A 71,764-nucleotide genomic window follows, 5' to 3' on the forward strand; every position below is an offset into this window, starting at 1 on the left:
AAACTAAGATAAGGAGAGGTTTCTACAGTAGTAAAAAACTTCCAAGACACAAATATAAAACAAAGTACTGTAGCAAAATAACACATGGGTTATCTCCCAAGAAGTTCTTTCTTTATAGCTATTAAGATGGGCTCAGCAGTTTTAATGATGCACTCGCAAGAAATAGTATTTGAAGCAAAAAGAGAGCATCAAGACGCAAATTCAAAACACATTTAAGCCTAACATGCTTCCTATGAAAAGGAACCTTGTAAATAAACAAGTTCAAGAAGCATGATGCAACAAGCATAGAAAGATAAAACAAGTGTAGCTTCAAAATTTTCAGCACATAGAGAGGTGTTTTAGTAACATGAAAATTTCTACAACCATATTTTCCTCTCTCATAATAACTTTCAGTAGCAACATGAGCAAACTCAACAATATAACTATCACATAAAGCATTCTTATCATGAGTCTCATGCATAGAATAATTACTACCCACATAAGCATAATCAATTTTATTAGTTGTAGTGGGAGCAAATTCAACAAAGTAGCTATCATCAAATATAGGAGGCATATTATAATCATAATCAAATTTATCCTCCATAACAGGCGGTAACAAAAGACTACTATCATTATAATCATCATAAATAGGAGGCAAAGTATCATCAAAGTAAATTTCCTCCTCATTGCCCGGGGGACTAAAAAGATCATGCTCATCAAAACCAGCTTCCCCAAGCTTAGAATTTTCTATAGCATTAGCAACAATAGTGTTCAAAGCATTCATATTAATAACATTCCCATTAGCATGCATATAAAGTTCCATGGGTTTTTTAATTCTCTCTTCAAACACATCATGTCCTAATTCAAGATAAAGTTCATAAAGATCTCTCATATTTTTGTTGTTTTCCATTATGCCTAACTAGTGTAAACAAGAAACAAAAAGTTGCAATTGCAGGATCTAAAGGAAATAGCTTCGAGCACAAACACAATGGCGCCAGAAAAGTACTGTTACCTGGAACCGGAGTATGAGTGCCTTTTACCTTTCCTCCCCGGCAACGGCGCCAGAAAAGTACTGGCGCGTAGTTGACGAGGGAGGAAATGGTGTAGCTTTTCTTCGTTCCCCGGCAACGGCGCCAGAAAAGTGCTTGATGTCTACGGGAGCTTCTATTCTTGTAGACGGTGTTGGGCCTCCAAGAGCAGAGGTTTGTAGAACAGCAGCAAGTTTCCCTTAAGTGGATCACCCAAGGTTTATCGATCTCAGGGAGGAAGAGGTCAAAGATATCCCTCTCATGCAACCCTGCAACCACAAAGTAAGAAGTCTCTTGTGTCCCCAACACACCTAATAGGTGCACTAGTTCGGCGAAGAGATAGTGAAATACAGGTGGTATAAATAAGTATGAGCAGTAGTAACGGTGCCAGAAAAGTGCTTTGCCCAGGACAGTAAACAAGCAGTAGTAACGCAGCAGTAGTAACGCAAAGAAACAAGAAACAAGCGGCGATAGCGATATTTAGGAACAAGGCCTAGGGATTAGACTTTCACTAGTGGACACTCTCAACTTTGATCACATAACAGAATAGATAAATGCATACTCTACACCCTCTTGTTGGATGATGAACACCACTAACTGTGTAGGATTGCACGAACCATCAATGCCGGAGTTAACAAGCTCCACAATATTCGATGTTCATATTTAAATAACCTTAGAGTGCACGACAGATCAACACAACTAAACCAAGTACTAACGTAGCATGCACACTGTCACCTTCACGCTACGAAAGGAGGCATAGATCACATCAATACCATCATAGCAATAGTTAACTTCATAATCTACAAGAGATCACAATCATAGCCTACGCCAAGTACTAACACGGATGCACACACTGTCACCATTACACCGTGCAGGAGGAATAAACTACTTTAATAACATCACTAGAGTAGCACACAGATAAATTGTGATACAAAACACATTGCAATCATAAAGAGATATAAATAAGCACTTCACTATGCCATTCATAACAGTGAATAAGTATTCTGTGAAATATAGCCTAAGAGACCCACACGGTGCACACACTGTCACCTTTACACACGTGGGACAAGGAGTCTCCGGAGATCACATAAGTAAAATTCACTTGACTAGCATAACGACATCTTGATTACAAGCATCATCATATGAATCTCAATCATGTAAGGCAGCTCATGAGATTATTGTATTGAAGTACATAGGAGAGAGATGAACCACATAGCTACCGGTACAGCCCCGAGCCTCGATGGAGAACTACTCCCTCCTCATGGGAGACAGCAGCGGTGATGGAGATGGCGGTGGTGTCGATGGAGGAGCCTTCCGGGGGCACTTCCCCGTCCCGGTGGCGTGCCGGAACAGAGAGTCCTGTCCCCCAGATCTTGGCTTCGCGATGGCGGCGGCTCTGGAAGGTTTCTCGTACCGTGGCTTTTCGTATCGAAGTTTTAGGTCTGGGACCTTTATATAGGCGAAGAGGCGGAGTCGGAGGGTCGAAGAGGCGGTGAGGGGGTAAGGCGGCGCGGCCAGGGCCTGGGCCGCGCCGGCCACCCTCCTGGGCCCACCATGCCTCCCCTCTGGCGACTCTCGGGTGTTCTGGAATCCTCGTGGAAAAATAGGATGCTGGGCGTTGATTTCGTCCGATTCCGAGAATATTTCCTTACTAGGATTTCTGAAACCAAAAACAGCAGAAAACAGGAACTGGCCCTTCGGCATCTCGTCAATAGGTTAGTTCCGGAAAACGCATAAATATGACATAAACTATGCATAAAACATGTAGATATCATCAATAATGTGGCATGGAACATAAGAAATTATCGATACGTCAGAGACGTATCATGCACTAACCCTCTAATGAGTTGTTTTGAGTTTAGTGTGGAGGAAGTTTTCAAGGATCAAGAGAGGGAGATGATACAACATGATCAAGGAGAGTGAAAGCTCTAAGCTTGAGGATGCCCCGGTGGTTCACCCCTGCATATATCAAGAAGACTCAAGCGTCTAAGCTTGGGGATGCCCAAGGCATCCCCTTCTTCATCAACAACATTATCAGGTTCCTCTAGTGAAACTATATTTTTATTCCATCACATCTTATGCACTTTGCTTGAAGCGTCGGTTTGTTTTTGTTTTTGTTTTGTTTGAATAAAATGGATCCTAGCATTCTTTGTGTGGGAGAGAGACACGCTCCGCTGTTGCATATGGACAAGTATGTCCTTAGGCTTTACTCATAATATTCATGGCGAAGGTTGAATCTTCTTCGTTAAATTGTTATATGGTTGGAATTGGAAAATGATACATGTAGTAATTGCTATAATGTCTTGGATAATGTGATACTTGGCAATTGTTGTGCCCATGTTTAAGCTCTTGCATCATATACTTTGCACCTATTAATGAAGAAATACATAGAGCTTGCTAAAATTTGGTTTGCATAATTGGTCTCTCTAAGGTCTAGATAATTTCTAGTATTGAGTTTGAACAACAAGGAAGACGGTGTAGAGTCTTATAATGTTTACAATATGTATTTTATGTGAGTTTTGCTGCACCGCTTCATCCTTGTGTTTGTTTCAAATAGCCTTGCTAGCCTAAAACCTTGTATCGAGAGGGAATACTTCTCATGCATCCAAAATCCTTGAGCCAACCACTATGCCATTTGTGTCCACCATACCTACCTACTACATGGTATTTCTCCGCCATTCCAAAGTAAATTGCTTGAGTGCTACCTTTAAAATTTCTATCCTTTACCTTTGCAATATATAGCTCATGGGACAAATAGCTTAAAAACTATTGTGGTATTGAATATGTACTTATGCACTTTATCTCTTATTAAGTTGCTTGTTGTGCGATAACCATGTTCCTGGGGACGCCATCAACTACTCTTTGTTGAATATCATGTGAGTTGCTATGCATGTTCGTCTTGTCTGAAGTAAGGGAGATTTACCACTAAAATGGTTAGAGCATGCATAATGTTAGAGAAGAACATTGGGCCGCTAACTAAAGCCATGATCCATGGCGGAAGTTTCAGTTTTGGACAAATATCCTCAATCTCATATGAGAAAATTAACTGTTGTTGAATGCTTATGCATAAAAGAGGAGTCCATTATCTGTTGTCTATGTTGTCCCGGTATGGATGTCTAAGTTGAGAATAATCAATAGCGAGAAATCCGATGCGAGCTTTCTCCTTAGACCTTTGTACAGGCGGCATAGAGGTACCCCTTTGTGACACTTGGTTAAAACATGTGCATTGCAATGATAATCCAGGTAATCCGAGCTAATTAGGACAAGGTGCGGGCACTATTAGTATACTATGCATGAGGCTTGCAACTTGTAGGATATAATTTACATGACACATATGCTTTATTACTACCGTTGACAAAATTGTTTCTTGTTTTCAAAATCAAAGCTCTAGCACAAATATAGTAATCAATGCTTCCCTCTGCGAAGGGCCATTCTTTTACTTTTATTGTTGAGTCAGTTCACATATTTCTCTCCACCTCAAGAAGCAAACACTTGTGTGAACTGTGCATTGATTCCTACATACTTGCATATTGCACTTGTTATATTACTCTATGTTGACAATATCCATGAGATATACATGTTACAAGTTGAAAGCAACCGCTGAAACTTAATCTTCCTTTGTGTTGCTTCAATACCTCTACTATGAATTATTGCTTTATGAGTTAACTCTCATGCAAGACTTATTGATGCTTGTCTTGAAGTACTATTCATAAAATGTCTTTGCTATATGATTCATTTGTTTACTCATGTCATTTACATAGTTTGGATCGCTGCATTCATTACATATGCTTACAATAGTATGATCAAGGTTATGATGGCATGTCACTCCAGAAATTATCTTTGTTATCGTTTACCTGCTCGGGACGAGCAGAAACTAAGCTTGGGGATGCTGATACGTCTCCGACGTATCGATAATTTCTTATGTTCCATGCCACATTATTGATGATATCTACATGTTTTACGCATACTTTATGTCATATTTATGCATTTTCCGGCACTAACCTTTTAACGAGATGCCGAAGAGCCAGTTGCTGTTTTCTGCTGTTTTTGGTTTCAGAAATCCTAGTAAGGAAATATTCTCGGAATTGGACGAAATCAACGCCCAGGGGCCTATTTTGCCACGAAGCTTCCAGAAGACCGAAGAGAAGACGAAGTGGGGCCACGAGGCGGCGCCACACTAGGGCGGCGCGGCCCAGGTGCTGGCCGTGCGGCCCTACCGTGTGGGCCCCTCGTGACTCTCCCAACTCTTCCCTTCCGCCTAGAAATAGTCTTCATCGCGAAACCCCCAGTACCGAGAGCCACGATACGAAAAACCTTCCAGAGACGCCGCCGCCGCCAATCCCATCTCGGGGGATTCAGGAGATCGCCTCCGGCACCCTGCCGGAGAGGGGATTCATCTCCCGGAGGACTCTACACCGCCATGGTCGCCTCCGGAGTGATGAGTGAGTAGTTCATCCCTGGACTATGGGTCCATAGCAGTAGCTAGATGGTTGTCTTCTCCTCATTATGCTTCATTGTCGGATCTTGTGAGCTGCCTAACATGATCAAGATCATCTATCTGTAATGCTATATGTTGTGTTTGTTGGGATCCGATGGATAGAGAATACTATGTTATGTTGATTATCAATCTATGTGTTGTTTATGATCTTGCATGCTCTCCGTTACTAGTAGATGCTTTGGCCAAGTTGATGCTTGTAACTCCAAGAGGGAGTATTTATGCTCGATAGTGGGTTCATGTCTCCGTGAATCTGGGGGAGTGACAAAAACCCCTAAGGTTATGGATGTGCTGTTGCCACTAGGGATAAAATATTGATGCTATGTCCGAGGATGTAGTTATTGATTACATTACGCACCATACTTAATGCTATGGTCTGTTGTTTGCAACTTAATACTGGAAGGGGTTCGGATGATAACCTGAAGGTGGACTTTTTAGGCATAGATGCATGCTGGATAGCGGTCTATGTACTTTGTCGTAATGCCCAATTAAATCTCACAATACTCATCATATCATGTATTTGCATTGTCATGCCCTCTCTATTTGTCAATTGCCCAACTGTAATTTGTTCACCCAACATGCTATTTATCTTATGGGAGAGACACCACTAGTGAACTGTGGACCCCGGTCCATTCTTTTACATCGAATACAATCTACTGCAATACTTGTTCTACTGTTTTCTGCAAACAATCATCATCCACACTATACATCTAATCCTTTGTTACAGCAAGCCGGTGAGATTGACAACCTCATTGTTTCGTTGGGGCAAAGTATTTTGGTTGTGTTGTGCAGGTTCCACGTTGGCGTCGGAATCCCTGGTGTTGCGCCGCGCTACATCTCGCCGCCATCAACCTTCAACGTGCTTCTTGACTCCTACTGGTTCGATAAACCTTGGTTTCTAACTGAGGGAAACTTACTGCTGTACGCATCACACCTTCCACTTGGGGTTCCCAACGGTCGCGTGCTGTACGCGTGTCAGTTAGCGAAAACTGTTAAAGTCGGGGGAAGCCCTCCGTCTCACATGCGCTAAATCTCGCATATTAATACTTGCGATCTCGCATATTAATTTCTTTTGTGGGGTGCAAGGGAAACCAGCTTGTATTAACCTCGTGTGTTACCTCCTCGCGTGCTGAAGCTCACATGTAAAAACTTTCAAGCATTATCCAGGTTCACCTGAAGTGAATTAGTGAAAGCATTGAGTGGGGGACGAGTAGCATGAAATGAGCTAACGAAAACGGCTATGGTCGGTGTAAATCCTCAGTCCCGCATGCACTAAAGCTCTCATGTAAATATTTCCCAAGTCCTAATAATCCAGTTAAGTGGCAATCAACATGAATTCTACATCTTGATTCAGATCTAGATCACAAGTAAGCAGTTATGCGTGAAATGGGTGCAAGCTCGAGGAGGTTAGGAAGGATGGAAGAAAGCATGAACCCCTTTTCACCGAACTACTCCCTTTCACCGTGTGCGTCGTCCAATCCAAACCAGTCCCATGTCCCAACTCGTGTGCTCCCCATTGGCCACAGAAATCGTGTTTTTTCTTAACTAATCAGAATTATGGTAGGATAACCAGACAATCTCGTTGTTGTTGTTGTTGTTAGGGGGGGGGGGGGTAATGTTGAGTTCGTGAGCACATCTCATTTACCTATGGGAGTGGATGTAAAACCCAATCACTGAAGTTCAAATTAAGCCAACTTGGATTTATCTTAGTATTATTTACAAAAACAATATGTCGTGGGTCCTCCACATAAATTTCTGTTCATAAAAATTGCAAAATTTTATTTTGTAACGCAACATGGACGAAATAAAAACTAAGCAAACCAAGAGTTGTCAGCTCGTGCAAACATTTGCTGCTACTCATGTTTCAAATAATAATAACATGTTTAGCAGAAGTATTTTTTATCTTATTATATTTTTTTGTTACACTAGTCATAATGGATATTATTATACAATAGTATCATTAATGCATGATATTATCTCTATAACACATATGATAGTATTGCAGCGTGATATTATCTCTATAAATTATGGTATCATGTATAATATTATGATGGCCTCATTGTATATATTGATTTGTAGAATCTTATGGCAAATTTGCGTACAATATTAATTTGACATTAATTGTTCTTGTTATATATTATATGAATATACGCTGTGATAGGATATCTACCTGTAATACCACCATGACTATCTCACCATTAATAACATTAACACTACTATCTGTAGGCTCGTTACTCTTTTGATTATTTTGTGCTACATATAGTAAGCAAGCAGGCAGGCAATTATATGAGTACCAAATCATATGGTAAGAATAGGAAGGCTGCCAAACTTTATCGAAAAAGAAAGGTTGCCAAATTACTAGAGGCCACCCCAGCGGTAGATCGTCTCTCCACCGGGGCCGGCACACCCGGCCGTCCGCCTTAACGCCGCCGCCGTTGCCCAGCCGCGGCGGTGGAGCGACGCGACGGCGACGCGGTTTCCCCGGAGCGCACGAGGCAAGCGTGGCCGCCGACCAACACGTAAAAGAAAGCGAAGCCACCAGCCCACCATACCACCACCGAAAGTGCAGCTGGGCTAGTCTACTGCGAGGCTGTCACGTCCCGTCTTCCCCAACAAGTCTTGCTCTTCTTCTCCGCCTCGCCCACCACGCCACGCCATTCTTTCCTTTCCAGCGACGACTCCTCTTTCCTCCTTCCCTCCTCCGCACACCAACGCCGGGAGAAAGACGGAGCAAAAGACCACCGCCGAGCGCGCGCGCGGGCGGTCACCGATGCACCCGAAGCTCTCTAGGGTCGCCAACAGGCTCCTCTGCTGCGGCGGGCGCTCCGGGGACGATCTGTAAGTTGCCACCCTCCCTTCACATTTTTTTTTTTTTTTTTTTTTTTTTTTTTTTTTTGCTTCAACTGCGCGAGCTCGCCGGGTGGCGGGGCCGCGCCTAGCCGAGCTCGATCGGCGCGTCAGCCCCCTCGAATTGGCGACCGCGCTTGGGAGTTCGCTCCGGTGAGGATTGGAATTTCGCCGTGCCCGCTGGTCTCGGTCAGATTGTATAGGGCGCGGCCTAGAGCTCCCTCGGACAAGTAGTACCTGGTGGCCAATTTCGTGGGAACAGAGCCGTCTTTGTTCCCTTCGGTTTGTAGGAGCGGCGGCGGCCGGCGAGGCTTGTCGGGGCCGGGGAAGTAGGTGATACACTTCTTGACTGGCCGGGATGCGAATCTCATCTTCGTGGAGGTCTAAACGCGTAGCGCTAGCTTGGAATTGGAGGATGCATCTGTCGTATTAGGCCGTGTTGTCTGTTTGTGGATGCTAATAATCGTTTCACAAGTGCTGTCGTGGACTCAAGGAGAAGTTGTACAGTAGTATTCTGCTAACATATGCTGGGCATAGAACGAAAATCGAGATGATTTCGATGCATCATGCCTGCCTGATTTTCCATTCTCGGATTGTGCAAGATTGGTCTAGGAATCAGGACCAAGTGAATGAATTGTTAACAGTGCAAGTGGAACAAACAAATGAATCAATGTTTCTATACTTGGACCGGAGAGTTCATGCTCACCATGTATTTCATGGCTTTGGTTTTCCAGGAACGACGACCGGAGCGGATCGATCAGGTGGGTGTTCTCGCTGAGGGAGCTCCGGTCCGCAACAAACAGCTTCAATTACGACAACAAGATCGGAGAAGGCTCGCTTGGAAGTGTCTACTGGGGACAAGTTTGGGATGGCTCTCAGGTTCCTGCTCTTTACACGCTATAATCCCTCTTATGCATTTCCCTTGCTGATAACTAAAAATGCAAGCTTTACCACCTATAAGTTGTTTGCGCTCTAGCTGCCCTGGTTGATTGCTTTATTTGCACTGCTGGGCAAATCCTTGTTTGATAGTTGTCTCACTAAACAACAGGCAACCACTATCAGTTATAGTTAGTTTAGTCTGTTCTGGAACATTGATCTTTGATTGCATTAGCATTCGTTAGGTAGGATATCCTACCATAGGCAAGTCAACTTAGACAACTTGCTACAGGTTTACAAGTATACGTCCTGTGAATAGAAAAACCGTTCCCACATATGCCCTGACTTGGCTCCAACTATATGGCACGTCTGCTCTTTATTAAAAAAATGGCTCACAGTCACAGACCTTCCTAATAGTCTATTTTCAGTGTTACATTAGTTCTGCCCTTGCCAAGTTACTTTTGCTTACAACATAAATTATTAGTCAAGTGAAATTTGATAAATCTTTTTGGATATAGATTGCTGTTAAGAAGTTAAAGAATGCGAGAAATGGGACAGAAACGGAATTTGCTTCGGAAGTCGAGACTTTGGGAAGAGTAAGACACAAAAACCTACTCAGTATACGTGGATACTGTGCTGATGGGCCTGAACGCATTCTGGTGTATGACTATATGACGAACGCAAGTCTTCATGCACATCTCCATGGAACCCATTCTTCGGAGTGCCTTCTTGACTGGCGGCGAAGAACATTTATTGCCATCGGTGCTGCCCGGGCTATCTCGTTAGTGAACATCCTCTTCATCTTTTTCCATAGTAGCATAGCATAGACAATTCAATTGCTTTTACTTTCGATAATCAGTTTGACAACTCCTGGGTGCTTCCTCGTAGGTATCTTCACCACCACGAGACACTTGCGATAATCCATGGAAGCATCAAGTCGACCAATGTGCTACTAGATTCAGATTTCCAGGCACACGTTGGTGACTTTGGTCTTACGAGGCTCATTTCGGATGAGATGGATCATGACAAGATAACCAGTGAAAACCAACGAGGCTATCATGCTCCTGAGTTCGTAATGTTTGGCAAACCTACAACAGGTTGTGATGTCTACAGCTTTGGCATAATACTTTTGGAGCTGGCTAGTGGGAGAAAGCCAGTCTCTCAAAAAATGTATGGGATCCGAAACTGGATACTCCCGTTGGCGAAAGAGGGTAGATACGATGAAATTGCGGACTCAAAACTCAACGACAAGTACTCTGAATCTGAATTAAAAAGAGCAGTGCTGATTGGACTAGCGTGCACGCATAGAGAACCCGAGAAGAGACCGACGATGCTTCAAGTCGTGTCCTTGCTGAAAGGTGAATCAAAAGAGATGCTTTCAAGGCTTGAGAACGAAGACTTGTTTAGGCCAGACTCGACGGCTAGTTCTGTTGGAATGTCGACTCCAGAAGGGAGCACAGACCGTATTCTGAAGAGTGATCAAGGGCTGGCTGAGGCATGATGAATTCTTGCCCTAGCCCCTAGGTATTGGTAGAGTGCATATTCTGATGGAATTGGAGCTTGGTCTGCGTGGTTTGGCTTGAATGAAGTGTACATGATTTGTTTGTTACTTATAATGTTCTCCCCCCTTTTTTTGAGAGAGGTGGAGATGTAGAGAAGTGAGATGGCTTTATAGAAAATGGTTTTTGTGTGCACTGGATAGAGGGCCCAAATACTCCCAGATGTTTGGGCATGTTTGACCCTGTAGTCAACTTCATTGATTTCTCTAAACATTTTTTTTTCCTTCTTCCGCATTGATCTGTATGGAGATGTCTAGAACTCTATGACCATATTTTCTCCCCATGTAAGGTAGTTTTACTTTTTCTGAACAATGTAGAGTCAGTCTTGCGACAGTAGACCATCCATGCCTTCTCGAGTATGCTTCTCTGATCACCGTATTGATCTTCCTGGCACCTCCTTCAAGTCTTTCACTATCTTCTTTTCTGCAATAGATTACACAATCCCTAAATGACTGCTGCTGGATGATCAGGGAAACATCTTTTGAAGCAAGCATCATTTCTGATTTTCCAGATCGTCCAGCAGATCGACTGCCACTCCACCACAAAGCACCAAACCTCCGCTGAGCAATAGGAAAGGAATTTATCCAATTCCCAACCAGGTCGTCTGCACTCTCAGGTGGTCTATTCAGACCAAAATCACATTAGACGACCTGCCTGACAAATTTTGCCGAGGTACATACGAACATGAGATGATCCACAATTTCATTGTGCCACAGTTCATCTCTATCCAACCTCTTTTTTTCGAAATGAAGGTTCTACCCCTAGCCATTACATCAAAATAATGCACACATCTTTCTTTTAATCCAATCTCTTTTTTATGAGATTATTTTTTTGTGAGGATGCTATTTCTCAGCATCAACCACTGAAAGATCTTGATCTGGGTATCTTCATTTTCAACATCAATTTTGGACAAACATTCCATTGGATCCGAGTTGCAAGCACATGGTTCTGACTTTGAATTTTCTGGAACTTCAAATGTTTCAACATACTCTGTCAGTCAGGATCAGTAGACAACTTCACAACATCTACCATTTGCTTCACATCATTCCACTAGGTTAAAGTTTCAGCCCACAGAGTCCTAAATCTGATGACACCACATCCTTCATCTTTCACTTTCTTCACAGTAAAGCCTGGGAAACTGAGAGGCCAGATGAGAGTCATTAACCCAATTATTTTCCCAAAGCAGTGGTTCCCGACCATTATGCATAACTCTCTTGGCATACTGCTGGAAGATATGGTTAATCCCAATCAAGCTTTGCTAGAAATGAGAGCACGCAGATGCTGCAACCTTCAGTATTCTCCAACTTCCAAAGCCATTCGCAAAGCAAACTTCTATTCATAGTTGTCAAATACAGCACATCTTTTTTTGTGTGAAATGAAACTTGGTGTCGCAGGGGGTGGTTGTAATTGATATCAACTTGATAATAATCTATTGTCTTTTATAAAAATCCAGCACCGCTAAACATTTAGTCTATAGGCAAGCAAACATTGACCAAATAATCAGATGATACCTTTTCGAATAATCAAGCTCGTGCCAGCCCATTTGTTCCTAGGCATATCCAAAATATGTGGCCTGTACTGTCAAGTACTACCTCAATTCTCCGCTCTAAAATAATAAGTGTCACAATTTTATCTAGATACGGACGTACCTAAATATATTTTACTTCCAGATACATCTAAATTTAGATAAAGTCACGACACATATTTTAAAACGGAGGGAGTACTGTAGTTGTAATCGCCTTCTCCCTTCAGACAACTAATTTTCCGGAGGGCGTTAGTCTTGTTAGAGCTTCTCCAACAGGCGCTAAAAACAACTGCCGCGTGTGGCGATGGAAATCAGCGCTTCAGCAGGCGCGGTATACTTTTTTTTGGGCGCAGCGCTCCAGCAGGCGCGGTATACTTTTTTCAGCACGCGCGATATTGCGGCAAAGCACGCACGGTTGTGTTTCGTGCACGTCTCTGCGTATTACAACTCGCAAGAGTATGTGTCTCAAGAATTTGCAACGCATGAAGTTGATGCTGAATTTGAAGTGGATGAAGAGGGTGAGGGTTTGGTCGATGCACCAAAAGGAAGGTCGGCCAACTACACCATGGAGGAAGATGTTTTACTTTGTAGATCATGGTGAAGGTGGGCATGGACCCAGCCACCAGCATGAACCAAACAAGAGATACATATTAGGTTAGAACTAAGGAGATGTGTGACAAAAATTGCAAGAGGGGATGTGAGCGCAACAATAGATCTCTCCGCTCTCGTTGGTCTACCATAAACACCGATTGTTTAAGGTGGTCGGGGGTGTTGACGGCGGTTGACAAGATGAACCAAACACTGGTAGAAAAAGGGGCTTTAGTCCCGGTTCGCAACTGTCATTAGTCTCGGTTGCGCAACCGAGACTAATTAAGCGCGACTAAAGCCCCCCCTCCCCCAGTCGCGGTTGCTTACGAACCGCGACTAAAGGGCCGTCCACGTGGGCGCCAGACGTCCGTCGGGGCGGAGGACCTTTAGTCGCGGTTCGCTTTGCCAACCGCGACTAAAGGCCTCCGCAGGTTTAGGGTTTTACCCCCCTCCCCATTAAATCTGCTTTCTTTTTAATTTGTATTGTTTTATTTCTTTTATATTTTATTTTGTGTTTTATTTTAATTTTGAAGAAGTTTCAGTACACATATTCTACGCTACTATATTACATGCATATGAATGTACAATTTGAATCAAGTTTGAAATTAGAAACAAGAAGAATTCAGGAGAAATATACAATATATATATTCAATCTTGGATGACCATATACAATTTCGAACAAGTTTCCATACACAAGTTACGGGATCAGAAGTTCTTCGTCCTCGTAATAGTGTTCTCCTTTATGATGGAGGACTTCCCTCACCAAAAATCCTGCTAGTTCCTCTTGAATTGGTCGGAAGCGAGCTTCTGGACTAAGCGTCTTCCGCAAGTTATTCCTCCGCACATTGTCGACGGCTTCCGCAAGTTTCATGCTCTCGGGCATTTCATCAAACACCTTGTGTGCATAAGAGGAACCAAAAGCAAACCTAACACCCCCTTGTGAAGATTGTGAAGAGAAGTGGCACCAAATGGCTAAGTGAAGTAGCTGCCTTTTATAGGGACGGGTCTTTATTCCCGGTTCGCCTGGCCAACCGCGACTAAAGGCCTTCGGGTCAGGCCTGGCCAACCGCAACTAAAGCTCCTCCCGTCCACCAGCTGGCCGCCGAGCGCGCTGGGCCCAGGTTTTTAGTCGCGGATCGCCTTCCGAACCGCGACTAAAGACCCCTTTAGTCGCGGTTCCTATATTTTGGGGACTAATGGGGGCGGATGGAAGCCTCTTTTTCTACTAGTGACAGTGGCACAAATGATAAAGGCAGGGTAGGTTCTGTCGGTATTTGTTTTGTTTCACGTGCATACATAATTATTTTACATGCCTTTTGCTCTCTCATTTTGTTAGTGTAGATGGTTGAAGAGTAGAAGAGCAACGGTAGAAGAGCAAGGAGGGTAAGATGGTTGAAGAGAAGTCACTGTGTTACACGATTGTTGGTCCGAGCTAAAAAAAAATGAAGAGAAGTGGAAGAATCGTAATGGATTGGATGTGACAAAGAAAGCAATAAAGGAACCAATTGTTGAATGTTCATCTTTTGAGGTATTGTTCTATGTTGAAGCGCTCCTATTCACGCGCCAAAATATGTAGCGCATGATAAAGCTGCCACCGGCCGGTCTGTGAGATATATATGTACATGTTTCATGCTATGAGAGCACTCGTGACTCTCATATGGCGTTCGGCGCCTTACCGTATGGGGTGCCGGCAGGTAACCCTTAAATAGGGACATCGGCGCCCAGCCGCATCCCCAAATACCTACCTCCAAATTTCAAACTTAAAAACATATGAATAAATCGCCCATCAGATAGATTTCGCGTCCACAAAAGGATCAATATCTTGACGGACACATTGTCGCAAATGGCAAGTCTCGACGAACAACATCATCGCAGCACAGCAATCTCTAGCGAACCAAAAAAAAAAAAAAAAAAAAAAAAAAAAAAGAGGCACGCAGGCCGGCCGACATTACATAGCCGCTGGAATCAGACAATTTCCTGCACCGGAAAATCAGGAACGATGGTCGGCATCGTCGACGTAGCGGTCGGCGATGGCGATGTGGCAGTCGACATGCAAGCGTCTGTGGCCGGTGGAGTAGTAGCCGTTGCAGGAGTCATGGTGTTGGGCTAGGGCGCGAGTGGAGCTCGACTCTCGGCTAGGATCGTGGCGCACTGCGCGGCGCACCATGCCTTGACGTCATTGTTCATGCCGCTGGTGTCGACGAGCAGGATTACCAGGTCCTCCTTGATGTCCTACCTCTCCATGAACGACGCCCATCTTGCCGATGTCACCTCCTCCATCTTTGCGGCTTGCTCCGCTCGCGTGGCGGCGTCAGCGATGCACGCCAGAATGGAGGAGTGTAGCTTCTCGATGGTCGGCGCGACATCCCTCATCGCCTTGGCTTTCTTGTTCCCGACGGGCCGGCCAACAGAAGTAGGTGTAGCCGTGGCGTTTCTATCGAACGGCGCGTTGGCTTTGGCAAGGGCAGTCCGGACCTCCATCCACTTTTCGCACGTCTCAATCCAGGCGAAGACATGCACGGACTTGATCTCCACGTCGTCGTTGTCCTCGCGGTAGGTGGTGATCATGGCGCGCATCTACAAAACACCCGACAAATCAAACGCTGGTGATCAAGAACAATGCACTGTGGGAGCGGCGATAGAACCTAATCGTCGAAGTTGGTGCTGCTAACATGGACGCGGTGAACCTCCTCCACAACGCCTTGCCACTTGTTGCAGGCGTGCTGGATCATGTGCCAACGGTTAGACATGGCGGAGACGTTGCGATCGGTGGTCAGCGCCTTGAAGTAGGGATCTAAGAGCTGACGCTCATTGAACGCCGCCTTCACCCTTTTCCAATATGACTCTACATTCTGATTGGCGCCGGTGAAGGGGTAGATGCTCACCGTCTTCCATGCCTAGGTGAGGCATTCGTCCTCGCTCAAGCTCCATTGTAGAGGGTGTGCCGGAGCTCAGGCGATTCGGCCAGCATGTGCAGGTCACCAGAGGTGAAACTGTTTGGGGCGGCGGAGGTGTTTGGGGCGGCGAAGGTGTTGGGGTTGAACCCACCGAGCGGGTCAAAATCGTGGCAGCTCGCCGAGAAGCGGGATAGGTGGGGTGGGTTACCTTGGGCATCATGGAACAGTTGCGACGGCGACACGGTGGACGGTGATGGCGAGGAGACGCTGCCCTAGCTGCCGCCCCACGCGGCAGGGACGAACAGATGTGCAGGTGTATGGGGCGCCACCATGACAGCGGCCCGCTCCATCAATGCCGCTTGCTTCGCCGTCGCTGCCGCAACCCTCTTCGCCTTCAGCTTCGCCTCCCTCGTGTGGCAGCTAGCGTTCTCCACCAAGCGCCGCTGGATGTCGAACGCCCACTCGGCATTGGTCATTCCCTCCGTCTGCTCCTTGGCTTTGGATGTCTGCGCCACCCTCTTCTTCGCGGGAGCAGGTTTGGCAGCGAGGGTGTCTGGCGCCGACGTGCGTGGAGAGACGTACTGCCTCGTCTTCATTGTTGGCCGGTGGAGCAAGGCGAAGGCTTGTGTGGGAGAAATAGCGGGAATTGGAGCCCATGGAGAAGGGAAACGAGGTGATATGACGCCTATAATGGCGGGAAAGATAATATTTTCGGGGAAAACTAGTCCCGTCTCGCCGACAGAGCTGGCCGTGCTTGCTTTTAGCGCCATCCGGCGCCCCCGACAGCCTTCCGCCGAATTGGGTTCGGCCTGAGGACGCCGGATGAAATTACGCACCGTATCGGCCCGAAAATAAATTTGGGGCGCGAGGCTGGGGAAGTATTTTGGCACTGACACTCATATTTTCGTTTTGGGGCTACAGGAAAGGCGAGTGGAGATGCTCTGAGTATTACATGGCGCGGCTAAAACACAGATACTACTTGCTCATTGACTGACTCATATGCATTGTGAATGCGTGCGATTGTTCCTTCAGGACCTTGACTGCTAGTTCAATTTCCTAATGTACGTTAATTGAAGACTCAGTACAAGTCAAGTAATAAATTACATCGATAAATACTTGATGTACTAGTATAAGTACAGGATTATATATCATTGCAAGCCACCTATATCGATTTGCATTCCAACAGGCCACCTAATTCTAAGTTTTGATCAGCTCATTCATGGCGATTCCGTTGCTCCTTCTTCTTGTACTAGTAGCAGCGCCACGGTCAGTGCAAGCATCGCGGCAGTTGCATTTGCATTTGCATCCCATCGTCCTCGTGCCGGGCTACGCCAGCAACGAGCTCGACGCGCGGCTCACCCAGCTCTACCGGCCTTCGTCCCTGCGCTGTGGCGAGCGCAAGGGGCAGGGCTGGTTTCGCCTCTTCCTCAACCAGTCGGCCCTCCGTGACCCCGCCGGAGTGCGCTGCTTCGGCGAGCAGATGAGCACCGTGTACGACGCCGCCTCCGACGACTACTACAACGTCCCCGGCGTCGAGACGCGCGTCCCGTTCTTCGGCTCCACCAAAGCTTTCCGCTATCCCGATCCAGACGACAAGTAAGTACTAAGTAGTAATGTATACTGATACAGGATTGAATTCCTCTAGTTTTAGTGAAATCTCATGAGCGTTGTCGTTGTGACATCAATCAAATGATTAGGAATTTCTCCTACATGGAGAAGTTGGTGGAGCGGCTGGAGAAGATGGGCTACCGAGACGGCGAGACCATGTTCGGCGCGCCATACGACTTCCGCTACGCCGTCGCGCCGGTGGGGCGCCCGTCCAGGGTCGGCTCCGCGTTCTTCAGAGCGCTCAAGAGCCTTGTCGAGAGGGCGAGCCAGCTCAACGGCGGCAGGCCGGTGATAATCTTCACGCACAGCTACGGCGGCACGCTGGCGCAGCAGTTCCTCGTCCGGCGGCCACTGCCCTGGCGCAGAAGGTTCGTGAGGCGCTTCGTGCCCGTCGCCGCTCCGTGGGGAGGGCTCGTCCTGGGGATGCAGGTGCTCCTCTCCGGGAACAACCTGGCCCTGCCGTTCGTCGACCCCCTGGCGCTGCGTCAGGAGTACAGGAGCCTTCAGAGCAGCCTCTGGCCGCTGCCCAGCCCGGCGGTCTTCGGCACCGCGCAGCCATTGGTGACAACCAAGAGCAGGAACTACTCGGCCGGCGACGTGGCGGACTTCCTTGGCGCCATAGGGCTCGGCGAGGCCGTCGAGCCTTACGAGTCCCGCGTGCTACCTCTGTTCGGAGAGTTGCCGGCTCCTTTGAGGGTGCCAGTGAGCTGCGTGGTCGGAGTCGGGGTGGGGACGCCGGAGAGGATGGTGTATCCGGGGGATGACTTCGATGTGACGCCCGGAGTGGTCGTCGGGGACGGAGACGGGCTGGTGAACCTGGCGAGCCTCGTGGCGGTGGAGACGGCATGGCGTCGTGCTGGCCATTTTAGGATGGTGAAGGTTCCGAACGTGTCCCATACCGGCATTCTTCTGGAGGATCGTGCGCTGGACATTGTCATCCTGGAGATTAAACTGGCTAATTTAATTAGTCCCAAAATTTAAGCATCTTGCTATACTCCCGTGTTTCCGTCGTTGTCCCTACGTCTGAACTGAATGAAAGGATTATCTAACTGTAGCGTGTTTTAATTCATAGTTTTGTCTTGGGAGAGATTGTAGTAATTAAAGTCAATGATAATATTATCAAATACTTTTACACTAGAAAAGGGCTGAGACAGAGTGACCTATTATCGTAAATGCTATTTAATATCGTGATTGATATGTTCGCTCTCATGATTGAATATGTAAAGTCTGAGGGCCAAACAAAAGGTGTGATTTCTCATATAATTGATGGTGGTTTATCCATTCTTTAATAGGCCGACGATAGAATCCGTCCTCGTCCTACGTCTGAATCAAAGGAGTTTTCGAAGATAAACTTTAATGAGAGTGGGTTGTTTTGTTTTGGTGAGGCCAAGATGATGCCAATCTCTATGTTGGATTATTTGGCTGCGGGTTATTCTGATTTATTACCAGAGACTCACTACCGCTGAATGGAAACAGGTCAAGGAGAGACTAAAAATTAGATTATGTTTTGGCAAGTTGATAGCAAAAAAAAGAAAAATATCGATTGGCTACGGGAGTATGGTTTGCTGACCTAAAGATCAAGTAGGACCTGAAATTCATGATCTTGATATCAAGAAGAGGGCTTTTCTTGGCAAATGGCTTTTCAAGCTTCTTTCTGGTCAGGATGGGAATGGGCCGACCCGGACCTGGCCATGGCCCTGGCCTCGTTGGCCTCAGGGCCAATTTACGAGGCCATGGGTTGACCCATTTTAAAAAAGTTAGCGGCCTTGTTGGCCCAATGGGTATCTCGGGTCGACCCTAATTCTAGATTATATATACTCCTTTTGCTGTGGTTAAACTGAAAACATTCAGTAAAATATACTTCAATTGTACAATAAAATTAGGACTAAGCAATCATGATAATATGAAATAGATAGAGTTCTTAAAGGTACGGCAGATGTAGTTTCAGCACTTTCCTCGCTTGATTTAGATAGACAGACGTATCTAATTGGTTCCAGTACATGTGTGTGACGTACTTAGCTAGTTAGCTTTTCTGGTTTTTTCTTTCAGAATTCGCTAAATGATATTCTAAGCTATCTCACGATGGCTGATTGGTATACTACGCCTGGGTAGATTGACATAATCGATGCAACTCGCCGATGCTAATTGCCCCAAGCTAATTGTACAATAGAAACTCATCTGTTAGAGGTAGCGATAATAATTAGAGCTAGTGCAGCTGTAGGCCTGGGTCGACCCTGCTGGCCCGACGGGTCGATCGGTGCCGGCTCCACTGACCCAATTTCCACATGAGGCCGACCCAACTGGCCCAATGGCCTTGTTTTTTTGGGTCGGGCCAGCGACCCACTGGGTCGACCTGGCCCATTCCCATCCTGACTTTCTGGAGAGGCAAATCAAGTTTAGTTGCAAGTTTGGTCATGAAGAAATGTTTCTCCGGGCTCAGTTGCTTGGAGAGATTGATGGTATTTCACCCACCAATGCCATTGACAATGTTTATTTGTCCTTGGAACTCTCAAGCATGTTTTCTACCAACTCCATGTATCGCAAGCTCAACCAAAGGACGACGGTGGCCCCAGCAGATGATAGTTGGAGCTTGCCCATTTCTATTAAAGTGAGGATCTTTCTCTAGCGGCTTGCTAAGGATCGCTTGTTGGCCAATGACCAAATCAGGAAATACCATGGCCAATCTGATGGGGTTCGTGTGTTGTGTGCCCAACCTGAAGTTGTGGCCCATATTTTTTTTCCAACTACCCTTTAGCCCTATTTACGTGCGGCGGGTTGAGATCTAGGGTTAACGTTTAACGATTTAAGGGCATCTGGGGATGTTTCCTTTGGATTTTATTTGCGGCCCAAAGCTGAGGGGATTTGGACTACTCGTAACAAATTCACACTAGAGGCAAAGTTTTCTAGACAACCTGCTAACTATACCTTTAAAAATATGCTTATCTTGCAACAATGGAGGTCTCTTCTAAAACTCAATTAGGTGTTGCCGTTGTTGGATGAGGCCATCGTTCTCCTTAAAGAACTATTCTCCAAGAAAGCTTATAGGCATGTGTCAGTGCGAAGCATAGATCAGTTTGTGTTCGTCTCATTAGTTCTTCACTAGTTTGTTTAAACTTTGTGTCTACAAGTTGGTCTGTAAAACTTATGCGTGTTGGTTCCTCAGCGTTCGTTGCTACCGCTAGTTGTGAGGCTTTATTAATTTAAAACCGAACACGTCGTTCCTTCTTTAAAAAAAATAGTTGTGGTGCATGTACCAAAGCATCTTATACGTTTCTCATCCATGTGAATGAGAAATTCCTAGTAGGCAAGGTACGGTCTCCACTTCGTGGCAGCCACCAGCACAGCTAAATATTTTTTACCATATTTTTAATATGAATATTGCATGGGCGTGAGTTGATGGAGAGGCCGGCATTTTGTTAAACAAGCTAGCTAGGTACTATACTCCGTGATCTATAATTGTACTGATGAATACTAGTGCAAAAATACCGTTCCACAACAAGTTGGACGTGTTCAACTATCTGAGCTACACAACTGCTTTTGTGCAAACATTTTGCAACTTACGCTCTCACCTTTTTATATTTCTCATATACTATGTCATCTTCCATTTTAGCTAAACCACGTCATGGAGTCATGACCTTTTGATGCTTTTCTCTCGCCTACTCCCCCAATTCGATCGTGCTTTATCCATGTTTACTTACAAAACAATCATAACTATATTATTCGCAAACAATATCATGCAATGAAGCGAAGCAATTGTGGTACGACCAAGAAAATAGAACAATATATTATTCATACGAAAAATAGATCATGGCTCATTGTTCACCAACAGCAAAGTATTAACATATTTTTATAGTGCAAGTGTAAAATGTTTCTGTGATTTTATTAATTAGCAGAATATAAAATGTTTCTGCGATGAGAATATGAGAATTGCAGGCTGTATCATTGTCGGAGCCAGCAGTAACATTTCATCCTATCACATATTTTAGTGGGAGAAAAAAAAATCTAGATCCAGCACTAGGTTGTATCTGCATTTGGCTGGTCTATGCTTGCTTTTTTTTTTATAATGAACGCTTTATTACTTGATCAAGCAATTACACTCAGCCTTGCATAATCAGAATACACGCAACCATTCTAGAGTCTCAAAAGTCTCAAAGTAAAAAACAACAAAGGCTAATACATATCAATCATGAGCAAATGTAGAACACCTAAGATGATATTGGTGGCTCAATTCGTAGATTATGCTACCACGCATGTAGGGAAAAGGTATCCCTCACCATATCTTCCAACCGTGTACATACCTTCGTAAAGAGATCGCGGTTCTCCACTCTCTACAGCGCACTTTTATACACAAGTATTACACGTATTATGAGTTAAAATTAGAACAACTAAAAGGATTACTCCCTCTGACTCCACTTGTGTAGATTTAGGCAAAATCTAGACTCTAAATTCATTAGACATACAAGACCGGAGTGAGTAGGTCGTATGACATATACCCATTTGGAGGGAGTGCATACTATATTAGAGCATCTCCAGTCGCATCCTCCAAAGCGTCCCCCAAAACGCGCCGGATTGAGCGTTTGGGGGACGTGTTTCGTTCGTGTTGCGTTTGGGGGACGTCGCTCCCCAGTCGCGTCCCCCAAACAAAATTTCGGAAATTTTAAACTTAACGAGATTCGATTAAGATTCGTCCAAACTTACATAAATTCGAATGAAATTTGACTAAATTTAAACTAAACCTAATCTAGAACCACTTGCGGCGGCCGGAGGCGTCGTAGTACTGCTAGAAGTTGTACATGTCGTCAGTGACGACCTCCTGCTTGACGCGCTCATCGACGGGCTCGTCCTTCACCAAGCCGCTTGGTCCTGCCTCGCCGTCGTCGGAGAGGTCCACCAGCGGCGAGGAGAAGATCTGGGAGGGGGGAGGCGGCGGCGACGAGATGGTTTGTGAGCGGTGAGAACTGCAGGGCGTCTTTAAACAGCGGCGGCAGCGGGTGGTTGCACGCAATAACGCCGGCGCGGACGGCCATGCAGCCATGCACGACGAGACGCGTCCCTGCGTCGCCTGGGAAAACAGGGACGCCATTAACGTCGCTTGACCAAAGGTAGGCGGCGGGGTTTTAGGCTTCCGAGCCGCTGACGCGTCGGGCCCGCATCGGTTCGCCTCGCTTTTCATTGTGTCCGGCGTGCCCGGAGCGTCCCCTGTGGGATGGGGACGGACTCGAGACGCCGGACACCGTATCGAGGCGCGCCGAATAAAAATGGGCTTTGGGGGACGCGGCTGGAACGGTTTTTGGTCCGGCGCACCCCAAATCCTTTTGGGGGGCGCTTTGGAGGACGCGGCTGGACTATCCACATACGAGAGTCGTTGGGTCCATACACCCGATCCATTCAAATACACACCAGGTTCATACACCATCAGTCCATCACAAAAGAGAAACACCCGGTCCATACCGATCGCTCCATAGTCTATACCCGCACGCACGGCCTTCGATTTGTTTCCTGACCATTCTTCGCGCGCCACCTACCAGGCTACTACGCGGTCCACGCGCTTCTCCTCCGACCCTGCCATCCCCTCTCTTCTCGTCGGCGGCTTCCCTGGCTCCGGCGACCGGCCGGCGCCTGGCAGGTGAAAACCCCGCGCTCTCGTTGGCGATGCGGAGTACCATAGCACAGCAAACCTAGCAGTAATTGATAGTCTACAAGAATTTCTGATATCTCAGGCATGCTTTTCTGTTTCTGCTCGTAGGTGTACACATCAGTAATTGGAATGGCTTCTTCAAAGCTTCAAGCCCTTTGGAACCATCCTGCTGGCCCCAAAACCAGTTAGTGCCATTCAGACCACCATGAACTTTGCAGTTATTTGATCATCTGGTTCCAGCATACTTGCAGTTATCCTGCTGGCTCCAAAACCATCCTGATCGGTTTTGATCATCTATTATTGTGTACAACTAGAAACCTCGATAATGACCCCCTGTTTTCCCTTGCCGACCACAAAATCCTCTTGGTAGAATCTTCCGGTTCTGAAGTGGTTGCTGTCAGAATCTCAATGTTGCCTTTGTTCTCTTGTCTCTGGATTTTATGTATTTTCCTCCTGTGCCCTTTCAGTTTCATATTGTGTTGCTGCGTTGGGATTTCCAGGTTGTTGGCATCTTTTAAATGTGAAAATAATATTTGTTAGTGTGTGTGTTTACTCTGTTTTCTCGTTTCGGTACATCAGTTCAGGAGGTTGTTAAATTTTTGTCAACGAAATAACACGGAGATAAACAATACTACCACCGCCAAGAAACGAAATAACACGGAGATAAATAATACTACCACCGCTAAGAAACGAAATAACAGTCAAGCTAAGGACATCACACAATTGAGCATGAAACCAACAAATCCTAGAGCCAACAACTATTCAGAATCCTTCTACAAACCGCTGTTGTCCTTAACTTTTAAATTGCCCTATGATCCATTAGATTCTGGTAGTTGCGAGTTCCACTTCCTCCTCACTTTCAAGGAGTAAGCACCTTCGCATTGCCATTCATGCAGCCACTCTAAAACTCCGCAATGTGGTATGTGGAGCCAAGAACCTGTTATGCCCCTGATTCTTCTGGCCAGGTTATCTTTAGCAAGTTTGACAGTCGGGGTTACAAAACCCCTCGTATAATTTTACCCCTCAACCAAGGCATCTCTCATATTGGTCCAGAAAAACCTAGTTGCAGGACTCTAAGGAGCATATCAGCGATCTATAATTCACCGTACAACTGATATATCCATACCCTTTGCTCTCATGTCTCAAAATTTTCATGGTAAGCTTGGCGTACGAAAATATTTACTGATATTGCATTGCTAGTTCATATTAGTGAAGATGTTTTCTTTTTTAGTATTGTGAATTATTGCCAATTATGATGCCAATACTTGGCATTTCTTTTGCACTAAACTGTGATGCATATCTAAGTATCACTTGAGAGTTCGATATGATCTGGCCTTCATTGCAGTTCATTTTTGGGCTCCAACATTTAAATGGGGGATCAGCATTGCGAACGTTGCCGACTTTGCCAAGCCTACTGAAAAGATATCCTATCCCCAGCAAGTCGGTATGTTTAAGTTATCTAGTCAAATCCTGCACCATAATATCAGACGGGCATGCTGTTGGTTTGCCGTCTATTATTCTTGTGTGCTGCTCACATGCTTTGTTCTGTTACATGGTGTGCAGTTATTACTTGCACCGGAATCATCTGGTCACGCTACAGCACGGTTATCACACCGGTAAGCCATAGATACTTGTTACATATACTGTATTAGGCTGTGTTTGGTAGCAAAGTATTTTTGAAGTTTTTGGGAAATACCGCAGTTTTCTAAATTGCTGCAGTTTAGAATACTTTGATGTGTTTGGGAGTGATGAAAAACTGTTGTATTAATACTGAAGTATCCTAGAAACCGTGGTTTTTTGAAGTATTAAAAATCAACTTTGGACCTCTTTTTCCTGAAACGGAGAAAGGTAGAAAATTCAACTTTGCCGAAAGTGAGAAATACTTAGGCTGTGTTTGGTAGCGAAGTTTTTTTAAAGTATTTGAGCAATACCACAGTTTTTAAAAATACCGCAGTTTCAAATACTTTGATGTGTTTGGCTATGACTACAAACTGGAGTATTAATACTTTAGTATCTCTCAAACTGTAGTATTTTTGAAGTATTGAAAAAACAAGCCCAGACCTCTTTTTTCTGAAACTGAGAAACCTATAAAAATGTTCCCGCCTCGTTCGTTACTAGCCATAAAGGAGAGATACCTTTATCTTTCGCCCGTTTGTTTGATCCGGCCCCAGCCGGCTGGCGAGGGAGTCGGTGAGGACGAGCTTAATCTCCTCACGCGACTCTGATCTGCCCATGGATAGGAACGCGGCGACCACCCGAGCAGACTTCTGAAATCAGCGATATCTCGACGAGGCAGGGGCGGCCGCGTCCCCGAGCTGCCCAACGTGGCCCCGTGGGACTTTGGTGGTGGCGGTCTGCGTTCATTGTCTCGGACAGGGAGCAGCTCAACAGCCTGACTCTAGCGCCATGCAACAACCATGCATAGGGCGTAACACTATGTCAGTACAGGTCAAAGTCATCATCCATGCAATAGAAATGCACGCATCTATCAGGAAAGAGATCATACATAACAATCGGTCAAACCCTGAGAGGGACTGTAAAAACAGCACTTTCCAAACGGTCTGCAGTTTTGGCCAAAACTGAGAAATACTATGGTATCAAGAAACTGCAGTATTTCTTCTCCATTTAAAAAATACTTTAGTTTTGCAATACTTCAGTTTTGGAAAAACTTTGTTGCCAAACTAAGCCTTAGTGTCACAAAACTGCAGTATTCCTCCCCTGTGCACTGAAATACTTCAGTTTTGCAATACTTCAGTTTTGAGAAAACTTCATTGCCAAACTAGGCCTTACTGTCTATTTTCATTACGATGTGCACTGAAACGTATAAAGTGATGTGGACTAGATATATCTTAACTGAAATATATTCGTTTTAAGACTCAACATTTCTTGCTACTAAGATATATTTTTTGCATCAATCTTCCCGGTTGTACTGCATTTACTTGATGGCTCCCAGGACTGGGCTATGGGTATTCAGTTGCTTGTCGAATATGTGGTTCATTTTTTTCGAAACGGGGGAAACTCCCCAGCCTCTGGATCAATAGATGCATATGGCCTATATTAATTTAATATACCTGAGCGGCTGAGCCACCTTGTTCCGGAAATGTTCGTGAATTGCCCATAGCTGATACATCTTTTTTTGAGGTAGCCCAAAGCTGATACATCTTGATTCTGCATGTTATTTTTATTTCTTGCCCAATGAGGGCTTTTCTTTGTTAGAGCCCCCACTGTTCCTGCGCTGTTTCCTGTTTCAATCTTGTCATCTCACGCTACTCACTTTTCTCAGAAAAACTGGAACCTTTTCAGCGTTAGCCTTGCGATGGCCGGTACAGGATTGTATCAACTCTCCCGTAAAATAAGGTTTGTTAGGGCTAGCTAATCCGTGCCATCCAATTTGTTGCAGAATATTAAGATGACGCTGTTTGTGTTGGTTGATCTCCTCCGCATTGCAGGGAAGACTGCTTTTCAGATGAGAAGGAGGTAGCTGCTGCGTCAGTGGAAGGATAACGACGACCGACCGGTTTGATCAATTTCAATATCCTGCTTGCTACCTTTGAGTCGGTTTGAGCTGCACTGCGGAGAATGTTGAGACATGAACCCGTAATCAAATAATCAATGTTAATGCATTGTGCCGCAAAAAGACATGAAAATGTCAACTGCCCCATTGTATTACTGTTTGAGCAAAATTAAAGCGTTGCATATGCAAGCAACTCGTGGTGAGTCAGCCATTTCCCAGATTATGTCACGAATCAGTGGCGGAATACAAGTTCAGATGCACGAATTTGAAGTTCTTTTTTTTGAAAAAATAAATAAATAACGAATTTGAAGTTCTAAAAGCATATCCAGTAGGTGATGTAAATACGGCATAATAACCGTTCGAAAAACCTTGAAATCAGGCAACCGATCAAGCCGAAGCGCTAGCGATCTGTCGCCTGCCTCACGCGCTACTTTCTTCTCTGGTCCCGTCCAAGCCCACGGCACAGCTGGCTAGCATTTTCCCGCGCACTGCTATCCGCTATCGAAGAGATGCGTGAGAGGCTGCTAGGAAACATATAGCTAAAATAACATGCTAGCTACTCTTCGTATTATTTTTTATTTGTGGTGCTATAAGAAATGCCATTGATTTAGAGTTTTTTATGTTATATATATAACTTTTTTGACACACCATTGTCTCGTTTGTCTTTAGCTGCAAACATACAAGCAAGATGCTTGGATGACTCTTGGTGTATGCTAAAAAAAATATTGTGAATCTGACTTGTTGGAGTTGCCAGCTTGCTCCGTGCTGATACAATTCAGCTTCCCCAACGGCCTTCCTCTCTTGTTATTGATATTGGTGTAGTTCAGTGAAGATGTGTGTGGAACTCAAGTTTGTCATGCTTTGACTTATGTGTTAATACATGGAGGATTACTTATCTCAAGAGTATGAAGTAAAGAGGAGAATTCATTATGTATCTCGAGAGATTGTGATAGAGCCTGAAGAAGATAAAGTGCAAGACAGGGTTTTGTATTCTCAAAGACCTAATCTCAAGCGCATAGTCAAGTAACCTCGTGGTATAGTGAGAATTTATCAGTTGCGGTTGATGAACTAACGCATAAACTATGTGTAGTGTATGTCCATGTGGGTTAGGTGTTTTTATATGGGCTTGCACCAGAAGGAAGATTTGATATATCCCATGAGAGAATGATATCAAGTGGTGATCGTCATCAAGATTAACAAGCGCAAGTACAAGATGAGCATCTAGAAGATATCACATGACTAAAAGCTCGATGGCCATTTGGTATTGATGTACATGTGAAGATATACCTAAGTGAGGCTTTCCTGTAGTGGAGTATGGGGAGAAATTTGCGGGATTGCACAAAGCATATGTATCCATGAAAGGTGTTTCACCTTGACACGACCATGACCTTCATCATCTAGCGCAAGTGAAACACGCAAGGCAACTTGATAGATTTTCCATTTGACTGGTCTTGAGGTGGTTGTAAGAAGACCGGGTTAAAGATTATAGCCATATTATCAAGAGGGATCTCGGTTAAGTAGCGTGTATCATATCATTCTTAGAGATCTCAAACCTTTACATCATTGGTATCATCTTTCTTGATTGCTATTTGCTTTTTTTCTACTTGGGGTTTTAGAGATTATGCTTTTGTACGAGCCCAAGTTCATCAAAAATAGATTTTGTATGAAAAATTGTAGTGTTTTTATCTTTGGAGGTTTTACATGTTATTATTTAATTAATATAGAGTGGAAGGATCATATGAGAACCTAGAGGGGGGTGAATAGGTGCTAATCAAAATTTAATTACTTTTTAATTTAAGCTTCAATTTAAGCTTGACACAGAAGATAAATTTTTTAGATATGCAACTATGTGAACTTACCAATATGAAAAGGTGCAAGCAAGTAAACAACATACAAGTAGTGTAGTGTGGTAGAGGATTGAGGTAACCAAGTGAAGCACGCGGAGACACAGGAATGATTACCGCAGTTCCTTCTTTTTTAGGATTTATATGTACGTTGGAGGAATGTGGCGCCACGAAGGCACCAACGCCAACAAGGCATCACCTTATTTTCCGGTGAGAAAACCTAGCTCACGCTCCACTAAGCAGTAGTCTTTAAGGTAGCAACCGAAACATTTACACAAAGCTGGGGACGTGTCCACAATCAAATTGAAGGCTCCCAAGGTTCGTCCATGGAGCTCTTACAACGAGCAAGCTCCGTTGGCAACTTTTGACAAATCTAGGGTTTCACAAAAAGAGGTTCTTCTCAGCCGTGTTCCTTAAACAGCGTCTAGATGCATTTTAATAGAGAGGACCATCACATGTGCGAAAAGTAGATGAGAAAACGTATGGGAAAAATGTCATGTAGAGACTAGGGGTTGCATGCATGCATCCGGACGTTGTTTTTGTGTCAAGCGTCTGGTAGACTCTATACACAGAATCTCTACCGAGAACGCCGGACACAAAATGTAACGCTGCTTAGATTTAAAGGACGCGACTGAAAAGCATTTTTCTCCATTTCTTATCGGTGGTCCCTTTCTCCATTTTTTTATCAGCGGTCCCCCAAACGTCGACTGAAGATGCTCTAATGGCGCATATGTGAGATGTACATAGAATTGTGGTGGCGTTTTTCGAAAGTTTAAAATAGCTAAGAATTGGAGTGTTGTCTATCTAATTAACTCTTAGAAGTCGTTTGGAAGCCAGGCTTTGCTTTCATTTGTAGTACTTTGAAATAAATACATATATTCATTTTATTTATATTGTAATTCCATAAATGGACATTTGTTTGGTTGCTACAGGAATTGCAAATGATAGTAGAATTCAATATTGAATTTGTAAATGGTTTCCATAGATAAACACGTGAATGACAGATCTGAGCTCGGAATCGTGTTTACCCGTACCGTTATTTTGCTAGATTTTCTAAATAAAATAACGTCCAATTATATGGCAACCAAACAGCCCACCTATGAAATTTTAAAATGAATTCCAGGATTCAAAGTCCAAAATGATGGATACCAAACGACTTCTTACTGAAAAGGGCAGTTCTGATCTACCACGAGGGGGACAACCGTACAAAGCCAACATTTTCCTGTGGCCAAAAGCATAGAGCTGGCAGGTTTTAATGATCGATCATTCCAACGCACAACTCCACGAACAAGAGAGTGGGGATTCCAATCCACAAAGTAAAGAACATGATGATTGATGAGATCTACAAACAACAGTAGAACAGTCGCTAGGCAAAATATCCACCATTGTCATGCGTGCATTTGTACAGCACCCCGCTCGAAGGGCTGGCTTACAACAGAAGATATACAATCTTGTGGCAGAAAACAGCATACCACATTCTCGTTACAGATTACGGATAATTCTATTCAAAACTGCACGGAGTTCATTGCAGGTTTCGTTGTGCTAATGACATAGGGCAGAGAGCGTGCTACGGTATGGGATCTACGAGAAGGTGTCCTCCCTGTCCCCCTCAGCGACATCACCTTCATCGATGTTGCTGAACTCCAGGAAGTGTGTCGGCCTGTGATCCTCGTGGTAGAAGTCTCTTGGCGTCCCCAGCTTCATGTTGTACTTCATCTGCGGGTCATGCTTGACTCCCATGAAGTTGTAGTTCCAGGGAGCATTGTCCGGAACCTGGTGGAAACACAAGTTTAGTGAATATAATATGTCAAAGGTAAGTAAGTGGTTCTGAACAACAACTGCAACTAAGATGAGTCATTACCATGTAGAATCCAAGGAAGCGGTCACTGAGAAGCATCTGGACCTTCTCGTAGTGAGTTGGGAGATAACCATGTGGGTTGCTCCCATTGTCCTTGTTGCTACGGCCCCATTCATAACCACTTGGTGTCAATTTGTATGCAGTCAACGAGCACGACCCTGGGGTGAAGCTGCATGTCAAAATGATGCACTTCTCACCATCCCACTGCTTGTTGTTCTCCAAAATCTTCGCATGTGATGTCAAATCCTGCAAGACAACACAGAAAAAACACTTCAGTATTTAAGACTGGATCAGGCCTAAAAGAGGTACTAAATTTTATATGTGCAAGAAACAGCAGACATAGTTCAGCAGAGTCTGGGTGACAAGCAAAAAATAAATACCCTGCAACAGAATCTAATACTGAAAGCACGAGTTTGACAGATCCGAGCAATCTCCCACTGTCAAACTGATAGATCTAACATCACACGTCCCTCCAATGATGTACAATGTGACCATAACATGGATGATTGCTAGCAATACTATTCAAAATAAAAGTTTCTTCTTATTGTCACTGTAATGCTAGGGATTTAGCTTATTTTGTCCTTTAATTCGTTGATGCTATAGATGTTCAATTATATGGAGCGATTGCTATTTTATACACTCCTGGCAGTGTGATGCATGAGTATTGGTAACTACTATTCTGCCAGCATTTACTATCAAAGAATGAGCTGCAATAATGTTTCGTAGTCACAGAACTTCCTGTGCTATGAGAGTGTCAAGTGAGAGTTTTACTTTTAAATTCTGACATCAACTAGGAACCGCATGGAGGGGTTTTAGGGCTTTTAAAACTGCTATGATCTTTTCAGGTTGTAGTCAAATACTACTTCCATATTAAACAAAACAGTAGTCCATCTTAACTGAAATGGTGCCATGTAAGCATAATAGATCAATTGTTGGAATTGAAAACCATAGTTGCAGCATGTATGCACTTAACAGCAATATGTTTATATGTACTTCACAGTGCGAGTTGGAAAGATAAAATCATGTTTTCTATTCCGTATAACAAGGCATCTAATGTCTAAATGTTATACACACGAGTCTAGGAATATATAATTAGCTGATGGAAGTATGTCATTAGTGCTTGATTAGACATTATAGATTTGCTGATATTTAGCTACTACTTATTTTGGATAAGGATTACATGGTTGGATTTGAAGGTAGAAATGATAGGGGACAAACCTGAGGTGATAGCTGAGGAGCTTCATTCGGCTGGGTATGCATCCATCCTAACGGTTCCAAGTCAGCAAGGAACTCATGCTCCGGAAGGTTCGTTGGCAGAGTCACCATCTGGTGAGTACCATGCTGCGGGGGAATGGATATGCATCTGATCTCCTTAACTTGAGGATTATCCTGTGGGCTCAGCCCATACAGGAAACCCGCAACCTGTGTCCGTAAATCTGCTATGCATATGAACTTCTTCAATATATTCTTCGGCATGATGTAAGTATAGCCAGTCTCCTGTAAGACAGAATAAACGCAGTCAGTAAACATTCAGATTTATTTGGTGATTGGAAAATCTAGTAGAAGGAATTGTGGTGATGACCTTAATATCATCTGAGTTGACATAAATGTGGTTGACACGGAGATATAAGTTTGTAGCAGAGATGGCCCTGACACGCCAATCTGTCTTTGACGCAAATGCTGCTTGCTCATACGGACTGGTCGTCGTGATGATGAGCTCATCTCCATGCACATTAGTTGTCCTTGTTGTAACTGCAGTTAATTGAGTTGTCTCCCGGGACTGCAAATTGAAGTAAATGCACGTGAGAAAAATAGACACGATTAGCCATGCATAGAAACTAGGCAGATGCTATTATTTGTGCCATACCTGTTTTTCAATCTCAGCTATCTGCTGCCTCTGCTGTGACGGTGGAGCTATTTCAGCACCAAGTATTATATCACGAATCTCAGATTGTGTAAGTGCTGAAGTATTAACATTGTTTTTCTTTGCATAATCAGAAAGGATGAGATCCCTGAGCGCACATTCGACCTTCAGCCACTGCTCATCAGTTAAAGTTGGCCAGATATGATGTGGTTCCGTGACAATTGTCTTGTCAGGCTTCAGCAACATCTTAGCCTTCTCATTATTGACATGTAGTGCTCGCAGTATAAGCACAAGCCGAGAGAATGCGGTGTAGGATGAGATACTTTTCAACCAATCATCATATATGTTGTAAAGAACCATCTGCGGTTCTGTAGCCTTGAGAATAAGATCACCGAACTTCTCAATCTTCAAGCAAGCTTGGAATGGCAGCTGCAACTCACTACCCTTTATAACAATGTTTGGGAAGTCAAGAAGATGGACCTCCAACGGATCCAACATACCCTTCCTTGTCACGATAATTTGCTTTGGCTGCTCTTCTACAGGAAGAGATCGAACTAATGCAGCAACCTCCTCAGCTGTTTTCCATTTAGCCAGCTGCCCAAGACGCTTTTGTCCCGCCCATACACTTGTGTGGATGACCTGCAGATTAAGATGCATTTTTGTTTTAGTTTCCGAGTTGTGATGCTACACAGTTGTGCTATAATTACAAGAAAACTAGAGATAAATGCGGAGAAAAAAGTAACAGACCTTCAGAAATAGTTGGCCAGTTCTTGGATTGAAAATGAAGATAGCACCATTGATTGGTTTGGTGGTCAAATTACCCTCAAAGGTTTTGTGAATGGTAACTCGATAGACATTTGTGTCATCCACAAACCATATGATTTGATTGCTGAAAATCTCTCCATAGTTCTGTGAAGACAGATATGGCTCAGTGGGTTCAGATGAATACAACTGGAGACCCTTCCGTATTCTCTCCCTCAGCACATACAAGGCAGGATTTGACTGTCAAAAAAATCAAGCTCATTAATTGTATTGGACATCTAGTACAATGTAGAAATATAACAAGTAAAGCTAGATTGGTTACAATTAACATGATCATTACCTTCATAATCTTGTTCATTGCTTGCTGGAGGAGGGGCTTCGACCCAGGGAACCAGTTACCGAAAGCAGAGTGCAAATTATATGCTAGATCAAGTCCAATCATCACCCCTGCAAGAAATATTAATAATTAATAAATATAAAATATAGAGATTCAGACAGGGTAAGAATTTGGAAGTATCATGGATAATCAAATTCATACCAGTTGGAGAAGGGTAGATGGACATATTGTCCGTTGTGTAGTCCATAAATTTGGCCCTTGTGTAACGTTCTATGTCATGAGAATCATAGTCTCCCCATCGAAGTTGCACATCAATCCAATACTTGTTACTTGCTTTCTGATCGAACACATCCTTTGACTCAGAAACTAAACTTGGTTTGGACATCTGCCACCTATGTGCAGCAAAAAGGAGGACGTCTGCACAGGAACTGTTCATTTTGTAACTCTTCCTGGGATGTATTGTCTCTTTCTGCACCGTCTCAATCTCCAAAGCATCCAACTCCTGATCCAGAACTTGGCAAAGATCCATAACAACACTTTCATGGATCTTCTGCCAAAGATGTGCACGGAAAATCTGGATCAAAGAGATCTTCAGGGTCGGAATTTTACCATGCATGAATATACCTGTCAAATCTAGCTGAACCTGGAAACCAACATATACATTTGCACGATTAATGGTTGGCGACCACCAAAGGGTAAATCTTCTATTGGGGATCTGATTAAGCCCAGAACGCTGTGCATTTGTCAGCTTTTTGTACTTCATTGATTCCTCAAAACCTGATGCCTTTTCCCAAAAGAGACCCTCCCATGTAGGGAAATATGTTCCTTTAAATAAGGTATGTTCCAGGATACCTTCAACACCACCTAGTGCTTGGATCACATCAGTTCTGTAGTTGTTTAGATTCCATAGCTTTCCATCATGTCGCTGATGTGTCCACCAGAATGGGTTCTGTTTGAGCACTTGATACTGCTTGAAGTCTGTTCTCACCCTCCATCCTTTGTCGTACGCCAAAGTGTGGCGGTCTTTTTGGAACAGAGTATTGATACGAGGTATACCTCTATCCCAAGAATCTTCCAGATCCTCAAGTGTTAAACGCCTGTTCTGCGATTGTGCTTCCTGCCTCTTCAAAGCATACTCTGCCCAAACACGCTGTGAATCAATGAACTCGCTCTCCCATGGTTGGATGTAGCGATACAAGTTAGGGATAAGCTGGTCCTCTTCATGGCTCATACCACTTCGAAAATGTGTAACCCCGACATCTGTCTGTTTGCTATATCTGAGATCACTCTGTGGTATCAAAATGTGACCCATCGACAGCATACCCAGACCTCCAATTTCCTTGGGTGTATAGAAGATAACTGGTGGAAACCTGCTAGGCATCTTTGAGTTCAGGCCAATCTTTATGCGAGTCTGGATCTTGTTTTCACATTTTACAAGCAGATCCAATAGTTCCTGTGTATGAACAGTTGCTTCACGGAAATACGTCATGAGGCCAATGAGAGCAGTGTTCCACTTGTTGACTATCTTGGTAAATGTTGTTGACCCTGATGACATAAGAATTTGCCTGACACGGTTCTCGAAAACTTTCATGTGTTCATCGTCCACCCTCAAAAATGCAATAGCTGTCCTTTCTTTTGTCTGCTCATTCTGCAGATTCCATACTCCATCTTTTGTGTTGCTGAATGCCTCCTGAGTCATCCGTATCTTTGGCAATATACGGACCTCAAACCCGGACATGCTAAAGAGCAGGTTTGGGTTATCCTTGCTGTATGCAGAGACAAAGCTGTTCTCCCATTCTAGCGTCGTGATGCTCCTAGGGAGACGGTTCTTCATATCCCAAAATACACTTCTTCCAAGATTTACATCATGCTTCATGAGCCTCATTCTTGCATCTCTAGGCCAGCATTTCTTGTTATTGTAACCGACCATGTTCTCATTATTCGGATCAGGATGCTCTGTCAAGTAACGCTGAATTAAATCCCTTGCTTCTTCATGAGTGAACCTGAACATTATATGCACCTTATCAATATATCGAGAATACAGTCTGATGGGATGTCTTGTCTCAACTTTAGTGTCAGTATACGTAAGGAACTCATTTGGCATCTGAGGCGGCCCTGCAATCTCACTTGCTCGTGTTAAACCAAGAAGCAGGAGATCCAGAACAAGCCCATAGTACTGCACAACAAAAGACGCAAACTGGAGACCTCGAATAAGACCATAAGAGTTTGTGTGACTCATATCCTTGTAAGACAACACAACATTATTCTTTGCAGTGACATAATCAGCGATGTTATGGTCCAAGACCAACCGCAGAAGCCTATTCAACAGAGTCAGATCAATTTTTTCGAAGAACTTCTCAAACTTTGTCTGCATCATCACAACACACTGCCCATCGCTTGTGTCCCATATATCCAGCAAATTGTTTATACCTTGGCACCATTTGTAAACAAGTAGAGGAGGTGGTTCTGAATCAGCAGGCTTTACCCAATTTGGGAAGAGGTGACGCTTGTCCCCCTCATACCACAAGTACTGGTCCAGGTATGCGTCAGTAATTTTCTCAAGAGGCTCAATTTCATATACAGGAATCAAGTAGCTATACAGATCCATAAATTCAATGCCTACTTCTTTAAAAGCACGCTGAGTAAGAAGATGCCGTTTTATCCTTGACAAAGCTTCATGTGGATTATCATATGCTTGTTCTATTAAACCCAGTTCCTCTCGCTGGAGCTGATTTAACCTTACTGCCACACTATAAGACTCCTTTAGCCTTTCGAGTGCCAGTATAAGAAGTTTGGTATCATGCTTGTATGATAGCGGAGGAAAAGGAATTGGTGAGAACTTCCTTGATTCCAACCAATGAACTGTGGTTGTATAAATAGCAACTGCTTCTTCAGGTGTCACATATGGCCCGTCTTTCAAGTAGTTGTGTTGCCTCTCTTGTTCTGCTTTAAGCCACAAACGAGTTAACCTTCCAAGATTCTTGCGGCAGACAGTCTTGTCAACTGTAGCACCACGCCTGATACGCTCACGATTGTAGTGAGCAACATTTGTCCACCAATCAGCCTTGGATTTAACATAGCGGAGTATCATGTTCTCAATAGGGACTGGCAGACCAGGGACCTTCCAGGGAATATTTGCCTTCCAGCAGCGCCATGCCTCACTAAGATGCTGTAGTATAGTCCGGGCCTTGTTTTGCTTGATGCCCTCTGGCATGGCATCAAGGACATCATGCATAACTGCTGCTCGAAGTTCTAGATCAAAGTGTGACTCAACACGTTGCTTGGTTACTGTTTTAGCAACTCCTTTTGAATGGCGACCTTCAAACTGCCTGGCCAGCAAATTACCTAACCACCTTTCAAGTAAGGGCACAATACCTCGAAGGAAGAACAGCCACACTCTCCACATTGGAGCCCAAAATCCACAGCCAGGTCCTTTGCCAACGGGACCAGTGTTGAACCGATAATATATCAAGTGCTTCAGATCTTTGCACATCCTAATTTGCCGCATCAGACGATACTTGTATCTGTACATACCAGTCAACTGACCAACATGAGAGAATATGTATTGCAAACCATCAGCCAACTGAAAGGCATCAACATTGCCCAAGCGAAATTGGATGTTTGCGTCAACAACCAGCTTAGTAAGTCGCAAAATTTCACGGCACAAGTGGAATGCATTTCCAAAACGAGACTTCTTTCTCTCCTTTGTTGTGAGAGTCTTCACAGGCTTCAAATTGAAATTGTAGTCCAAATGAAGATAGTTTAAGTTCTTCCTGTGAATCAACAAGTTCAGCATGTTGTAGCCCTGCTTGCAAACTTGCAACCCAGCTTCTGCCCAGTCAAGCTCTGTAGTTTGAAAGAACTTTGTTGATTGCAGTGAACGGAACAGATGCTTCTTCTTTTGTGCTTTAGGAGGCCTATGATGTAGCTCATTAAGCACATAACACTTCAACAGCTTCTGGTAGCTCACCCTGACTTTAACTGGATAGGCTGGTGGGCTGCAAAACAGATATGAATGCAAACATGAGAAAAAACGTAAAACATAGAGGGAACCGAGGAAATGCATTGTTAACTCGTTGCAGTACTTACCAGTGCTCTTTGAACCACTCAGATACAAGAGGAATATCCTCAGCACGGCGTGTTCTACCAGATCTCATGTTAAAAGGCTTTGGAGCAAAAAGTAATGAAATGCCGGCAGCTGTTGTATCAGTGTAGAGTGGAGTTCTTTTCAAAAGAGGCTCCACGTGCTCAGGGAGACAAAAGTCGTCTTCATCTTCCTCTTCACTTGCTTTCTTCTCCCGCCGATCAACCTTGCTGGTTGAAGTGATCGGGTTTATCAGAGGATCATAGTAAAATGCAGGTAAATCTGGATCCTCTGTCTTGATATACATTATCATAGGAGTATGATATATGCAAAGCTTCACTTTCCTTGGCCTGTTATTGTACAAGTGTGGGAACGCAATCCTGTATTCAGTCCGGAGTGGTTGACGGATGATGAGTTTATTGATGTCATTAAATTCATTCCAGTCCTCATCCCCCTTCTCCATATCACGGTACAATGGCTCAAACTTTGGACCTCCTGCAATTGAATATTTTAACATCAGGGCATGATAAAATCTATGATGGGTGGTTGCTTATGTTCTCATAAAACCTAGATAATAGTCAAATAACCAGATGGGAGTAACTTTGATTCAACCATCAAATGAGAAGCTACATCTATTATGCTATGATTAACTTGTTGTGGTACTATTTTAGAACATGCAACATAAACATGGCTTATGGCTTACAAAAGAAAAGGCAAAACATGGTTACCTGGGATACACATATTAAGAGCCTTCGCAGTGAAGAAAGACTCCATGTCAAACAGATAGAAATAATTCCTATCAATCAAGTCTGACAGAAGTTGACCAGCAAGGCGATAGAGTGTTGCCATGATGGGAAGAGATAGATGCCACTTCCTGTAGCTGGGACCATTTATAAACAATGTCTTCACGAGAGGCTTGTGATCATAAAACCATTGATAGACAGCTCCATCTTCCTCTGGGTCCAACTCCAACTGTATAGCCTCCAGCGGTTCAACATCCAACAAATTATCAGCATAATCCAGTGGAGGCTCCTCATCATCAAATGGAGGAAAGCGCATTCTTTTGAAATGCCGCCTATCTCTCTTCTCCCTTCGCATCATGATCCACATTGAGCCCCACTGTGGAAAGTGCACGATAAGATACGCATTTTAAGCAAAAACAAACCGGGAGCACCAGGATGGATGATAAAAAGAAGAAAGAAAAAGAATAAAGTGATGATCACGAAAGAAGAATGAAGTCTAGATGATTACCTGTGCCAAGTAAATGGGCTCAACTACCCACGGAATCTCATTTACGAAGGTTATTGCGCCAGTGATATGGTACAAGATCTTAACATGGCGAACCTGATAACAATAGTATATATTAGTCTATGTTCATGGAACAGGTGATCTTGGCAAAAGTAAGATCATCACTGTTCATATCTAATACAGTGGCAAGTAAAAGGATGTACCTGTTCCCAGGGCATCGGCATATTCTCCAGTAGTTTGTAGACCGCATGAGGCACAAACTTGAGAGCACCAAGATATACACGCTTGTCATGCCTGTATTTCTTTGAAGACATGTCCCCATGGTCCCTGCTCAACAGAAAAAAAATATGCATAAGCCTACTGAAATGTACAAAGATTTCCAATCCATAACAAGGCAAGGAACATTTAATTCATTCTTCAAGTCATTATAAACTCATTCTTAGTCATGACTTGCATATCTGGCCACGCATGTGTTTAGAACACAATGAAAGACCTAGTGGGTGGCCTTTAACCAGTATAACTTACTGATGGCCATGAAGCCATATGTATGATGAGAAAGAATGGCCATGTGAAAAAATGACCAGGGAGGGTGTTAACTACATGACAGTACCGGAAGCAACCAGAGGCATCTAGTTAATATACCCGAAAAGTGTGCTCACATAAAAGCCCAGCCAGACCCAACTACATAGCTTCACAAGGAAGGCTCTATAGCAACTAGCAGACAGGAAAATAAGCAAAACTAGCGCATCAACAACATCTAGAATGATGAATCCTGTGTCCTGCACAATTTACAGTTGAAGCAACAAAGTAATTGACATGTTCAGCACACCTAGAGGGTGAAAATATATAGAGAGAGTATATCATGAATCCTAATTTAATATCTAGAGTCAGAGACCGCAAATTTATGCCTATTTCCAGTGAGCACATATCGTGAAGCAGAGAATAGCACCAAAAACATGATTATGAGCAGAGCATAACACATGCAAATCTAAACCTAAGCACTACTGAATCACAAGCACAACCACAAATCCCATAAGTGATACCAAACTCTATGCTCGCGTACCCACTAACTTCAGTCGAGACGCCCATGTGGCTAGTTCGAAGCTACACAGAGCTACGGGACGACCTAAAACCATAGGCAGGCCGACATGAGCACCAAAGGGCGAAAACCTAGCCACGGGAACAACAAGAGGAGGCGCGAAACATCCGCGAGGCGGGGCGGATCTGAAGGTTTTCTACCTGATGATTTTGCGGACGTGCTCGGGGGGCATGTCCTCCTTCTGCGCCTCGACGAAGCCGAACTTGCGCTTGTCGCCGTAGCGCTTGGAGTTGAGCTGGTGCCACTTGCGGGCCTTCTCGACGAGCTGCGCCTCGAGCTCCTCGGGCGTGAGCGGCTGGCCGGCCTGCGGCGGCGCGGCGGCCGGGGGAGGCGGGGGCGGGGGGAGGGCCGTGCCCGGGGGCGGCGGCGCGGCCGCCATAGGCGGCATCGGCGGCGGCGCGCCGTTCCACATCGGCGGCGATGGCAGCCTCCGCCGCGGCTGCTGCTGCTAGGGTTTAAGTCTGGAGTGAATCGGGTGGGGTTCGACTTCCAGAGGGGTCGGGATTAAAATGGAGGGGGAAAAAGAAGAGGAAACCGACGGAGCCGCGATGCCTCGGAGATTTCTTTATACGTGGGGCCATGGCGGTGTGGCGGGGAGATTCCAGCCGACTTTGGTGAATTGGGCCGGGCTTTCGTTCTCAAGTCGGCTGTGTACAGGGGCCGACCTTTTTTTGCTACTCCCTCCGATTCAAAATAATAGCCCAAAAGTTGATGTATCTAGACATGTTTTAGTGTGTAGATACATCCATTTTAAGACAATTAATTTGAACCAGAGGGAGTAGTTTTATTGATTTGCAAACATGGCTAGAGCATCAAAATGAAACTAGAGGTTCATCGACCCAAATAGGTACATGAGAAACTTGAAATATAAGCGTTCGTAGCTAGCTCATGTGCTGCCTCATTGGCCTCTCTATGATAGTCTTCAGCCGAAAGCACTCCATAAGATAGAACACTCATCATAAATTGTTGTCATCGATGTCGATGAAAAACCACATTGTTTCATCGTATCCACCACCTGGATACAATCAGTTTGGACTACGAAATTGGTAAGCTCAATCTGTTGTGCCAACATATGAGACCTTCACTAAAAGCATAAGCCTCCGTCAATCGCATAGTTCAAGACTTTGTTTGCCTCTGCTAAACAAGTTCCATGGTCATTTCGGATTACCGCTCATGTGGCATCCGATCCTAGATTTATATCCAACGCGGCATCTATATTGATTATAATCATCCCCTCTAGAGGTTTCTTCCATCCCATTCTCATCGGTACATTAATCATCTTCCTTGCCATTTTATAATTTTGGGTAAAGGAAGATATTGACATTGCTGACCCAAAAGTTGGGTGTACTCTTTCGCCATGCACTATCTCACCACAGGTACCACCCAGCTGTGTTGACAAGCTCCTTAAAACCAATGTTATCAAAATTTGGGACATCACCTCCCCTCGTAATAATATTCTCGAACACCATTGAGTCTGATCAGCTAGTACATATTACATCGTCTATCATGTTTCTCATTCCCAAACATCGCCATACCTCTCGCCCGAGGGGCAGATTGGACAACCCCCTTGTGTGTCAACGTGTCTGTTTGCCAATATACTTTTTGCTCGAATCATGCCATGTAAAGCCCTCCACCCAAATATCTTGATTTTACTTGGCACATCTAGCTCCCAAAGCTTCTTCTAAACTAGACTATCTAAAGCTCCTGGACCTAAGTTCATGTGTATTTCTTTCGTTCCAAACCTATGTTCACATTGAGCGTGGTAAGCTAACCCAGTCCGTGTGTACAACCCTCGGTTTTCCTTTTTTCCTTTTTTTTCCTTTTTTGTTGCTCCTATTCTAATTTTCTTTGTTTTTATAGTTAAATGTTCATGCCTTGCTGAAAGAATGGAGGGGTAACCTAGAGGGGTTAATAGGTTCTACAAATTTTCTTCGATTTCTTTTGCAAGTTTAGACTTTGCGGAATATAGAGTGAGCATAATGCAAACTAGGTTAGGCAACCTATATGATGAAACAAGGTACTCAAGCACGAAGGCTATTACGCAAGTAAATGACACAAGTAAACAGATCGGTTTGAAATAACTGAGGCACGCGGAGATGAAGATGTATTCCCGTGTTCCCCTCCTTGAGAGGAAGGACGTCACGTTTGGAGAGGTGTGGCTCCCACGAAGGACTTCCGCCACGAAGGCTCACTTTCTTCTCCAGAGCCTATCCCACGAAGGAATAGCTCGCTCACTCGTGGTAGACTTTAGAGGTAGTCTTCATACCCTCACAAACTTCTTCTTGGAGCAAATTCACAACCCTGATGCTTCCGAGCAACTCTAGCCGCCTAGGGTTTCCACAAACACAAGAGTAACAAGCTAGCTGGATGAACTCAAGAGGGAATGAGATTTGGCTTGGTGGAATCGTAGATCTAGGCCTCCTCAAGATTTTCCCCAAAGGGATTTGAGTTTGGTTGGAGGAGGAGGAGGAGGGAGATCTCAAGCTTTTGGAGCTCAACAATGGAGTATGTGTGTGTGAGAGAGAGAAATGTCTTGAGATTTTTGACTGGTCAACCTACCTCTTCAAGGAAGAAGAAGTGGCTTATATAGTCCTCTTGAGAAAAAGAGTCGTTTGGTGCCGGAGTCGCGATACCCGACGTAGGGTCCGGCAGGTACCGAAATTTTTGGTATCCACCTGGCATGCCGGTCCAGGTACCGTACTGCCCGGCAGCAGCACCCGGTATGCTGAGTTGTGTGTCGGGTTAACCAGCAGCACTCGGCATGCCGGGCTCTGTGCCGACCTGCCTGGAACTTCGGTTCCTCCTCCCGAGTTGTATGCCATGGTTCATAACTTTGCTCAAACAGAAAGTTTCTCGGAACAACTATACCTCTCAGCATTTTTGGTGTGAAGAATATGTGTTAGTGATAACTGATACGTCCAAAACGTATCTACTTTCCCGAACACTTTTGCTATTATTTTACCTCTAATTTGTGTGTTTTGGATACAACTAACACGGACTAACGCTGTTTTCAGCAGAACTGTTCTGGTGTCTCGTTTTTGTGCAGAAATCCAACTTTCGGGAAAATCCTCGGAATTTATGCAGAAGGCCCTATTTTCCCAGAAGACTGACGGAGCCAGAAGGACAAGTCAGGTGGAGGCCCGAGGGCCCCACACCATAGGGCGGCGCGGCCCAGGGGGGGCCGCGCGGCCATGTGGTGTGGCCCCCTCGGCTGGCCTCCGACGCCCTCCTTCGGACTACTTATCGCCCTCGACCTAAAAACGCACGAGAAGAAGTCGAAGTCGCCAGAAACCCTCCAGAACGCCGCCACATCGCGAAACTCCGTCTCAGGAGCCAGAAGTCTCCGTTCTGGCACTCCGCCGGGACGGGGAATTGGAGGAGATCATCGCCGCCATCACCACCGACGCCTCTCCATCAACCAGCAATGTTTCCCCCATCCATGTGTGAGTAATTCCCCCGCTGTAGGCTGAAGGGGATGGTAGGGATTGGATGAGATTGGTCATGTAATAGCATAAGATTGTTAGGGCATAGTGCCTAGTGTCCGTAATTGGTACTTTGATGATATTGTTGCAACTTGTTATGCTTAATGCTTGTCACTAGGGCCCGAGTGCCATGATCTCAGATCTGAACATGTTATTGTTTCATCATGATATTCATTGTTTATGATCTTACCTGCAAGTTGTATACACATGTCGCTGTCCGGAACCAATGGCCCCGAAGTGACAGAAATCGGGACAACCGGAGGGGATGGTAGTGATGTGAGGATCACATGTGTTCACGGAGTGTTAATGCTTTGCTCCGGTACTCTATTAAAAGGAGTACCTTAATATCCAGTAGATTCCCTTGAGGCCCGGCTGCCGCCGGCTGGTAGGACAAAAGATGTTGTGCAAGTTTCTCATTGCGAGCACGTACGACTATAATTGGAACACATGCCTATTGATTGCTTTGTACTTCGACACCGTTTTATTATTATCTGCAAATGCCCTGCTATGATTGTTACATGAGTTTCTCTCATCCATGCAACGCCCGTTATCCGTCCCCGTGCCTACAGTATTTTAATCCTGTTGTTTACTATAATTACTACTGTTGTCTTTGTTACTCTGCTGTTGTTATTCTACTACTGCTATCGTTATAAAACTGTTACTATCGATAAACTCTTGCGAGCAAGTCTGTTTCAGTGCAGCTGAATTGACAACTCCGCTGTTAAGGCTTCCAAGTATTCTTTGTCTCCCCTTGTGTCGAATCAATAAATTGGGTTTTACTACCCGCGAAGACTGCTGCGATCCCCTATACTTGTGGGTTATCAAGACTGTTTTTTAAGCGCCGTTCTTGCGGGGAGCATAGCTTTATTTGGAAGTTCACTTGGATTGATATTGTTCACTGCAAATTCTCCATCATGGGTAAAACTCGCGATCCTAAAGTCGCCATATTACCATCCACTACAAGAAAAGGTACAACTCTGAGTACCTCTGCTACACTTGATTCACCATCTGTGATAAGTCAACTTGTTTCACCGCCGCAAGCTTCACTTGTTGGTACTTCTGCTGAATCTAAAAACTCTCATAATATTGATAATATTTCTGCTGTGCTTGATGATAGTGGTTCATTGGGATCCTTTCTAGATGCTACAATTGTTAGGTCTAGCCAAATTGAAAATGCTGAAACTCCTAATGCTGCTACACCTGTTAATTCACCTGAACTTGATTATTCTAGTGATGATCCTGATGAGGATTATGTGGAGCTTAATGATGATTTTATTAATAGATGCAATGCTACTACTGATGCAAGAAAAATTAAAAAGTTTCTCGCACAATATACTGTTAGACATAAGTTATCTCCTGATCCTAAATTTGCCACATCTCCTATATGCATTAAGGATAAAGATTATGATTTTTCTCTTGATCTATCTCATATAGCTATTGTAGAGAAAGCACCCTTTTGTGGTACTGAAAAAGAAAGTGCTGTAGAACACATGATTGAACTTTCTTCTATGAGTAGCTTGTTTTCTGATGATGTCAAGATGCGTACTTACTTTGTCGCTAAATTTTTTCCTTTCTCATTAAAGGATGATGCTAAAACTTGGTATAATAATTTGCCTCCTGGTTCTATTAAAAATCCAACTGAGCTGCGTGATGTTTTCTTTCGAAAATACTTTCCTGCTAGTGCTCAACATATTGCTTTACAGAAAATTTATAGGTTTGACCAGGGAGATGAAGAGAAATTGCCTGAGGCTTGGACAAGATTTTGTTCTCTTATCAGAGCTCGACCTGGACATGATTTAGAAAAGAATGATCTACTTGATATATTTTACAGTGGACTAACCATTGAATCTAGAACATATTTGGATAGTTGTGTTGGTTGTGTTTTCAGGAAAAGAACTCCAGACGAAGCTGAAGAATTATTGGCTAGAATAAGCCGGAATCATGATGATTGGAATATACCTGAACCAACTCCAACGCCAATATTGAAGAAGATGGGTTTAATTGAATTGAATGATGAAGATATGAGGGAAGCTAAGAAGTCTCTCAAGGAAAAAGGTATTAAATCCGAAGATGTGAAGAATCTACCTCCAATAGAAGATATATGTGAGATAATTCCCCCTTCATCCATGATCGAGGTAAACTCCCTTCAACGCTTTACTAGGGAAGATATTCCGTATTCAAAACCTCCTGCTCAATGCTTAGATGAGTTTGATAATTATATTGTTAAGCAAGAAAATTTTAATATGAGAGTAGAGAATCATCTAATGGAAAATTCTCAAGCTATTAGTGAATTGCATGATATTGTGGAGAGAACCTCCAATGATGTTAAGATGCTTGTTAAACATTTTCAAATGGTTCAAACTCAAATTGATCAACTCACTAAAGTGCAAAATGACTTGTTAAAAAATAATTCTAAAGAGAAACATGCTTATGAAGTAACAACTAGAGGCGGTGTCTCTACCCAGGATCCTCTATATCCTGAAGGGCATCCCAAAAGAATTGAACAAGATTCTCAACAAATTGAACCTAGTGCTCCTTCTAAGAAAAAGAAGAAGAAACATAAAAATGTTGTAGAATCCTCTGAACCTGTTAATGATCCTAATAGTATTTCTATTTCCGATGCTGAAACTGAAAGTGGTAATGAACATGACAATAATAATGGTAATAATAAGAATGATGTTTCTGATAAAGAAGAAGTTGAAGATGAACCTGAAAAGCATGCTAAAAATAAAAAGTATACTAAAGAAGATTTTATTGCTAAGACACATGGTAATGAAAGAGAACCTTGGGTGCAAAAGCAAATGCCTTTTCCTGCTAAGAAACTAAAATCAAAGGAAGAAGAACACTATAATAAATTCTGTGATTGGATGAAACCTTTATTCTTGCAAATCCCTTTGACTGATGCTATTAAATTGCCTCCTTATTCAAAGTATATGAAAGATATTGTTACTAACAAAAGGAAAATCCCCAATGAGGAAATTTCCACCATGCTTGCTAATTACTCTTTCAATGGCAAAGTTCCAAAGAAGTTGGCGACCCAGGTATACCTACTATTCCTTGTTCTATTAAGAATAATTACGTTAAAACTGCTCTATGTGACTTGGGAGCCGGTGTTAGTGTTATGCTTTTTTCGCTTTACAAGAGACTTTATTTAGATAAGTTGATACCTACTGATATATCTTTGCAAATGGCTGATAAATCTACTGCTATTCCTGTTGGTATATGTGAGGATGTTCCTGTTCAAGTTACTACTAACTGCTTGATATTAACTGATTTTGTTGTGTTGGAAATGCCTGAAGATGATAATATGTCTATTATTCTTGGGAGACCTTTTCTTAACACCGCAGGGGCTGTTATTGATTGCAACAAAGGGAAGGTTACTTTCAATGTTGATGATAAGGAGCATACCGTTTATTTCCCCAAGAGGATTGATAAAGTATGTGGAGTCAATACTATTTCTAATATGAGAACTATCAAAATTGGAATAATTGATTGTCCTATATATGAGCCTAAAGAAGAATATCAAACTCTTATGATTGGATCGATATCAATACAATTCAAGGTAACATGATTGATTTGAGGTTTATTTCTTCTTATGCTATGTAAAATTTATTTGGTGGTAAGACTTGATCAACCTTGTTAACAAATGCTTTTTATATGCATAGACGGGGTAAACAACATCTCTTTCTTCCTCCACTTGTTTTATTTGCTGTAGCACTTTTGATTTGCAAAGCTCCTTAGTTAATTAGAGATTTCAAAAAAATTCCTGGCCAGTAATAATAAACTTAATACCCAGAAATGTGCATTTTTCAAAGTTTTCAAAAATTCACAAAAATTATACCGTTGGTCCTATTTTTCAAAGAGGCACCTGGAAGCACCTGGGGATGACCAGTGGGGCACCCCAGGGGGCCACCCCACCTGCCGGCGCGGCCAAGGAGGGGGGCGCGCCACCCTGTGGTGTGGGCCCCTCCTTGCCCCACTACTTCATCTCTTTCTCCCAGAATCTTCTCTCTCCCGAAAAAACTCGAACCAGCTTTCTCTCACTCGCGTTTTTGCTCAAGAGCTCAGGATTTTTCGATCTCTTTGCTCAGCCCAGATTTCTTGCTGAAATTTGGCACATTTGCTCTCCGGTATGTGACTCCTCCAATGATCCAAGTAGAATTTTGTTTGGTTGAGTATATCTTGAATATTTTGCTGTTGTAGGTAACATGTTTAGTAAGCTTGCATGCTTGTTCTATGATGTAAAAACTAATTTTGATGCATGATTAGTACTCTAGCAAGTTCCTATAGTAGTTCCCCTTGATTATATGTCACCAAATCAAGTTTTATATCACTTGTTGAAAAATTTCAGAAAAGGAAGATGAAGAAGTTCAACTTTGGAGAATTGTTTTAGAGGGGAACAACCAGCACCGGGAGGCCTTCTAGGACCGCCACCCGACTTAGGCGATCGTACAATGAGGATATTATCGCGCCTAGCTTCGCGTCCGAAGAGGACAATGGGGCTCCTAATGCTTCGTCTTTTCCATGCTATGATTTTCTGAGAAATGCAGGGATATTGGATGATTTCTTCACCCTCATCAACAGGGCGGGCTTAGCCGCCTACGTGGGAGATGAAAGGGAGCAATACTACATGCTCACCAAAATCTTCATCGAGAGCTTCAAGTTCCACAACAAGCAATATGGGCCGATAGTTGCATTCAAGATTTATGGTAATCCTATTACTATGGATTTGGAAGCATTTTGTGTTCCATTGGATATTGCCCCTGTAGGTACAGCAAGGAGGATTGATGACAACCCCCGGGATCTGTTGGAGCTCTATCGAGGGATCACCGATGATGATTGTCGCACCATTCAGCGTGGCAAGATAAGAAACATCCAACTCCCCGCCATTAAGTACTTTGCCTATTACATTGCTACTAGCATTCTTGGTAGGGAGAACACTAGCAATATTTCTAGTTACCATCTTGCTTTCTTGAACTCTGCACTTACTGGACAGACATCATATCATCTTGGTTCTCTTATTGCTCGCCGCCTGTCTAACAGGGGGCCTATTTTTGAAGGAACTATTGCATTGCGCATTTTAACACATTTAAGACTTCCTCTTGATTCTAATGATGTGCCATTAACCCCTAGGAGACTTGATATTGCTGCTATGAAAAGCCATCATTTTGTTACCGCTGATTCCACTTTAGATAATATGGTCTATAGAATGTTGTTTGCTGACGGGGATGAGAAGGAAATTCCTCTTCCCCAGCCAGGTTTGTTCAGTATTGACAGGCAGCCATGGTCGCGCACTAAGGAGGAGGTGGAGGAAAAGATGAAGATACAAGACTTCCACCAGCAGCATGACTCCGAGGACGCCGAGCCCTCCTACGATTACACCGTCACGTATCCGGGTGCTTCCTCTAGCACATACCCGGAATATGATCCATCTTCGTCGTACTACGGAGATGCTACCTCATGGCCTCGCTGGGGTTGAACTCCACTTAGGCCAAAAGCCTAAGCTTGGGGGGAGGTATACCGGCATCACTCATTCTTTGCATATTATGATTGTTGGATACTTGTACATACTTGTTTAGTTTGTTTGAGTGGTTTTCTAATGAGAGGGAGATGATATTTGGGAAGTGCTGATTGAAAACAGATTCTGGGTTGTCACCATAAAAATTCTCAAAAACAGCCAGAACGTTATTTTGCGAAGCCAATTATTGAGCATGTTCCCCAGGTTGTTATATAACTTTCATTAGTTGAACACTTTTCGATTTGAGCAGTGGAAGAATTTCTTAAAAATCGAGTACTGTACTGCTGTCAAGTTTGACGAATTTCTGCTGATTTGTGTTTATGTGAGTCTTCTAGTTTGCTATTTCTTGTTTTTGTTTTGTTTCTTTCCTAAAACACAAAAAGACCAAAAATATTTCTGTTGTTTCTCTTCACCATTTGTTTGTTTTGGTTTCTTGCTTTTACTTTGCTTTATTTGCTATCGTTGGTTTGCTATAAGAAAATCCAAAAAGATTTTGCTTTGTTCGTTGTTTCCTCTTGTTCTTGTTTCCAATTCGAAAACACAAAAAATATTTGCTGTTCTTCTTTGGTTTGTAAAGTTCATTTTGAGTTCAATGGTCTTCGGTGGCTGGAGCGTGGTTTTCATTTCATATTATCCAAGCTACACAAGTGAAAGGCAATAATGACGATCTACGACAATTGGATTGTGGTGAGAGGCTGGTATGAACTCTATTTGTTTTCATTTTTGTACATATACTCATCCATGTGAGCATGCTTAATTGGTTCATGTGAGGTATATGTCATTTGAGAAAGTCTAGTAGTTCATGATCTCTCATGTTTAGCTCCAATTTATTAATATGAGTAGCATGTCATGGATGTTTGCTTGCATTGTTTTATTCATAAGTAGGTATGGCATTGTGGTATCCTCCTCTGAATAATTCATTTATATCGACTTGGCACATGCTCACGCATGCATATGACTGAACAAAAGTCAATTAAGCCTCGATGATTTACATTGCTTCAGAGTTCTTGTATCAATTTTATGCCTCCGTTAATTTATTTTGCCGCAAGCATGATTATGACAGTTACTGCTCTCTTGATTTGTCGCTAAACACCTGAAAACCAAGTTGTTCCAAAGTGTCCACCATAAATACCTATGCATGGCATTTCAAACCATTCCAAGTAAATTCTCATGCGCTACCTTTAAAACTTTCAAAATGCTTCTCAATTTGTGTTAATGTTTCATAGCTCATGAGGAAGTATGTGGTGTTTAACTTTCAACCTTGTCATTTACTCTTGACGGACTTTCATTGTGGACTAGTGGCACATCCGCTTATCCAATAATTTTGCAAAAAGAGCTGGCAATGGGGTTCCCAGCCCCGATTAATCAAACTTCATTAATAATTCTCTTCACATGTTTTGCTCTGATTCATCAGTAAGCAACTTAATTTTGCAAATAGACACTCCTCCATGGTATGTGATTGATGGAAGGCACCCGAGGATTCGGTTAGCCATGGCTTGTGTAAGCAAAGGTTGGGGGGAGTGTCACCCATAATAAAACTAAAATACGTGTGTAAACAAAAGAGAAGAGGGATGATCTACCTTGCTGGTAGAGATAACATCCTTCATGGGAGCCGCTCTTGAAAGTATGGTTGGCGAGGTAGTTGGTGTACCCATTACCATTCGTTGACAGCAACAAACACCTCTCAAAATAATTTTACTCCTGCTTTAAAAATAAAAAGCTCTAGCGCATGTTAATCCCTGCTTCCCTCTGCGAAGGGTCAATCTTTTACTTTTATGTTGTGTCTCCATCCTTTCTTTGAGCACTTTCTTGAGAGCACAGCTGTCATTCTTAGTACAATATGCTTGTCTCAAAATATTATTGATTGTGGTATAACTTTGATGCTTTTATCTTTGACAATCTCTATTTCTAGTCTTTCTATGAACTTCAGAGGTGCCTAAGCATTTATGTTTTGCTGTTCAAATACAGGCAAGCGAGATACCACTTTATTATACCCTTTTATGAACATTGCAATCCTGCTTACAGACATGATTCATGATGCTTATTATTAATTGTTGGTACCTCTCCATGATTGACATAGCTGTTAGATGATCTTATTTGCATGTATCTTATTATGAACTATCTAAGTGTTAGCCATAGCATGAGAATATTTACATCATATGAACAAATGTGTTCCTGAAAGTTCTTTTATCGCTCAGTTGTTAACTGAATTGCTTGAGGACAAGCAATAAGCTAAGCTTGGGGGGAGTTGATACGTCCAAAACGTATCTACTTTCCCGAACACTTTTGCTATTGTTTTGCCTCTAATTTGTGTGTTTTGGATACAACTAACACGGACTAACGCTATTTTCAAAGAATCGTTTCCGGTGTCTCGTTTTTGTGCAGAAATCCAACTTTCGGGAAAATCCTCGGAATTTATGCAGAAGGCCCTATTTTCCCAGAATACTGACGGAGCTAGAAGGACAAGTCAGGTGGAGGCCCGAGGGCCCCACACCATAGGGCTGCGCGGCCCAGGGGGGCCCGCGCAGCCATGTGGTGTGGCCCCCTCGGCTGGCCTCCGACGCCCTCCTTCGGACTACTTATCGCCCTCGACCTAAAAACGCACGGGAAGAAGTCGAAGTCGCCAGAAACCCTCCAGAACGCCGCCACCCTCGACCTAAAAACGCACGGGAAGAAGTCGAAGTCGCCAGAAACCCTCCAGAACGCCGCCACATCGCGAAACTCCGTCTCAGGAGCCAGAAGTCTCCGTTCTGGCACTCCGCCGGGACGGGGAATTGGAGGAGATCATTGCCGCCATCACCACCGACGCCTCTCCATCAACCAACAATGTTTCCCCCATCCATGTGTGAGTAATTCCCCCGCTGTAGGCTAAAGGGGATGGTAGGGATTGGATGAGATTGGTCATGTAATAGCATAAGATTGTTAGGGCATAGTGCCTAGTGTCCGTAATTGGTACTTTGATGATATTGTTGCAACTTGTTATGCTTAATGCTTGTCACTAGGGCCCGAGTGCCATGATCTCAGATCTGAACATGTTATTGTTTCATCATGATATTCATTGTTTATGATCTTACCTGCAAGTTGTATACACATGTCGCTGTCCGGAACCAATGGCCCCGAAGTGACAGAAATCGGGACAACCGGAGGGGATGGTAGTGATGTGAGGATCACAAGTGTTCACGGAGTGTTAATGCTTTGCTCCGGTACTCTATTAAAAGGAGTACCTTAATATCCAGTAGATTCCCTTGAGGCCCGGCTGCCACCGGCTGGTAGGACAAAAGATGTTGTGCAAGTTTCTCATTGCGAGCACGTACGACTATAATTGGAACACATGCCTATTGATTGCTTTGTACTTCGACACCGTTTTATTATTATCTGCAAATGCCCTGCTATGATTGTTACATGAGTTTCTCTCATCCATGCAACGCCCGTTATCCGTCCCCGTGCCTACAGTATTTTAATCCTGTTGTTTACTATAATTACTACTGCTGTCTTTATTACTAAATTTCTTTGTTATTCTACTATCGCCATCGTTATAAAACTGTTACTATCGATAAACTCTTGCGAGCAAGTCTGTTTCAGTGCGGTGAATTGACAACTCCGCTGTTAAGGCTTCCAAGTATTCTTTGTCTCCCCTTGTGTCGAATCAATAAATTGGGTTTTACTACCCGCGAAGACTGTTGCGATCCCCTATACTTGTGGGTTATCAATAACCCACAAGTATAGAGGATCGCAACAGTATTCAAGGAAAGTAAAACCCAAATTTATTGATTCGACCCAAGAGGAGACAAAGAATACTTATAAGCCTTAACATCGAAGTTCTCAATTCAGCTGCACCTAGAAAAGCACTAGTAACACGGGTGATGTGAAAGCAGTAGTAGTATGAGAGCAATAGTAATAGTGACACAACAACAGCAGTAGCAGTAGCTGTAACACAGGCAATGGCACCAGAAAGTATTCCAATGCGTAGTTGACTGTAGAGCAATGATGATGGCAGAAGGACCAGGGTTCCCAGCTATCTACACTAGTGGTAACTCTCCAAACAAATAACATGTGTTGGGTGAACAAATTACAGTTGGCAATTGATAGTTGTAAGGGCATGACAATGCATGCTATGATAAGATAAATTTTATTGTAATATTTAATTGGTCATTACAACATGATACATAGACCGTAATCCAACTGCATCGATGACTAATAATCCACCTTCAGGTTATCATCCGAACCCCTTCCAGTATTAAGTTGCAAGCAACAAATTAATAAGCAATGTGTGTAAAGTAAACAATAGAATTATCCTAGGTCGTTTGGTATCCAGAAATTCGTCCCGGAATTGTGGAATTCATTTGGCAATTCCACACATATGTTGTTTGGTTGTCATGGAATTGTAGCCTCATTTCATTCGCGGATTCCACCAAAATGACGTCGTGCCTAAAGTCAATTCCCGTCCTCCACCCGTCATTTGGAAATCTACCTGCCAACAGGCTCGTCACTCTCCTCAAACTTCATCCTCGCCGCCATGAATCTCGTGTGTCGTCCCACCGGTGACGCTGCCTGATACGTCTCCGACGTATCGATAATTTCTTATGTTCCATGCCACATTATTGATGATATCTACATGTTTTATGCATACTTTATGTCATATTTATGCGTTTTCCGGAACTAACCTATTGACGAGATGCCGAAGGGCCAGTTCCTATTTTCTGCTGTTTTTGGTTTCAGAAATCCTAGGAAGGAAATATTATCGGAATCGAACGAAATCAACGCCCAGCATCTTAGGATCACGCGAAGCTTCCAGAACACCCGAGAGAGGCCAGAGGGGGGCCACTGGGCCACCAGACGCCAGGGTGGCGCGGCCCAGGCCTTGGCCGCGCCCCCCTAGTGTGTCACCGCCTCGTCGACCTTCCGACTCCGCCTCTTCGCCTATATAAAGGTCCCTGACCTAAAACATCGATACGAAAAAGCCACGATACGAGAAACCATCCAGAGCCGCCGCCATCGCGAAGCCAAGATCTGGGGGACAGGAGTCTCTGTTCCGGCACGCCGCCGGGACGGGGAAGTGCCCCCGGAAGGCTTCTCCATCGACACCACCGCCATCTTCATCAACGCTGCTGTCTCCCATGAGGAGGGAGTAGTTCTCCATCGAGGCTAAGGGCTGTACCGGTAGCTATGTGGTTCATCTCTCTCCTATGTACTTCAATACAATGATCTCATGAGCTGCCTTACATGATTGAGATTCATATGAGTTTTGTATCACTATTTATCTATGTGCTACTCTAGTGATGTTATTAAAGTAGTTTATTCCTCCTGCACGGTGTAATGGTGACAGTGTGTGCATCGTGTAGTACTTGGCGTAGGCTATGATTGTGATCTCTTGTAGATTATGAAGTTAACTATTGCTATGATGGTATTGATGTGATCTATGCCTCCTTTCGTAGCGTGAAAGTGACAGTGTGCATGCTATGTTAGTACTTGGTTTGGTTATGTTGATCTGTCATGCACTCTAAGGTTATTTAAATATGAACATCGAATATTGTGGAGCTTGTTAACTCCGGCATTGAGGGTTCGTGTAATCCTACACAGTTAGTGGTGTTCATCATCCAACAAGAGAGTGTAGAGTCTAGCATCTATCTATTTATTCTGTTATGTGATCAATGTTGAGAGTGTCCACTAGTGAAAGTATGATCCCTAGGCCTTGTTTCCTAAATACTGCTATCGCTACTTGTTTATTGTTCTACTGCATCTGTATTGTCTGCAATATTATCACCATCAACCACACGCCAGTCCTGGATAGCAAAGCATTTTTCTGGTGCCATTGCTACTACTCATATTTATTCATACCACCTGTATTTCACTATCTCTTCGCCGAACTAGTGCACCTATTAGGTGTGTTGGGGACACAAGAGACTTCTTGCTTTGTGGTTGCAGGGTTGCATGAGAGGGATATCTTTGACCTCTTCCTCCCTGAGTTCGATAAACCTTGGGTGATCCACTTAAGGGAAACTTGTTGCTGTTCTACAAACCTCTGCTCTTGGAGGCCCAACACTGTCTACAAGAATAGAAGCACCCGTAGACATCAAGCACTTTTCTGGCGCCGTTGCCGGGGAGGAAAGGTAAAAAGCACTCATACTCCGGTTCCAGGTAACAGTACTTTTCTGGCGCCATTGTGTTTGTGCTCGAAGCTATTTCCTTTAGATCCTGCAATTGCATCTTTTTGTTTCTTGTTTACACTAGTAAGGCATAATGGACAATGAGCTTCTTATTCTATTTCCAGATTTAAGACATGGATGGTTTAATCCGAAAATTAAAAAACCCATGGAACATATTAGTATGAACACTTTGAACACTATTGTTGCTAATGCTATGGAAAATTCTAAGCTTGGGGAAGCTGGTTTTGATGAGCATGACCTTTTTAGTCCCCCAAGCATTGAGGAGAAAATTTACTTTGATGATACTTTGCCTCCTATTTATGATGATTATAATGATAGTAGCCTTTTGGTGCCACCTGTTATGGAGGATAAATTTGATTATGATTACAATATGCCTCCTATATTTAATGATGAGAATAATAATGATAGCTACTTTGTTGAATTTGCTCCCGCTATTACTAATAAAATTGATTATGCTTATGTGGAGAGTAATAATTTTATGCATGAGACTCATGATAAGAATGCTTTATGTGATAGTTATATTGTTGAGTTTGCTCATGATGCTACTGAAAGTTATTATGAGAGAGGAAAATATGGTTGTAGAAATTTTCATGTTACTAAAATGCCTCTCTATATGCTGAAATTTTTGAAGCTACACTTGTTTTATCTTCTTATGCTTGTCACTTTGCTCTTCATGAACTTGTTTATTTACAAGATTCCTTTTCATAGGAAGCATGTTAGGCTTAAATTTGTTTTGAATTTGCCTCTTGATGCTCTCTTTTGCTTCAAAAATTATTTCTTGCGAGTGCATCATTAAAACTGCTGAGCCCATCTTAATGGCTATAAAGAAAGAACTTCTTGGGAGATAACCCATGTGTTTATTTTGCTACAGTAACTTTGTTTTATATTTGTGTCTTGGAAGTTGTTACTACTGTAGCAACCTCTCCTTATCTTATTTTATTGCATTGTTGTGCCAAGTAAAGTCTTTGATAGTAAGGTTCATACTAGATTTGGATTACTGCGCAGAAACAGATTTCTTGCTGTCACGAATCTGGGCATAATTCTCTGTAGGTAACTCAGAAAATTATGCGAATTTACGTGAGTGATCCTAAGATATGTATGCAACTTTCATTAAGTTTTAGCATTTTCATTTGAGCAAGTCTGGTACCTCTTTAAAATTCGTCTTCACGGACTGTTCTGTTTTGACAGATTCTGCCTTTTATTTCGCATTGCCTCTTTTGCTATGTGGGATGGATTTCTTTGTTCCATTGACTTCCAGTAGCTTTGAGCAATGTCCAGAAGTGTTAAGAATGATTGTGTCACCTCTGAAAATTTGAGTTTTTGATTATGCACTAACCCTCTAATGAGTTTGTTTCGAGTTTGGTGTGGAGGAAGTTTTCAAGGGTCAAGAGAGGAGGATGATACACTATGATCAAGAAGAGTGAAAAGTCTAAGCTTAGGGATGCCCCGGTGGTTCACCCCTGCATATATCAAGAAGACTCAAGCATCTAAGCTTGGGGATGCCCAAGGCATCCCCTTCTTCATCGACAACATTACCAGGTTCCTCTAGTGAAACTATATTTTTATTCCATCACATCTTATGTACTTTGCTTGGAGCGTCTGTTTGTTTTTGTTTTTGTTTTGTTTGAATAAAATGGATCCTAGCATTCATTGTGTGGGAGAGAGACACGCTCCGCTGTTGCATATGGACAAGTATGTCCTTAGGCTTTACTCATAATATTCATGGCGAAAGTTTCTTCTTCGTTAAATTGTTATATGGTTGGAATTGGAAAATGATACATGTAGTAATTGCTAAAATGTCTTGGATAATGTGATACTTGGCAATTGTTGTGCTCATAGATAAGCTCTTGCATCATATACTTTGCACCTATTAATGAAGAAATACATAGAGCATGCTAAAATTTGGTTTGCATAATTGGTCTCTCTAAGGTCTAGATAATTTCTAGTATTGAGTTTGAACAACAAGTAAGACGGTGTAGAGTCTTATAATGTTTACAATATGTATTTTATGTGAGTTTTGCTGCACCGCTTCATCCTTGTGTTTGTTTCAAATAACCTTGCTAGCCTAAACCTTGTATCGAGAGGGAATACTTCTCATGCATCCAAAATCCTTGAGCCAACCACTATGCCATTTGTGTCCACCATACCTACCTACTACATGGTATTTCTCCGCCATTCCAAAGTAAATTGCTTGAGTGCTACCTTTAAAATTTCCATTCTTCACCTTTACAATATATAACTCATGGGACAAATAGCTTAAAAACTATTGTGGTATTGAATATGTACTTATGCACTTTATCTCTTACTAGCACAAATGCCTGTGCGTTGCAACAGGGAAAAATATGTGAGAAGATGCTCATACAAGCAATTAGTTAAACTAAATTGTTGATCAGAATTATGTCAGAGTAACCTATCACACATGTAGACTTTGAATAAACGCCCACTCACCAGAAAAAACCCATCGACCCACCCTCCTTGAGCTCCTTATAGCATGGTCTAACCTCTTTCGAGTACTACCTGCATCTCTACCTACCACAGGTGGTTGGTCGTGCCGCTCTCCCATGGTTGATGCGTGACATCGTTTGCCACGTGTATCCTCTATCGCGCGCCTATCCACCCTGTTCCGTGAAATTAAATAAAATTTACATTTTTATGCCTTTCTTAATTCTTGGAAATAGTTTTCAAAGTAACATTGCAATACCGTTTGCCAAATAATTATATTATAAAATGGAGGGAGTATAAAATAAGTTTTCATTGGCATGCCGGTAGCGCCACATTAGATGATGTTGGGTGCAATGATGAATTGTGAGGGTAGTATATAACTATATCATTTCAGGATAATATATACCCTAATTATATTTACTTGTTATTTTATTTTTGCATCACCATTTCACCATAGCAGTATCACGTCGATATTGCTAGACCCTAAAAATATATTTGCAAACCATACAAAGGCCTTTTTCATTTTCTTTGGATATGTCGTATTTATAGAAAAATCACAACAGTTTTTTTTTGCCTGCAAAAAAAGGTAAGGAAAAAAAGTAACAGCCCACACGCAGCCGGACCGGCCCAAAGTCAACCTCTGTGCCCCCACTCCTCTCGGTACTCCATCTCCTCGCCCACCGAAGAGTTCGCCTCCGTCCATGGCCGCTGGAAGATGAGGCTGCTCGCCGTTGAGGTGGGGTCGGGCCTCCCGTCGCGGCCTGGCGGCGCTCCTTCGGCCGAGCACGGGGGCTCGCTTGATGACGGCCGGTCAAGCCTTGTCGGTACTCAATTACCCTCGCCCGCTGAAGATTTTGCCGCCGTCCACGGCTGCCACGCCAGATAGGGGTCCTTCGCTGGAAGATGTGGCTCGCTCGAACCTGCTCGCCCCCTCCTCGTCTCAAGTTTGACTCTTTTCCTCAACCCACATCTGATCCTCTTTCATCTTTCATCCAGACTCGTCTCCTTTTAATTCATCAAGGATAGGCAGAGCACCATCCGCTAATCCATGTAGGCATCAATCTTCTTGTTGATTCACCTTGCTCGGGTTCCAGGCAAATTCGAAGTATATAAACCGATGACATTCATTGTAAAAGAGCGATGTGGGACTATTCCATCCAATTCCATCGGCTGCATGCAAGTGCTTTTGTGCAATCTTCCTGTATGTGTAGATGAGAAACAATAGAAAGACGACCCAGCCCAAGATTTGTGTATGCCCGCTTCGGTCCTTAACGTGTGCATGAGAAAATAGTAGGAAGGAGGCCCATTTCAGAAAAGGAATTTCTTATTGGCCCTCTTCGGCACACACGGTAAGGGTATCTCGATCGAGTACAGGCAGGCAACACGACGGCCCAGAACAAAACAGAACGAAACGTTTTCTTCACTAACCGGTGGCACTACCTGTAATATCCATTGAAAACTAAGGGTATATTCAAAACGGACGAAAAAAGAGGGGAGAAACCTTACTTCTTTTATTAGTAGGTATAGATTAAGTTGCTTGTTGTGCGATAACCATGTTCCTGGGGACGCCATCAACTACTCTTTGTTGAATATCATGTGAGTTGCTATGCATGTCCGTCTTGTCTGAAGTAAGGGAGATTTACCGCTAGAATGGTTAGAGCATGCATAATGTTAGAGAAGAACATTGGGCCACTAACTAAAGCCATGATCCATGGTGGAAGTTTCAGTTTTGGACAAATATCCTCAATCTCATATGAGAAAATTAATTGTTGCTACATGCTTATGCATTAAAGAGGAGTCCATTATCTGTTGTCTATGTTGTCCCGGTATGGATGTCTAAGTTGAGAATAATCAATAGCGAGAAATCCGATGCGAGCTTTCTCCTTAGACCTTTGTACAGGCGGCATAGAGGTACCCCTTTGTGACACTTGGTTAAAACATGTGTATTGCGATGATAATCCAGGTAATCCAAGCTAATTAGGACAAGGTGCGGGCACTATTAGTATACTATGCATGAGGCTTGCAACATGTAAGATATAATTTACATAACACATATGCTTTATTACTACCGTTGACAAAATTGTTTCTTGTTTTCAAAATCAAAGCTCTAGCACAAATATAGCAATCGATGCTTTCCTCTGCGAAGGGCCATTCTTTTACTTTTATGTTGAGTCAGTTCACCTATCTCTCTCCACCTCAAGAAGCAAACACTTGGGTGAACTGTGCATTGATTCCTACATACTTGCATATTGCACTTATTATATTACTTTACATTGACAATATCTATGAGATATACATGTTACAAGTTGAAAGCAACCGCTGAAACTTAATCTTCCTTTGTGTTGTTTCAATTCCTCTACTATGAATTATTGCTTTATGAGTTAACTCTTATGCAAGACTTATTGATGCTTGTCTTGAAGTACTATTCATGAAAAGTCTTTGTTTTATGATTCAATTGTTTACTCATGTCATTTACCATTGTTTGGATCGCTGCATTCATTACATGTGCTTACAATAGTATGATCAAGGTTATGATGGCATGTCACTCCAGAAATTATCTTTGTTATCGTTTACCTGCTCGGGACGAGCAGAAACTAAGCTTGGGGATGTGATACGTCTCCGACGTATCGATAATTTCTTATGTTCCATGCCACATTATTGATGTTATCTACATGTTTTATGCACACTTTATGTCATATTCGTGCATTTTCTGGAACTAACCTATTAACAAGATGCCGAAGTGCCGATTCTTTGTTTTCTGCTTTTGGTTTCTAAATCCTAGTAAGGAAATATTCTCGGAATTGACGAAATCAAAGCCCGGGGGCCTATTTTCTCACGAAGCTTCCGTAAGTCCGAAGGAGAGACGAAGAGGGGCCACGGAGGGGCCACACCCTAGGGCGGCGCGGCCCCCCCCTTGGCCGCGCGGCCCTGTGGTGTGGGGCCCCCGTGCCGCCTCTTGACCTGCCCTTTCGCCTATAAAAAGTCTCCGTGACGAAAACCCAGTACCGAGAACCACGATACGGAAAACCTTCCAGAGACGCCGCCGCCGCCGATCCCATCTCGGGGGATCCAGGAGATCGCCTCCGGCACCCTGCCGGAGAGGGGAATCATCTCCCGGAGGACTCTACGCCGCCATGGTCGCCTCCGGTGTGATGTGTGAGTAGTCTACCCCTGGACTATGGGTCCATAGCAGTAGCTAGATGGTTGTCTTCTCCCCATTGTGCTATCATTGTCGGATCTTGTGAGCTGCCTAACATGATCAAGATCATCTATCTGTAATTCTATATGTTGCGTTTGTTGGGATCCGATGAATAGAGAATACTTGTTATGATGATTATCAAAGCTATGCTTATGTGTTGTTTATGATCTTGCATGCTCTCCGTTATTAGTAGATGCTCTGGCCAAGTTGATGCTAGTAACTCCAAGAGGGAGTATTTATGCTCGATAGTGGGTTCATGCCTCTGTGAATCTGGAGGAGTGACAAGAACCACTAAGGTTATGGATGTGCTGTTGCCACTAGGGATAAAACATTAGTGCTATGTTCAAGGATGTAGTCACTAGTTACATTACGCGCAATACTTAATGCAATTGTCTGTTGTTAGCAACTTAATATCGGAGGGGTTCGGATGATAACCTCGAAGGTGGACTTTTTAGGCATAGATGCGGTTGGATGACGGTCTATGTACTTTGTCGTAATGCCCAATTAAATCTCACTATACTCATCATGATATGTATGTGCATGGTCATGCTCTCTTTATTTGTCAATTGCCCAATCAGTAATTTGTTCACCCAACATGCTGTTCGTCTTATGGGAGAGACACCTCTAGTGAACTGTGGACCCCGGTCCAATTCTCTTTCTTGAAATACAATCTCTTGCACATCTTTGTTCTCAAGTTTTTACGCAAACAATCATCTTCCACACAATACGGTTAATCCTTTGTTACAGCAAGCCGGTGAGATTGACAACCTCCTTTGTTTCGTTGGGGCAAAGTACTTTGGTTGTGTTGTGCGGGTTCCACGTTGGCGCCGGAATCTCTGGTGTTGCGCCGCACTACATCCCGCCGCCATCAACCTTCAACGTGCTTCTTGGCTCCTCCTGGTTCGATAAACCTTGGTTTCTTTCTCGAGGAAAACTTGTCGCTGTGCGCATCATACCTTCCTCTTGGGGTTGCCCAACGAACGTGTGAAATACACGCCATCAAGCATATTTTCCGGCGCCGTTGCAGTGAGATCAAGACACGCTGCAAGGGGAGTCTCCACTCCTCAATCTCTTTACTTTGTTTTTGTCTTGCTTAGTTTTATTTACTACTCTGTTTGCTGCACTAAATCAAAATACAAAAAAATTAGTTGCTAGTTTTACTTTACTTGCTATCTTGTTTGCTATATCAAAAACACAAAAAAATTAGTTTACTTGCATTTACTTTACTTATTTCATCATGTTTCCTTTTAATTTTACCACAAAAGACATACCGGTAGGACGTGGGTCTATAGTTGGGAGAAATAATATAGAAGAATTTTTCAATCATGTTAGTACTATTGAAAATTTTGAAGATAGACACTTGGTAGACCTTGCGCCTACTTATGAAATTGCTGCTGCACATTTAGTTCGCCTGTTGGAAACTAAATTTGTTAATCTTAATCCTATAATCCAACACATGTTCTTCACACTTGGCGATATGGAAGAAGGGGAAAAGAAAGATTTTGTACTAGAAACCCTTCTTAGAGAATTTGGTGGTCTAGCAAGAGAAGCTAGAAAGGTGTTTGCTAAGTTTAATATGCTTGGTTCTCCTACTAATTTTGTTAGTCTCCTTGAAAAGATGGATATGGATAGAATAAGATACACTAATAATATTGATGATGGAGGGGAGATAAAAGCACCAATACCATGTAAGCTCTTAGCTATGAATGATGCATTAGAAAATAACTATGCTTGGCTAGTTCCTGAAAATTTGTTTGATGAGAGTAGCACACCTAAGACTAATGAAAAGGGAGATGCTGAAACTTATGTATCCAATATACTATGCCTAGTTGAGAAAACTCCACACCCCGCTGAGAATGCATCACCCTTCGATAATACTTGATACACACTTTCTGCGCCTAGCTGAAAGGCGTTAAAGAAAAGCGCTTATGGGAGACAACCCATGTTTTTTTACCTACAGTGCTTTGTTTTTATTTTGTGTCTTGGAAGTTGTTTACTACTGTAGCAACCTCTCCTTATCTTAGTTTTGTGTTTTGTTGTGCCAAGTTAAGCCGTTGATAGAAAAGTAAGTACTAGATTTGGATTACTGCACAGTTCCAGATTTCTTTGCTGTCACGAATCTGGGTCCACCTCCCTGTAGGTAACTCAGAAAATTAAGCCAATTTACGTGCATGATCCTCAGATATGTACGCAACTTTCATTCAATTTGAGCATTTTCATTTGAGCAAGTCTGGTGCCATTTTAAAATTCGTCAATACGAACTGTTCTGTTTTGACAGATTCTGCCTTTTATTTCGCATTGACTCTTTCGCTATGTTGGATGAATTTCTTTGATCCACTAATGTCCAGTAGCATTATGCAATGTCCAGAAGTGTTAAGAATGATTGTGTCACCTCTGAATATGTCAATTTATAATGTGCACTAACCCTCTAATGAGTTGTTTCGAGTTTGGTGTGGAGGAAGTTTTCAAGGATCAAGAGAGGAGTATGATGCAACATGATCAAGGAGAGTGAAAGCTCTAAGCTTGGGGATGCACCCGGTGGTTCACCCCTGCATATATCAAGAAGACTCAAGCGTCTAAGCTTGGGGATGCCCAAGGCATCCCCTTCTTCATCGACAACATTATCAGGTTCCTCCCCTGAAACTATATTTTTATTCCATCACATCTTATGTGCTTTTTCTTGGAGCGTCGGTTTGTTTTTGTTTTTTGTTTTGTTTGAATAAAATGGATCCTAGCATTCACTTTATGGGAGAGAGACACGCTCCGCTGTAGCATATGGACAAGTATGTCCTTGGTTTCTACTCATAGTATTCATGGCGAAGTTTCTCCTTCGTTAAATTGTTATATGGTTGGAATTGGAAAATGATACATGTAGTAATTGCTATAAATGTCTTGGGTAATGTGATACTTGGCAATTGTTGTGCTCATGATTAAGCACTTGCATCATATGCTTTGCACCCATTAATGAAGAAATACATAGAGCATGCTAAAATTTGGTTTGCATATTTGGTTTCTCTAAGGTCTAGATAATTTCTAGTATTGAGTTTGAACAACAAGGAAGACGGTGTAGAGTCTTATAATGTTTTCAATATGTCTTTTATGTGAGTTTTGCTGCACCAGTTCATCCTTGTGTTTGTTTCAAATAAGCCTTGCTAGCCTAAACCTTGTATCGAGAGGGAATACTTCTCATGCATCCAAAATATTTGAGCCAACCACTATGCCATTTGTGTCCACCATACCTACCTACTACATGGTATTTTCCGCCATTCCAAAGTAAATTGCTTGAGTGCTACCTTTAAAATTCCATCATTCACCTTTGCAATATATAGCTCATGGGACAAATAGCTTTAAACTATTGTGGTATTGAATATGTAATTATGCACTTTATCTCTTATTAAGTTGCTTGTTGTGCGATAACCATGTTTCTTGGGGACGCCATCAACTACTCTTTGTTGAATTTCATGTGAGTTGCTATGCATGTTCGTCTTGTCTGAAGTAAGAGAGATCTACCACCATAGGGTTAAGCATGCATATGTTAGAGAAGAACATTGGGCCGCTAACTAAAGCCATGTTCCATGGTGGAAGTTTCAGTTTTGGACAACAATCCTCAAATCTCAAATGAGAAAATTATTAATTGTTGTTATATGCTTATGCATAAAAGAGGAGTCCATTATCTCGTTGTCTATGTTGTCCCGGTATGGATGTCTAAGTTGAAGAATAATCAATAGCGAGAAATCCAATGCGAGCTTTCTCCTTAGACCTTTGTACAGGCGGCATAGAGGTACCCCTTTGTGACACTTGGTAAAAACAATGCATTGTGATGATCCGGTAGTCCAAGCTAATTAGGACAAGGTGCGGGCACTATTAGTATACTATGCATGAGGCTTGCAACTTGTAAGATATAATTTACATGATACATATGCTTTATTACTACCGTTGACAAAATTGTTTCATGTTTTCAAAATCAAAGCTCTAGCACAAATATAGCAATCGATGCTTTTCCTCTATGGAGGACCATTCTTTTACTTTCAATGTTGAGTCAGTTCACCTATTTCTCTCCACCTCAAGAAGCAAACACTTGTGTGAACTATGCATTGATTCCTACATACTTGCTTATTGCACTTATTATATTACTCTATGTTGACAATATCCATGAGATATACATGTTACAAGTTGAAAGCAACCGCTGAAACTTAATCTTCTTTTGTGTTGCTTCAATACCTTTACTTTGAATTATTGCTTTATGAGTTAACTCTTATGCAAGACTTATTGATGCTTGTCTTGAAGTGCTATTCATGAAAAGTCTTTGCTATATGATTCACTTGTTTACTCATGTCATATACATTGTTTTGATCGCTGCATTCACTACATATGCTTTACAAATAGTATGATCAAGATTATGATGGCATGTCACTCCGAAATTATACGTATTTATCGTTTTACCTCGCTCGGGACGAGCGAGAACTAAGCTTGGGGATGCTGATACGTCTCGACGTATCGATAATTTCTTATGTTCCATGCCACATTATTGATGTTATCTACATGTTTTATGCACACTTTATGTCATATTCGTGCATTTTACGGAACTAACCTATTAACAAGATGCCGAAGTGCCAGATTCTTTGTTTTATATTGTTTTTGGTTTCAGAAATCCTAGTAAGGAAATATTCTCGGAATTGGACGAAATCAAAGCCCGGGGGCCTATTTTCTCACGAAGCTTCCGAAGTCCGAAGGAGAGACGAAGAGGGGCCACGGAGGGGCCACACCCTAGGGCGGCGCGCCCCCCCTTGGCCGCGCGGCCCTGTGGTGTGGGGCCCCCGTGTCGCCTCTTGACCTGCCCTTTCGCCTATAAAAGTCTCCGTGATTTAAAACCCCGAGTCGAGAACCACGATACGGAAAACCTTCCGTAGACGCCACGCGCCGCGATCCCATCTCGGGGGATCCAGAGATCGCCTCCGGCACCCTGCCGGAGAGGGGAATCATCTCCCGGAGGACTCTACGCCGCCATGGTCGCCTCCGGTGTGATGTGTGAGTAGTCTACCCCTGGACTATGGGTCCATAGCAAAGAGCTAGATGGTTGTCTTCTCCCCATTGTGCTATCATTGTCTGGATCTTGTGAGCTGCCTAACATGATCAAGATCATCTATCTGTAATTCTATATGTTGCGTTTGTTGGGATCCGATGAATAGAGAATACTTGTTATGATGATTATCAAAGCTATGCTTATGTGTTGTTTATGATCTTGCATGCTCTCCGTTATTAGTAGATGCTCTGGCCAAGTTGATGCTAGTAACTCCAAGAGGGAGTATTTATGCTCGATAGTGGGTTCATGCCTCTGTGAATCTGGAGGAGTGACAAGAACCACTAAGGTTATGGATGTGCTGTTGCCACTAGGGATAAAACATTAGTGCTATGTTCAAGGATGTAGTCACTAGTTACATTACGCGCAATACTTAATGCAATTGTCTGTTGTTAGCAACTTAATGCGGAGGGGTTCGGATGATAACCTGAAGGTGGACTTTTTAGGCATAGATGCAGTTGGATGACGGTCTATGTACTTTGTCGTAATGCCCAATTAAATCTCACTATACTCATCATGATATGTATGTGCATGGTCATGCTCTCTTTATTTGTCAATTGCCCAACTGTAATTTGTTCACCCAACATGCTGTTCGTCTTATGGGAGAGACACCTCTAGTGAACTGTGGACCCCGGTCCAATTCTCTTTACTGAAATACAATCTCTTGCAATCTTTGTTCTCTTGTTTTTACATGCAAACAATCATCTTCCACACAATACGGTTAATCCTTTGTTACAGCAAGCCGGTGAGATTGACAACCTCACTGTTTCGTTGGGGCAAAGTACTTTGGTTGTGTTGTGCAGGTTCCACGTTGGCGCCGGAATCTCTGGTGTTGCGCCGCACTACATCCCGCCGCCATCAACCTTCAACGTGCTTCTTGGCTCCTCCTGGTTCGATAAACCTTGGTTTCTTTCTGAGGGAAAACTTGCTGCTGTGCGCATCATACCTTCCTCTTGGGGTTGCCCAACGAACGTGTGAAATACACGCCATCAGGATGCTGATACATCTCCGACGTATCGATAATTTCTTATGTTCCATGCCACATTATTGATGATATCTACATGTTTTATGCATACTTTATGTCATATTTATGCGTTTTCCGGAACTAACCTATTGACGAGATGCCGAAGGGCCAGTTCCTGTTTTCTGTTGTTTTTGGTTTCAGAAATCCTAGTAAGGAAATATTCTCGGAATCGGACGAAATCAACGCCCAGCATCTTAGGATCACGCGAAGCTTCCAGAACACCCGAGAGAGGCCAGAGGGGGGCCACTGGGCCACCAGACGCCAGGGTGGCGCGACCCAGGCCTTGGCCGCGCCCCCCTAGTGTGTCACCACCTCGTCGACCTTCCGACTCCGCCTCTTCGCCTATATAAAGGTCCCTGACCTAAAACATCGATATGAAAAAGCCATGGTACGAGAAACCATCCAGAGCCGCCGCCATCGCGAAGCTAAGATCTGGGGGACAGGAGTCTCTGTTCCGGCACGCCGCCGGGACGAGGAAGTGCCCCCGGAAGGCTTCTCCATCGACACCACCGCCATCTTCATCAACGCTGTTGTCTCCCATGAGGAGGGAGTAGTTCTCCATCGAGGCTAAGGGCTGTACCGGTAGCTATGTGGTTCATCTCTCTCCTACGTACTTCAATACAATGATCTCATGAGCTGCCTTACATGATTGAGATTCATATGAGTTTTGTATCACTATTTATCTATGTGCTACTCTAGTGATGTTATTAAAGTAGTTTATTCCTCCTGCACGGTGTAATGGTGACAGTGTGTGCATCGTGTAGTACTTAGCGTAGGCTATGATTGTGATCTCTTGTAGATTATGAAGTTAACTATTGCTATGATGGTATTGATGTGATCTATGCCTCCTTTCGTAGCGTGAAGGTGACAGTGTGCATGCTATGTTAGTACTTGGTTTGGTTATGTTGATCTGTCATGCACTCTAAGGTTATTTAAATATGAACATCGAATATTGTGGAGCTTGTTAACTCCGGCATTGAGGGTTCGTGTAATCCTACACAGTTAGTGGTGTTCATCATCCAACAAGAGAGTGTAGAGTCTAGCATCTATCTATTTATTTTGTTATGTGATCAATGTTGAGAGTGTCCACTAGTGAAAGTATGATCCCTAGGCCTTGTTTCCTAAATACTGCTATCGCTACTTGTTTACTGTTCTACTGCATCTGTACTGTCTGCAATATTATCACCATCAACCACACGCCAGTCCTGGATAGCAAAGCACTTTTCTGGTGCCATTGCTACTACTCATATTTATTCATACCACCTGTATTTCACTATCTCTTCGCCGAACTAGTGCACCTATTAGGTGTGTTGGGGACACAAGAGACTTCTTGCTTTGTGGTTGCAGGGTTGCATGAGAGGGATATCTTTGACCTCTTCCTCCCTGAGTTCGATAAACCTTGGGTGATCCACTTAAGGGAAACTTGCTGCTGTTCTACAAACCTCTGCTCTTGGAGGCCCAACACTGTCTACAAGAATAGAAGCACCCGTAGACATCACTGCCCGCCGCCATCGGTGAAGCATAGATCGTTTCTTCCTCGACTCGTCATCTTCCCCGCAATATCTACTCGCCATGGATCTTCCCCATCGCGCTTTTCTTGTTGCATGCCTGATGACCACCTGCCTCCGGTGAGCGGCCGACGGCCTCAACAACTTCTCCTCCAACGCGTGCAAGCTTCTCCTCTGTCTCTCCTCCCTTTCCCTCTCTCTCACTTGCCATTTCCAAGTTACTTAGCCCTAACCCTAGCCGTTTCCAATCTGTAGGTTCCACAACACATCGACCTCAAGATCCAGATTCCACGAGAAACCCGGCTCGATCTGCTGATCCGTGGATTTATTGGTTGGCGACTAATTGCACTGAGTTTAACGTCCTTGATTGTCCTAGTACTGGTAGGGATCATGTCATGGTAATCATTCAGAACGTCCTCACGCGGGCTTCTTTGTAGGATTACATAAGCCAGCTTCAGTAGTTGAATGCCTTCACAAATTTGTTGCTCTAATGATAGATCGAGTTATAGTACATGAGTCCAAAGACGCGAAGAATCCTAACCCCTATAGCAACCTCGTTTCTTTCTAGTGTACAACTGTCCATGCATAGTAATAAGTTAGGAAGGACTTAATCATGATCCCAGGATATTGGTTGGATTCGCGGCAGGACCATCCTGTATGTGTTAAATGCAGTACTATTCAAATTGCGCTCATATGTTTCCTATTGCAGAGTGGTTAGTGTCTATTATTTGGTTAGTACAAAGTACTTGTTCAAATGATGTGATCTCTTCCCTATGTTCTCTTCCCTGTGCCTATTATTTCGCTTGGTTGGTGTCCCGGTCACCTCTTCGTGGAAGATTGTGAAGGGGCTCGGGCTTCTCCTTCGTGGAGCTTGTGAAGTGGTTGTGGAGCTTTCCATCTCCAGAGTGGAGGAAAAGCTAGCCATAATGAAAGGGCTATTCCTTCATGGGATAGGCTCGGAGAATAGGGTGAGCCTTCGTGGCGTTGGGGAATCCTTCGTGGGACCTCCACCCCTCCAAACGTGACGTACCTTCTTGCAAAGGAAGGGAACACGGGAATACATCTTCGTCTCCGCGTGCCTCGGTTATTTATATACCCGAGCTTACTTTCCTTGTGATAGCCATCGTGCTTGAAGTACATATATCTTGATATCACTTGTGCTACATATACCTTGTGCCTATCTTGCTTAGCTCTAGTTGTTGTTGTTGCACTTAGGTGAGCCTAGCATATTTAGGGTTTGTGCTTGTAAAATAAACGTTAGTTTAATTCCGCATTCTTACAAGCCAAATTCGTAAGAGTTTTTAAAACGCCTATTCAACTCCCTCTAGGCGATAGCCATCGTGCTTCAAGTACATATATCTTGATATCCTCTAATGTTACACAAATGATATCCTCTACATTGTAAGGGATCCAAGTCCACTCTTGTCATTTGGGGATTGTTGCACACTCAACATCTTGTCAAGTGTGGATTTCCCTTCATGACGCTTTTCCAAGTCTTTCTTCAAAGAAAGGACTTGGGCCTTGAGATATTTGATTTCCTATACATGGTTAGTAGAAATACAAGTACTAGAGGAAGTAGCAGCTTCATTATTAGAGCAACAAGGCAAAGCAAGTAATCAAACACAAGGTGTATCACTAGTTTGACTAGATGGATTACTAGGACTAGCACAAGACAATATAGCATTTTGAGTAGAGGTTGTGCTAATGTCCATGTGAGGCTCACAAGAGGTTACCTTAGTAATATTTGCCTCATGAGCTAACTTTAGCCCATCATAGGAAATTAGAAGATCATCATGAGAGCCTGAGAGCTTTTTATGACTTTCTTCCAATTCCCTATAATTTCTAGTTAGCAACTCAAGTTGAGCCCTTAGCTCAACATTCTCCTTTAAGATAGATGCCTTACAAGAAATAGAGTTAGTAGCACAAGCATCAATATAGTTTTTTCTTTTTCAAGCACATAAGATTCCATTTCTTTCTTAAGGTCATTAATTATGCACATTTCATTTTTTAGTTCTTGTTTAATGAAATAGAATCTCCGTTTTTCATTTTCAATATGAGATTCCAACTCCTCTATGGTTTCCTTGTGATTAAGCAAGGTTTCCATAAAGTGTTTGAGACTAGCACGAGCCTTGGTATTACCACGTAGAGAAGCATACACAAGTCCCATCTCATGCAACAAAGCCTTATATTCTTCATCATTATCATTACCACCATCATCATCACTCTCATCATTAGAGGATGTGTTAGGAGTCAAAGTAGGAGATACCTTTGATCCATTTGTCGTACGACACATGTGCATACCAGAGGATGAAGATGAGGATATTCTTGAATGCCCATTTGAAATCGTTTCTTGATCCATAGAGTGTTTGGTTTCCTCTACATTTTTAGTCAACAAACAACTAGAGGAAATAGAAGCATTTTTAGTATGGAAACAAGACAAGGCTGTAAGGGTATATTGCCCCTATGTGTGGTTTTGGTAATTAATGACAACCCCTGTGGACTAATGTTTTCATTGAGTTTATATGAAATAATATTTCATAGGTACTACTTGTAGTCCATGTGTTGGATCCAAGTATGGATGCCATGAAGATAAAGATATACCTTGAGTATTGGCATCAAGATCATCGATTTGAAGACATATATGTGATATGATCAAGAAGAAAAAATGAAGATGGAGTTCTTATGTGGAACTCAACATTAGCCATGCTATAGCTTATGTGTTAAGCAATGAATGATCAAGATCTTGAGTGCTTGATTCCAAGTGAAGAACTCAAGATATGGCTCTAAATCGGTGTCATGATAGGCTCATGAGTTGAGCTATGGTTGACTAAGATTTAGAGCATGCAAACAAATAAAGAGTTCTTTATACACCTCAAGTAAGTACGATAGAGCAGGAGAAAATACAAGGTTGACCAATACAAAGAACGAACAATAGATTCAAGTTTGGTCAACACATGAAGCATGAAGAATGTGCCGCGTGAAGTCATGTGGTATGGTAAGCCATGTCAATTATGCTTCATGAACTAACCCATCATATATGTGCCCTTGTGTTGTCTATGCGAGTTAGGTATCTTTCCATGGGCATGCATCAAAAGTGAGATCTCATATAGCCCATGAGAGGATGCCATCAAGTGGTGATCATCATCAAGGTTGAGTTGGGCAAGTTCAAGTTGAGCATCTCAATAGGATCATATGCTTGAAGCTTGCCAACCATTTGGTGATAATGGACATGTGAATATGTGCATCAATGAAGTTTTCCCATCATGATGTACGGGGGAGCATTTGTGAGTCTTCACGAAGCAACAATGATCAAGTGAGGCATTCCGGCTTGAGTGGAGCTTGAAGAGTTATCATCAAGATCAAGCGGGATGCGCAAGGCAAAGGTATGACCTTGCTAGGCTTTCCTTTTACCGGTCTCGAGGTGGTTGTTGGGAGACCGGGTTATAGGATAGATAGCCGCACTATCAAGATGGGCTTTCGGTTGGGTAACTTGATCACATTGTCTTAGGGAGGTCAATCATTTGCATACTTTGCATATCTCTATTGCTTGTTGGTGTTTCTCTGAGTGAGGTTCTTGAGCTTGTTGCTAGCTTTACAACAAACCCAAGTTCATCAAAAATGGAATCCATATGCATCCTCTTTTGCGTTTTCGAGTTTGGAAGTTTTACCGGTGTCTCTTTTATAGATAGGTCAA

General features: G+C 43.2%; 4 protein-coding genes across 4 annotated transcripts; 3 read left to right on the forward strand and 1 right to left on the reverse strand.

Annotated features, from left to right (window-relative positions):
- The first annotated feature begins 7,956 nt into the window (after positions 1-7,956).
- On the forward strand, positions 7,957-11,125 carry LOC127318063 (PTI1-like tyrosine-protein kinase At3g15890). The gene is made up of 4 exons (XM_051348681.2): positions 7,957-8,340; positions 9,084-9,228; positions 9,744-10,006; positions 10,114-11,125. Exons 1-4 carry the CDS (start codon positions 8,273-8,275, stop codon positions 10,724-10,726), a joined length of 1,089 nt encoding a protein of 362 aa, XP_051204641.1. The 5' UTR covers positions 7,957-8,272; the 3' UTR covers positions 10,727-11,125.
- Positions 11,126-16,957: 5,832 nt separating this feature from the next.
- LOC127318062 (lecithin-cholesterol acyltransferase-like 1) lies at positions 16,958-18,491 on the forward strand. Its single transcript, XM_051348680.2, has 2 exons — positions 16,958-17,390; positions 17,492-18,491. Exons 1-2 carry the CDS (start codon positions 17,014-17,016, stop codon positions 18,381-18,383), a joined length of 1,269 nt encoding a protein of 422 aa, XP_051204640.1. The 5' UTR covers positions 16,958-17,013; the 3' UTR covers positions 18,384-18,491.
- A 4,380-nt stretch (positions 18,492-22,871) lies between these two features.
- LOC127318061 (mitochondrial pyruvate carrier 4) lies at positions 22,872-26,747 on the forward strand. Its single transcript, XM_051348679.2, has 6 exons — positions 22,872-23,028; positions 23,149-23,224; positions 24,386-24,484; positions 24,604-24,656; positions 26,324-26,397; positions 26,490-26,747. The coding sequence occupies exons 2-6, from the start codon at positions 23,170-23,172 to the stop codon at positions 26,542-26,544; spliced, it is 336 nt and encodes a 111-aa protein (XP_051204639.1). The 5' UTR covers positions 22,872-23,028; positions 23,149-23,169; the 3' UTR covers positions 26,545-26,747.
- A 2,983-nt stretch (positions 26,748-29,730) lies between these two features.
- LOC127318060 (pre-mRNA-processing-splicing factor 8A) lies at positions 29,731-40,141 on the reverse strand. The gene is made up of 13 exons (XM_051348678.2): positions 39,791-40,141; positions 38,755-38,878; positions 38,555-38,647; positions 38,032-38,422; positions 37,309-37,798; positions 33,421-37,217; positions 33,223-33,329; positions 32,868-33,122; positions 32,124-32,759; positions 31,839-32,036; positions 31,475-31,753; positions 30,260-30,502; positions 29,731-30,171 (listed from the first exon to the last, which is right to left on the reverse strand). Exons 1-13 carry the CDS (start codon positions 40,060-40,062, stop codon positions 29,980-29,982), a joined length of 7,077 nt encoding a protein of 2,358 aa, XP_051204638.2. The 5' UTR covers positions 40,063-40,141; the 3' UTR covers positions 29,731-29,979.
- Between the last annotated feature and the right edge of the window lie 31,623 nt (positions 40,142-71,764).

Source organism: Lolium perenne, chromosome 7, assembly GCF_019359855.2.
Source record: "Lolium perenne isolate Kyuss_39 chromosome 7, Kyuss_2.0, whole genome shotgun sequence".
Lineage (NCBI taxonomy): Eukaryota > Viridiplantae > Streptophyta > Magnoliopsida > Poales > Poaceae > Lolium > Lolium perenne.

Bases quoted from the DNA above. Each gene is read 5' to 3' on its own strand.
- LOC127318063 (XM_051348681.2), top strand. From the start codon at position 8,273: ATGCACCCGAAGCTCTCTAGGGTCGCCAACAGGCTCCTCTGCTGCGGC. The intron at 8,341-9,083 runs GTAAGTTGCCAC...TTGGTTTTCCAG, and splicing joins GGGCGCTCCGGGGACGATCT to GAACGACGACCGGAGCGGAT. The intron at 9,229-9,743 runs GTTCCTGCTCTT...TTTTGGATATAG, and splicing joins AAGTTTGGGATGGCTCTCAG to ATTGCTGTTAAGAAGTTAAA.
- LOC127318062 (XM_051348680.2), top strand. From the start codon at position 17,014: ATGGCGATTCCGTTGCTCCTTCTTCTTGTACTAGTAGCAGCGCCACGG. The intron at 17,391-17,491 runs GTAAGTACTAAG...TCAAATGATTAG, and splicing joins TATCCCGATCCAGACGACAA to GAATTTCTCCTACATGGAGA.
- LOC127318061 (XM_051348679.2), top strand. From the start codon at position 23,170: ATGGCTTCTTCAAAGCTTCAAGCCCTTTGGAACCATCCTGCTGGCCCC. The intron at 24,485-24,603 runs GTATGTTTAAGT...CATGGTGTGCAG, and splicing joins ATCCTATCCCCAGCAAGTCG to TTATTACTTGCACCGGAATC. The intron at 26,398-26,489 runs GTTTGTTAGGGC...TCCGCATTGCAG, and splicing joins CAACTCTCCCGTAAAATAAG to GGAAGACTGCTTTTCAGATG.
- LOC127318060 (XM_051348678.2), bottom strand. From the start codon at position 40,062: ATGTGGAACGGCGCGCCGCCGCCGATGCCGCCTATGGCGGCCGCGCCG. The intron at 38,879-39,790 runs GTAGAAAACCTT...TCTGTTGAGCAG, and splicing joins CACGTCCGCAAAATCATCAG to GGACCATGGGGACATGTCTT. The intron at 30,503-31,474 runs GTTTGTCCCCTA...GTTGTCTTGCAG, and splicing joins CTCCTCAGCTATCACCTCAG to GATTTGACATCACATGCGAA.